Source organism: Patella vulgata, chromosome 3, assembly GCF_932274485.2.
Source record: "Patella vulgata chromosome 3, xgPatVulg1.2, whole genome shotgun sequence".
In the NCBI taxonomy this organism is placed as follows: domain Eukaryota; kingdom Metazoa; phylum Mollusca; class Gastropoda; family Patellidae; genus Patella; species Patella vulgata.
In genome coordinates, this window is record NC_065881.2 from 2,930,993 (window position 1) to 3,003,081 (window position 72,089).

At 37.0% G+C, this 72,089-nt stretch overlaps 1 protein-coding gene and 3 long non-coding RNA genes across 7 annotated transcripts; 2 read left to right on the top strand and 2 right to left on the bottom strand.

Moving 5' to 3' along the window:
* Positions 1 to 15,446: 15,446 nt before the first annotated feature.
* LOC130012225 (uncharacterized) lies at positions 15,447 to 21,744 on the bottom strand. The gene is made up of 4 exons (XR_008787605.1): positions 21,622 to 21,744; positions 20,887 to 20,963; positions 20,549 to 20,602; positions 15,447 to 19,897 (listed from the first exon to the last, which is right to left on the bottom strand). It is a non-coding gene; the product is annotated as an uncharacterized LOC130012225 (long non-coding RNA).
* A 3,267-nt stretch (positions 21,745 to 25,011) lies between these two features.
* On the top strand, positions 25,012 to 40,854 carry LOC130012226 (uncharacterized). Of its 3 annotated transcripts, none has more exons than XR_008787607.1 (8): positions 25,012 to 25,226; positions 26,142 to 26,244; positions 29,457 to 29,768; positions 33,393 to 34,064; positions 35,819 to 35,968; positions 37,265 to 37,320; positions 37,973 to 38,189; positions 39,677 to 40,854. It is a non-coding gene; the product is annotated as an uncharacterized LOC130012226 (long non-coding RNA). The 3 variants fall into 3 exon arrangements; XR_008787608.1 differs by having other exon boundaries at positions 25,012 to 25,223; XR_008787606.1 differs by having other exon boundaries at positions 25,012 to 26,244.
* A 14,737-nt stretch (positions 40,855 to 55,591) lies between these two features.
* LOC130012229 (uncharacterized) lies at positions 55,592 to 59,228 on the bottom strand. 2 transcript variants are annotated; one of them, XR_008787615.1, is made up of 4 exons: positions 59,053 to 59,228; positions 58,728 to 58,798; positions 58,435 to 58,488; positions 55,592 to 58,140 (listed from the first exon to the last, which is right to left on the bottom strand). It is a non-coding gene; the product is annotated as an uncharacterized LOC130012229 (long non-coding RNA). The 2 variants fall into 2 exon arrangements; XR_008787614.1 differs by lacking the exon at positions 59,053 to 59,228 and having other exon boundaries at positions 58,728 to 59,035.
* A 4,924-nt stretch (positions 59,229 to 64,152) lies between these two features.
* On the top strand, positions 64,153 to 66,887 carry LOC130012227 (probable E3 ubiquitin-protein ligase MID2). Its single transcript, XM_056099632.1, has 2 exons — positions 64,153 to 64,466; positions 64,646 to 66,887. Exon 2 carries the CDS (start codon positions 65,112 to 65,114, stop codon positions 66,588 to 66,590), a length of 1,479 nt encoding a protein of 492 aa, XP_055955607.1. The 5' UTR covers positions 64,153 to 64,466; positions 64,646 to 65,111; the 3' UTR covers positions 66,591 to 66,887.
* The last annotated feature ends 5,202 nt before the right edge of the window (positions 66,888 to 72,089 follow it).

A 72,089-nucleotide genomic window follows, 5' to 3' on the forward strand; every position in this document is an offset into this window, starting at 1 on the left:
TCTAAGGTCATTTTGGTCCAGATTGTCCCATTCCTGTTGCAACGCAGCAGCAAGTTCTTGGACATTGGCAGGACTTTGTTGACGTTGACGTAACCTCTGTCCAAGCATGTCCCAGACATGCTCGATGGGGGAGAGGTCGGGACTCAGTGCTGGCCAAGGTAATGTGGTGATGTTCTGTTGTTGGAGGTAACCTGTAACGATCCTGGCCCTGTGACATCTTGCGTTGTCATCCTGGAAGATGAAACGGCGGCCATGACGTCGTGCGAACGGCACAACATGGACTGCCAAGATGTTGTCCCGGTAGTACTGGCCTGTAACACGCCCTGCAACAACATGTAAAGCCGTTCTTCCAGCAACAGTGATGCCTCCCCACACCATAACAGAACCACCCCCAAATCGATCATGTCTGATGACGTTAACGTCTTGGAAGCGCTCGTTTCGACGACGCCACACCCTCCTACGTCTGTCCAAAAAATCAACAGTGAACCTTGACTCATCTGAAAACATCACATTGCTCCAGCGTCGATTATCCCAGTGTTGACGATCCCTACACCAACGACGTCTTGCCTGAATGTGATGATCTCTCAAACAAGGGATGACGCGAGGACGTCGGGCGCGAAGGTGACCCCTATGCAGTCGATTCCGAATCGTCTGGCCACTCACTCTCACACCAGTGTCTGTTTGAAGACGAGCGCTGATCTGATTTGCTGTGATGACACGATTTCTCAAGGCCAAGGTACGGATAAATCGATCCTGGGCTTGAGTTGTCGCCCTTGGTCGACCTGAGCGTGGTCTGTCCTGTACAGATTGTGTATCACGGTATCTGGACCATAGCCTGCTTATGACAGACTGAGAAACATTCATCGTCCGCGCCACAACCGCCTGTGTTGTGCCGATCTGTAGCATGCCAAGGGCACGTAACCTTTCATTTTGGGTAAGCCGACGCATATAAAAATTTGTTTTCTGGTCACTAAAACAATTAAACTGATGTTTCCACCCTGGAATTCAATGCCACAATGACTGTAACATTCAAAGTCAGAGTCGTGCAAATCTTGGGTTGGGCCCCCATGATGATCCCAAGCATCACCTGCATTCCATGCGGTAGCTATTGGTGCGTTTGGGCGTCACATGTAACTGGAAATGTTTCTTCTGTTAGGTTCTATAGTGACTTTTTTCGTAGTCATTTGCATATTTTAGTATTATGCCCCCAAAATCAAATATCCCCTACTTTTTTTGAATAGTATATATCTAGAGGTTTATAATTAACTAGTTGATATATTACTACATTGTTAAAGATACCAAGTTGATATATTACTACATTGTTGAATTGACCAAGTTGGAGACATACAGAGGAACACGTGGAATTATAGCTGTGTAAACGTATAAACATTATACATTATATTATATCTCACTATAAGTTGACCTACTTTCATACTACATACATTCATAATATTATAATTATAGACGTACACCGCTAGATATAGTGTCAATATGATATAGCGTGATAGTGGTAGACTCTGTTACCCACGCTAACAATATCAGTTGTACTTGACATGCATACATAACATACATTCATAATATTATATCAGTGGTGGTTGACGTACACCGTTATCGTCTGGGTGACAAAGGCAAATGCCGAAGGTCATTATATCAAAACGAAAATAAAAATAGAATTTCCGAGAAACTGCAGCAAGTTTACGCATGTTCAGTCTACGGCATAAGGAAGACAAACTGTGCAAGACGATGAAAGACGTGGATTTTTATGTGATTTAGACGTTTTCGATAGAATTTCCGAGAAACTGTAGCAAATTTTCACTTGTACAGTCTACAGTCCGAGGAAGATAAATTGTGTAAGACGATGGTATTATAGACGTACACCGCTAAATATAGTGTCAACATGACATGGCGTGCTAGTGGTAGACTCTGTTACCCACACTAACAATATCCGTGGTAGTTGATACACACAGTGATAGTCTGGGTGACAAAGGCTAATGTCGAAGGTCATTATATCAAAACGAAAATAAAAATAGAATTTCCGAGAAACTGTAGCAAGTTTACGCATGTTCAGTCTACAGTATAAGAAAGACAAACTTTGCAAGACGATGAAAGACGTGGATTTCTATGGGATTTAGACGTTTTGGTTGAATTAAATACTTTTGATTTTTAGTTCATCTGTCTCGATATCAAGTACCATATTGGGCTAATTGTTTGATTTTGTATTTTCATCCAGTTTGAACTCGTATTGTCTACAGATATGTGACTTAGACGTTTTGGTGAGCATTTATAAGAAACTATAGCAAGTTTATGCAGGTTCAGTGTACAGTCCAAGGAAGATAAACTGTGCGAGAAGATGGCAGGCGTGGTTTGCTATGGGATTTAGACGATTTGGCTAAATTTAATACTTTTGATTTCTAGGATATCGTATATTATATTAGCCTAATTGTTTGTTGTTGTTTTGTCCAGTTTCAACTCGTATTTTATACAACCAGTGCAACATACATCTATTCAAAATGGCGGAGAAGGAAGTGTGTAGTATTTGTTTGAACGATTTTCAACAACGCGTGGTACTCGATTGTAAACACCCCTTTTGTTTTATCTGTTTAGAAGATTATGTGAACAAAACCTCCACTAAAGATCAGTTCCAATGTCCATTATGCCGTAGCTTTATAAATCTTAGTGACGGAGGTCTGGATCGATTTAAACCTAAACCAATTAATATTCCTCAATGTGATGTATGTACGGAAGATACATGTCAATATTTCTGTCGAGACTGTGATCAATATTTATGTAAATCATGTAAAACCACGCATGATAAGATGAAAATTTGTAAAGACCACGTTGTGTCTCGATATGATGAAACACAGGTCTATCAAGCGCCTACTTCACACGAAACAATAAAGGAAAAAGCTTCGGCTTCGTCTATCCCAAATCCTAAAGATTTCTGTCTGCGCCATGAAAAGGAGCCCGTAAAAGTATACTGTAAAGATTGTACTGTAGCCGTTTGTTTGAAATGTTTCTTGGTCGATCATAATGGACACAATTATTTAGATTTACAGGAGGATGAAGTCAGACAAAGTATCAGACACGACTTACAATCACTGAATGATGAATTAAAAAAACAAATCACTAATTTTCAGAAACATTATGATAATTTAAATAGCAAATTAACTGAAGTCAAAAACTGCACAAAAACTGAATGTGACAAAGTAGATGCACAAGTTGAGAAAATCTGCTCAGAATTTCATAAAATCGGAGAAAATATTAAAAAGGAAATGCAAGAAACTAGTGAAGAGGAAGAATACAAATTCAGGAAATTAATGGAGGACATTAAAAGACTAACGGAAGATTTAAAAGCTAGTGTTAAATATTCAGTGAATGTTTTAGAAGATTCATCCGTTGTTCAAGTTTTACAAAGAATACCTAAAGTTAGACAGGAAAAAGATGAAAGTTGTTGTAGAAAATTGGATATACCTGATGTAAGATATTCAACATTTCAAGTAGCAGAGATAGATAAAACTTTGTTAACTAATCAACTTGGTAAAATTGTAAGTTGTCATCAGAATATGATTGGTAAAGTTGTAAGTTGTCATCAGAATATGTTTGAAGATGTTTTTAATGTGGATACTGTGCAAGGTTATCTGGTTGGTTGGTATTGTGGTAAACAACATGTAGTTTCAGGTTTTACATGGCGTATTGATGTGTATAAACTAGGATCATCATCATTACATGTTGGATTATACCTGAATGACGTAGAAGATAAAAGTATTACGTCATGTAAAGTTGACGTCACATATAAAGTTATAAATAAAACAGATGATAGACAATCTGTAGTTAAACAATGTAATGGGACTGGTAGACATGGTTGTTGTGTGTCAGGCTGTTGTACTGATCTTACTGACTTGGAGAGAAGACTCAGTAATCCTGGCAGTGGATTTATTGATGATCATAGAAACTTTACAATTCAAGCAACAATTAATAATATAACTGACATTAAAAGACGTTAATAATTAGACTACTGTTATGGCTGAATGATTGTTAAATAATGTTTTGTTTACGGTGTAAGGGAGATAACATTATTTCTATCCGATATGGAATAAATTATGGTCAATCGCTGGAAGAAGTAGTTGATAGTTTTTTTCAGATGGAACTTTAATACATGTATAATATCATTCCATATTATAATAAAAAATGATTCCAGATGGAGCTAAAATACATGTATATAATATCTTTCCATATTAGAATAATAATTGTAAACTCTTTGTATTGTTGTTTTATTATGAAGCACTGGTAGTAACCAACAGGTCAAGGGAAACAAAACAAGTTACTGAACACAGGCATTCCAACCCATTCTTGTTCGACACCGGCTTTGACTGAGAAAGTTGAACAATTTCCAGCCTGTTTTCCACTTTGTTAGGAAAAACGTGTAGTTACCATTTTTAAAACAGTTCTTGATCTTGAAGTCTGTTAACTTACATTAATGCAATAAGAAAAAAACCTGTGCGCCGTTAATATAGAGGTAGCAGTTTACTGTTAAAGGTACACCAGTGGGAGGAAACCGGTGGACCCAGGGAAAACCCAAGAGGTTGGACAGGCGATCCTACTCATTGTCATGAACAAGCGGGGAATCGAAACCACGCCACTTCACTCAATGAGAGACCTTATGATGCCACGCGCACGCATTAACCATTAGGCAACCCAACCACCTCTCACTAGAAGATAGGATAGAGGGTTACAAATCTGATCACAAATTTGTATTAATACCTACTTTAAATTAATAGCTGACTTAATTGGGTAGAAAAGCCATTGTAGGGACTAAATTCTCCCCTGTGCATTGCATTGTGAATCGTTATGTAAAAAAGTGAAGCAAAGTCTCTATATATTGGTGAGATTACAAGATTGTACCAAGGGTTAAGTAATTATCAGGAATTGTTCTTCTTATATAAAATATTCTTCGAAATGTCGCCTAAATATGGTACCTATTAACCATAAGCATGGTTAATACTGGTTTAGTCTATCCAATTAGTAAAACAAGCCAAAATATGGTAGCTGTTTACCTTAAGCATGGGTAATAGCATGTTAGTCTATCCAATTAGTAGATATCACTAACAGATTATTGCTCTGTCTTACTAGCTATCCTTGTATAACCCACCATACAAGTTGTACTGATGTCGTCATGTCACGTTATATAACACAGCTAGCAATATATATCTGATATGAACTGTAAGAAACTATACAGCTGCTATATAAGACTCTGACACATAAAAAAAACATGTTAAAAAGCCAAAATTAGTATAGAGCCCCCCCCCCCCCCTCAAATACACCCGCTTATAATTCTAAACTAGTTTATGATAACACATCCACTCGAGTTGGTGAAGTTGAAGGTAGACAAGTGAAATGATATGAAATAAGGTTTAACGTCCTACTGTTCTGCACCAACTGGGCTAATGAAGACGGGAATATACGACAAACAGTGTGTTATAAGTGAAATTTTGCCCGGATAGCGGAGCTGACTCTTATTTCGAATTCCAATTGTTAAGGTTTTTTTAAGGTCCCCGCCAATGTGTCTACGGGTCCCCGTATAGTCGTCCTATCCGAACGCCTACACATGTTGCCCCGTGGCCGTACCACTGACAAGGAGGAAATATGCCGGAAAAAAAACGATGAACTTTCTCGGCCAACGATATGAGACCTCCAGGTTAGCGAGCCGACGTCCTACCCACTGAGCAACCGTGGCTTCCTTTTGAAACTTGACAAAGTGAAATGAAATGAAATTTAACGTCCTATCAACACCGACTGGGCTAATGAATGCGGACATACGCCATACAGTGTGCTATGAGGGTCTACTCTTATTTCGAATTCCAACTGTCATGGATTCTTTTACGTGTCCGACAACATTTAACGTCTTACTAATCACCACCGACTGCAATGAGGGGCCTTCTTTTATTTCGAATTCCAGTTGCCATGGATTCTTTTACGTGCCCGACAACGTGAAGACTGCAAAATGTCCCTCATAGTACACTGTATGGCGCATGCCCGTCTTTATCAGCCCAGTCGGAGAAGAAAAGTAGGACGTTAAACCCCATTTCATTTCTTTTCTTTTCTAAATATTGAGTTGGAGATTTTGATCGCGACTTTTTTGGAGTTTTTCCACCGGTAATTCGAGACTATACTATACGCTCAGTCAACCAGTCCCCTCTTACTTTATGACTCATTGGAAAATTAAACGAAACGCGACATTTTGCGTAGGTTTATGAGCCGGATGAGTGGGAGGGGCAGAAATGATGCGCCCGAAAAAAAAATCCTTTGGTTTTGCAACCGAAATCCCATGCTATGTCCACCCGAATTCCAATCAACCAATCAATCAGACGTCGGCATTGACCCGATGCCTGAAATTTCACACCCCGGGAAACAAGGCTCATGCCATGTAAAATGTGGCGCATAAAGCAGAGTGACAACTCTACTATTGCGCTTAACACTGTTTATTACACTGATTTAAAATGTGTAAATGTTAAGAGTGGTACTTGAGCTTTATCTCCGATAGGAATGTTTCTTAAGAGCTGAAAATGTCATATAGATTAAATTGTCGTACATCTCTGGACACTGTATCGGCACATGGTGTACAGGAGCATGAGAATATACACTCTGTCTCTGTCTCCCCCTCTCTCTCTCTCTCGCTAACAAACAGACAGTGCTAGATTGACCTGTGGGCTTGACAGGATGAAACCTAGGAGGGTCTCAAGATATGAGGGTCATCGGGCCAAGATATGGGTGAGTGGAGGGTGGTGTGGGGGCTCATCGGGCCATGATTGGGGGGGGGGGTCATCGGGCCAAGATGAGGTATGGGAGGAGGGGGTGGGGCATCAACTAAACATTCGTCAATATCTTCAATAGTGTTTAATAGTCACTTTGATCTTCCTGTTGTCGTGAGGATGGGGAGGGGCTTCAACTAAATCTGGCAATGCCAACAGAAAGACAGACAGAGCTAACATGTAATGTGTCTGATTTAATTAAAAAATTTAGTTGCCAGTTTGTTTTTGGTATAATCGTTCGGATGGGTCCCATGTACAAATTGGCATGCTCTTTAAAGATCCCTAGTTAGTTAGAATTCGATATTAGAATAGGCAGTAGCGCCGCTCTTCGGGCTAAATTTCCCTTATAGCACAGTGCATGACCTATGATCGTTTTCATTTTCACAGTCGAAGCAGTAGGGCGTTAAACTCCATGTCATTTATCATATCGTAAAATACGTTCTAAAAGAAACCCACAAACAGTTGTAATAATACATATCATTCATTTTAAACATATAAATTGAAATAAAATGACGTTTAACGTTCTACTGTTTTAAACATATAAATTGAATTAAAATGGGGTTTAACGTTCTACTGTTTGTCACCAACCGGAATAATACAGATGAAGATGAGGGACTTACTGGTTTGTGAGCCAGCGTCTTACTCTCGAGACACTGTGGCTAAGGCCGAGATTAGTCAAAAGGGGGACGATTATGTAAACGTCCACTTTAATTGAATCAAATGGCGTGGGTTCGATCCATGACTGAATTGTTGCACGGACTCTTCATTAAGTCCAAATTTCGAGTATTTGTGAACGACTGGACGTTTTTACGAGAACTTGGACCAGTAAATGGGGTGGCGCTCTTCGAGTTTTATACTACTGGGGGATTCTTGGCACCCATCATTCTAGTCACGGCTATCTGCATATTGGAATCCCGAATATAAAGTTGAATAATGAATAACGAGGTAGCTTCATGGATATGGTGAATTAGATTTTTGAATTTCATCCAACAGTATAGTCAGTTCCTTGTCCATAGTAATATCGTGTTTGTTTTTTATCAGACTCTCGGTAAACACGAGGCTTTCCATTGATAAATATTAGATAGAGCTCTTAACAAATCACGGACATCAACGACGAAAAAACGAGTCCCATGTACAAATTGGCATGCTCTTTAAAGATCCCTTGGCAGTTGGAATTCGATATTAGAATAGGCAGTAGCGCTGCTGTCCAGGTTACATTTCCCTCATAGCACTCTGCTTGGCGTATGTCCGTTTTTATTTGCCCAGTCAAAGAAGTAGGGCGTTTAACTCCATTTCATTTATCATATCGTAAAATACGTTCTAAAAGAAACCCACAAACAGTTGCAATAATACATATCATTCATTTTAAACATATAAATTGAAATAAAATGACGTTTAACGTTCTACTGTTTTAAACATATAAATTTGTCACCAACCCGGGATAATACGGATGAGGATGAGGGACTTACTGGTTTGTGAGCCCACGGGGGACGATTATTTAAACTACCCAGGGTCACATCCGACATCACCCACTTTGAAGTTCGATAGCCATGAATTCAATTATTTTTCAATCATATATCAATTATATGGTATGTTGCGTCGTTTAGTTATAAATAAATATGATTATATCACGACTGATTTATTTATTTTGACTTCGTTTATTCAAGATGTCATAACATATATTTTACCTGTACCTTTAAATGATATTGTATTAAATTCCTTTATTTTATTTTATTATTATATGTGTAACAATCCACCTGTTTATTTAATCAGTGCAAGACAATGATAGATACGGTACATTATAATATTGATATTATTAAATATTTTCATAGAATGCTTCAATAAAACCTATATTACATTAGCAAGTATTATAAAAATAACCAAACAACATTTAGAGAAATATTCATCCCTATTTGTTAAATATAATTATAATGGAGAAATTGAACTCGACTTCTCCTAACCAGCACAGAATTCTATTTGACTTGTACCATTAAAATAAAAGTGAGAAAAGTGATTGGATGAATGATATGTCTCTTTGTTTAAGAAATAACCTTTGGGTATGAAAGTTGATTTTATCACACTAAAATACATTTGTCGTATTTAGGTATGAAAGTTGCCATACTTAAATATATTTGTCATATTTAGAATACACATTGAACAAGCTCAATCCTAAAAATATATTTAAAAATAAATAATTCCCATACCCTATACCCTATAATAATTTATGTGTATATTATTCTTAAATCAGTCTGAATTTAATCAATCAAGTGGAAGTTCAGTTTACTTTTATTACAAATATTATTCGGGACACTTTATTACCTCGAAACTTTTAGATCTTTCGAACTTCGAGGTCGGGTATTCCCGAACTTAGTTTAAAATTACTTTTTAAAAGTATGTTGATATACTGTCTGAAGAGCTTGGAATCCATTTCTCAACTCTGAATGTAATATAGACAAAACATTCAAAAGCTTTTGCGTAATCTTAATAATTTTTTCAAAACAATTCATTTCACTCTGAATCTCTTCATATTTTACACTTTTGCCGAAGAGCATCTAATTCTTCTATCGTTGAACCTATTAAAGTCAAAATCTCCATACCTGAGAAATCTTTTTGGTTTCTAATTTATTTAGAATCTCATATTATTTCTCACTTGTTAGCACGCGCGCGCTGTATCACACGGTCTGTCATTGAGTCAACTGGTGGGGTTTCGATTCCCCGTTTGTACGTGACAAGGGGTAGGGTCGCCTGTCCAACCTCGTGGGTTTTCTCCGGGTCCTCCGGTTTCCTCTCACAGCTAAAGACCCCGTTATGGAAATTATGGAAATAAAATTCAACCATATGTTAGTCCCGAAATGACCTAGTTTGTGTCGAGTGGACGTTAAATCCTATCTCTCTCTCTCTCTCTCTCTCTCACTTTGATAACTATTCAATGATTATGCCCTCGAACACATCTTCCGAAGAACTTGTAATTAAATATTATATTGTTAAATATAATATAATAAGATCAAAACCTTCAAACATCCCTATTAGATTTCTTTAAGGTAGAAAAATTTATTGATGAGAATGCTTGAATATTCCAGAACATCCCTAAATATTCCTTCTAACACCTTCTCCGAAGAGCTTCGAAATGAAATGAAATGCTCCGAACTCGACTAATGAAGACGGGCATACGCCATACAGTGTGCTATGGGGGAAATTTATCCCGGATAGCGGCACAACGGCCTACTTTCATATAGAATTCCAATGTGTACACGGGACCTAGTTTTTTCGTCCCATCCGAATGACTAGACAGCTGTGCTTGTCAGGCCCTCTGTCCTGCATTACTGACAAGGGGAAACCACGCCGGAAAATCTGGATGAACATTCTCGGCCAATGCAGGGATCGAAAACCGACTTCCAGGATAGCGAGCCAGCGTCTTTCATCTATTTCAATCTAATATAGAACAAATCTACTTTGTTTAAGAAATAACTTTAGATATGAAATAAGCCTAAAGGGTAATTGTCATACTTAGAAATCACAATAAAAAAACTCAATCCTAAATATAACATCTAAAGTTACTAAATTAAATACCCTTAAAGTTGATATAACTGACAACTTAAATCCTTTATGAAAATATCTCTCTAGAATAGCAGACGAATTGCCGTCTGCAAGCATTCGACCCATCTTTTAACCCCTAACATAAACACCCAATGTTTGTCAGTGATACAAGCCCCTACTATCCAGCTCTTTCTAAACTATACAAATCATATTAGTCTTGCTCATCCAGTCATCTCAAAAAATTAACATGGAAATTGGTTATTGTAAACCTTTTCACAAGATATTCTCAGCCAACTCTGAATTATAAACAATTTTCTTGCTTACATTATCTTTATTTGCTATTGAAGTCACCAAATATAGTAAGTTTTGAAACATTAAGAGCCATATTTTAAAATTTGAAGCATATTTTCAGATAGACACTATGTACTCAACAGCCAAAAAACTCTACACTCCAAAATCCCACTGCCAACCTGTTTAATTAGAAAATATCTGCAAATTATTTATTTAATGTAATTCTTTTTCTCTATATAATCTTCATTTAGACGTAAAGTCATCAAATATTGCAATAATTGAAACATTGAAATTTATAATTAGTATTTAAAACCAGGTTTTCTCATTGACACTAAATGTACTTAAAATCTGTATCGCTCTATTGTATATAGGTGTGCAAGATACAGGCAATGATTTTATTTGTATATATTATATTTTACTTTTTAATCTTTTATACATACTCAACTCTTATCCTATACATATTATAAATAATCAAAAATACCTGTTTTTATTATTGTATATTACTGTATTTTACTTTGCCTGTGTGTCTTATATAGTAACAGTGAAAAAGTAAAAAATAAATTAAAGGTGTGGAAATTATAAAATACTATAAATATTATAATGTATAATTATATTCTGTGAATAAATATATTACAAGCTAAAATAAATATTAATAAATCATGTATTATATACCTGACTGATATCATTATAATATCATTAGACCTCTACTACTAATCAATCAAATTATATGTTATGATACCTCGTTTAGTCATAAAATACTAAATTACTCGTCTTATGATAGCAGGTGTTTTAATGTTGATTCATTTCACTTGAATAGAAGTTCATTATACCCATTATAAATAATTACATCACTAGTACATTATAGCTTAGATTAACATTTGTTACAATTGTGATTCATTCCACATGGGAGCCACATTGGATCAGTGAGTAAGACATTAACTCGCTAACCTGGAGGCCCCATGTTTGACCAATGCGTTGATCGAGAAAGTCCGTCCATGTCAGTGGTGTAAGACGGAGGGCCTAGCAATGGACACCGTAAAGTCTTATGGATGGGACGAAAAACCGAGGTGAGGTTCCGCGAACACAGTGGCGTGTACGTAAAAGAACCCTTGACATTTGGAATTGGAAATAAGAGTAGGCTGTAGAGTCACTGTCCGTGCAAAATTTCCCTCATAGCACACTGTATGGCGTATGTCAGGTATATAATACATGATTTATTAATATTTATTTTAGCTTGTAATATATTTAGTATACTAATGAGAACAATTTTGCCCGGACAGCGGCGTTCATCGAATGTATTTTACGTGCACGCCGATGTATGAATTGAAAAGTAGTGTGGTAGTAAGCACCGTGATATTAAGGGTATATCTTTTTTTTCTACCTAAACTTCATCTCCGCAAACACGTTCAATCTAGAAAAGTCTACAAACTGTTACTTTAGTGACGTGTGTTGAGAGATCCGGCTCCTACTTGACAAATAGGTAAGACGATATGAACATCAATATATAAGATATATAACGTGATTTAACTGGAAGGTGATATATATGCAACATAGATAATAATCTTCATTCAAGTTAAACCAACTGTATCTATTTATTGTTAAGTCTTACGCCAAGCTGAATAAACTATATGATTTATTGTCATTAACAAATCATTGTGTGGTTAACAGTGTCTAATTAAAAACTATAATTATATTAATTTATTTAAGGTGACAAACGGTTGCACATACCCTCCAAGTAGCACAATAAACCCTAAAATCAATAACGTAAGGATATCGACCTATGAAATCAAAGACAATCAAACATTCTGGAATTACAATAATCAGTAGGGGAGATTATAATCTATTGTTTAATACTGTGATTATATTCAAGACAATAAATCATATTCTAAACCACAAACAAGCCATAGCACGAAATACCTTCTAGTGCCAACATTTTAATGTATCTAGAATTTTCTACATCTAGTCTACTGCATCCAGATTTTTAAAGCGCGTTAACAATATGTCATTTTGGGATTAACATATCGTGCAATTCATATTCATTTGACAATCAGACTAAAAATGTTGATTAACTTAAAATCGACCATTTTATAATGCTGCCATTTTGGATTTCGAAATTTACATATAGCTTTAAATTAAAGGTCTGACTATTTATTTGATTCGTTCAAACCAGTGATGTGTTAAGATAGATATAGAATATGTTAATACAGCCGTCGTAATGCTAGGCTCTACTCGATAAGTCTCGAACCTTCGTCTCGTATGATCTTAATACGAATTCTAGATATCATGTTAGGTATCACTGAAACGCACGTTCATTTCTATTTTCAAATATTTAAATAATTTTCTGGCACATTTATATTTACATACTTTGAAAAAAATGAAATGAAATGGTGTTTAAGGTCCTACTGTTCCAGTCCGACCGGGATAATGAAGACGGGCATACAGTGTGCTAAAAGGGAATGTTTGCCCGGGCTGCGGCACTATGGCCTACTCTAATATCGAATTCCAACTGCAAAAGGATCTTTTACGTACACGACAATGTGTACATCCGAATGATTAGACAGTTTTCCTTGTCAGGCCCTGGTCCTGCAACCACTGACAAGGCGAAAGCACGAAGGAAAATCCCGACATACTTTCTCGGCCAGTGCAGGGATCGAACACGCGACATACAGGATAGCGAGCCAGCGTCTCGCCCACTTAGCCACCCTGGCTCCTTACTTTGAAAAAAAGATAAAAAAAAATCTAATCTGTATCTTTTAACAACGGACATGACAATGAATAGGGTCCGTCGGATACACCACTGGCAAATAAGAATGTACGTTTCCAACGTCTTCCAAAGTCCTACTCAATGAGCCAACGTGGCTCCAGAACAGTGTATAGTCGATCGGATAGGTCTAAAAAACGAGGACATTGTGCATGTAAAAGAATCCACCACTATTGGAATTGGTTAAGAGCAGATGGTATCGCCGCCTGTCTGACAAAGCTGCCCCCCCCCCCATAGCACACATGGTCTTGGGTGGCCGAATTGTTAGCGCGTGTGCGTTGTATCATAAGGTCAACTAGTGTAGTTTCGATTCCCCGGCTGTTCGTGACAAGGAATAGGATCGCCTGTCCAACCTCGTTGATTTTCTACGGGTCCTCGGGTTTCCTCCCACTGCTAAAGAACCCTACGCGCAAGCGAATTATTGAAATAAGATTGAACCATGTTAGTCCCGAATAACTTGGTTTGTGTCGAGTGGTCGTTAAACCACATGTAAACACGTCAAGTAAAGACAGTCATGTAAAATGAATGCCGTACCAATTATTATATAAAACACGAACAAAGTGAGTAAAATAGTAAAGACTTCCCTATTACAACCACTATATCAATACTATACAGTTATATGGGACAACAATCACTGGTTTATTATACACAAGCACGACGTTTCGATAAGTATTCTCTTATCGTTATCAAGCACAATGACATTTAGTAAACTTGAGGGTCTATATATATATATATATATATATACTAATCATTCTCATAAGAAAGGTTAAGTTGTTACACACTTGAATATATTTCCCTTCTAGTTTACTAAGCTGGCGTACACACTTAACTGCCTCATCCCCATACTGATGATGAATATAATCCTTTAGTGGCATTTAGCAATTGGAAACATAACAAAACTATACAGTTATATGGGACAACAATCACTGGTTTATTATACACAAGCACGACGTTATGTGCTTGATAACGATAAGAGAATACTTATCGAAACGTCGTGCTTGTGTATAATAAACCAGTGATTGTTGTCCCATATAACTGTATAGTTTTGTTATGTTTCCAATTGCTAAATGCCACTAAAGGATTACACTATATCAATCATTACAGTCACGAATATTCAGTTGAACTACAAAAAATAATTTGAGTTCAGCGGACTCTCTCTAACTCAACAGTCAATTCCCGGTTCTGCTATGAATTGCGAGATCGCTTCATCAATCTGATATGACATATTCCGAGAAAGTATGTTATATTTGGGAAGGTATATTTATGTTTAGCATGTTCTGTTATATTTATTACAGGGACTCCCTTCTCTTCCAAGTTAATGCACTAGTGACGACATGATTAACGGTTAGAGTGTAGCCGCATTCACACTTCACAGGTTATTAAATCTTTAGTTCTCTGTCTTGTGATTACACGCCCAGTGATTGAGTCCTTTAAAAACAACAGGTGACGTTTTGTTTTGACAGAACAGATTCATTGTAACAGCATATCAATGGTTTTGTTGGCGTGTATATGTATACATGTACACCTGCGTGTAATAAAATTGTTTCATGTTCAATGGTAGACCGCTGATTGAGTTGGATTCCAATCTATTAGAAACAAAAACGGGTTTGGTATTAAATATTGTCAACCAAAACATATCATCTATAAAATCAGATATAACAGAGATCAGATGCGAGAAGTTGTCTACGATATCACCTTAGGTGGAAGTGGACGTAAAACCCCAGAAACGAACGAACGAGAAGTTGATCTTGTATACGAAGCGTGTGGTAGCCGAGCTGACAAGACGTGTCTTGATAGCTCTCCCTCTACTGGCGTTTATAAAGAGCTATTTATTTAGTGTCCGACAATGGCCATCTTATCTTTTGTATAGATACGACCCAGATACCCTGTAATGGATTAATATCTCAGAGTTGATAATTGTATAAACTATTCGAGTTCTACTGTGACAAGACATTTGAATTCTCAGTGTTGGTGTCAGCCATATTGTCATGGCCGGTCTATGGCCACCGTGATTCACCACCTTTAAACTCTAATTAAGACCACATACAAGCTGTTGAAGTGTTTTATTGACAATGAGTTACATAAAATCGACAAAGATGACAATTAACCCTAATGGGGAGATGAGTGTAACAAACCGTATAATTCGTGACAATACTGTTGAACTGATTCCCGACGATGATAACCCCTCCACTGGTATTGCCTCAGTAGACATATTATATTTCCTACAAGCTAAGGATTTTGACATCAGCAATATAAAATGTCTCCAAAATGTAGGTAAGGGCAAGTTTTGCCTAACTCTTAAGGATATACTTGCCAAGGAGTTATTTCTTGAGAATCTCAAGACCTTCTCAGTGAAGAATTGCAATTATACAGTAGAGTCGGCTGGAAACATCACATGGGACTACCCTGTTGATTCAATTCCTGTTGCGGTCTTCGGCCTACCATTCGAAATGGACAATAATTATCTGGTTAACAAATTGACGAACTATTGTGAATTGGTTAAATATGACAGATCCTGCTTCAAACCATTTCCAACGGGAAAGCGGTGTTAGAATTGTTTATGTAAAAAAAATGTTTAAACCTATTCCATCGCACATTTATATAAAAGGGATACATGTATCCATTAAATATGAGGGCCAAACTAGGGGCAAAATTTGTTACAACTGCGGCCTGCATGGGCATCTTGGCCGTGAATGTACAAAACCAGACAAAAGATATAGTCTGCCAACCAACCCCAATGCACCAAATCCTGATGATCAAATGGAATTTCCTGCCCTTCAACCCCAAACTAGTCCAAACAGTGCTATAGTATCTGCTGATATAGCCACTGAACCCACCCATAATATTGATGATATTTATGAACCTAATCATGAGCACCTAAATATCAATAACCATGTCTTAGGTTATGACCCTAGTGAAGACAATAACCCTGGTGTCAATAATATTATCCCCTCAAAAATAATACGACAAAAACAAATGTCAAACCCAGGAAGTCTAAACCAGGACTTAGCTACTCTAGACTCCATAAAAACAACAGTAGTCAACAATGACATTCCTATCACTACCGATACAACAAATGTTATCCTCAGCCCTGATAGCCATTTTATCAATGATGTTAATAAGTCTATTATTGATACATCTAGTGGTCATGTTTCTTCCACCCCCATTAACACAGGATCCTCAGTGGGTCAAAGTTATTTAGAGGATAACAGTATCATTGACAACTCATCCCATGATATCCCTGAAACATCGCAGTCAAATCTTAACTATGACGCTGATGTCTCATTGTTAAATAACTCTACAGTCACTAAGTGTGACACAGTAAGTAAAAGGGAAAGAAGCCTTGATAGTTTATCCGAAACAGAAATAGATGATAAAAGGGCGCGAGCGGAATCCCCGCTTACCGAAACAGAAGTTTAGAGATCAAACAAATTAAGACGTTATAAGTTCTTGAAACCATATTAGTTAACAATGAAGCCTTCTATCCCTATTATTTACCTAATTATTATGTTAATTTACTCCATAAACGCTCTACAAGGAAATCTTCAAAAGATTAAACAAATTAGCAATATATTTAACAAACTAGATATTGTTTGTATACAAGAAATTCTAAAATCCAATGTCCATCAAATAAAAAATGTTGAAAACGAAACTGGCTATAACTTATACACTGCATATAATGAAACAAAGATTGGCATTGCCCTATTATTAAGCCCAAACATTATACATAAACTCTACAAAACACCTGATGAATTAGCAGGTAGGCTCCAACATCTGGAGGTAAATGCAAATAATGAAACTATTCAAATATTCAATATATATGGTCCCTGCAAGAGAGAATTGAAAACTTATTACTACAAGAGACTTCTTGAATATGTCAAAACTATTCATAATCCACAACATTCTTATATTATTACTGGTGATTTTAACCTTATTGAAAACAGTAAAGATAACAAACATGGCAACATGAATAGCCATCCAAAAGATGCTATAAGATATCTACTTCAGGGCTTGCCACGAGACGCGAGCAGTTGCTCGCGCTCGCGCTGTGCTCGCGCAAATCTACATTTACGCGAGCGGTTCGTTGCTCGCGCAAAATTTTAAGAAAACCCTGTAAAAATAATCAAAATATTGACAAGTTTATTGCCGAAACTAAACCAACAATGTCAATAACTTCATAAATTCGTCTGTCAAACTGAGATTCACCCAGCTGCACGCGGCTTTTCCTCCTTAAATTTGATTGGCTAAAAAGTTACTCAGCACTCTTGTTACTAAAAATACACTTTAGACCTGAACGTTATGACTGGTTTTCCTACGAACACCAGTAACGAACGCGTGATAATCGAGTCTAAAGTAAAGAATGTTTACATCCGGCATTAGGCATTCACGCTAAATGAACACGTTTCAAACTAATATTTATCGGTATTTCCTATTTTATCAGAACTTCGGTTTTTATTCCATTGTGCAGTCGTATAATTTTCAATCTAAGCGTAATAATGGCCAAAGGCAACCTGATTGCCCTATCCACATTTATTTCGTGGGGTGAAGAAATCCATACGGAAATTGGTTTTAATAAAGAAGAGTACGTATGACTGTCAAAAACAGAAAGCGATGGTCACACATGTTTACTGCAAACTTTGTGCCAGGAATAGTAATTCTCTTATGATTTTAAATTGAAACAATGTTACAAAATGTGTGCTCACATAGTTTGCGTGAGCAATTTTTATATATAGTTGTAACCATCAATTTATTCGTGGCCAGCCCTGTACTTGATATACAAAATCTACTTAATATAAGTGATGGTTACAGAATTATCTCCCCTGACACTCCCCTTTTTACCTATCACAACTCACAAGGACATGCTAGCAGATTAGACCGCATTTACATAAGTAATAAATATGCAACTTACATCAAATCAATTAAACATATACCACTTCATTTCACTGACCATAAAGCAGTGGAACTAAATATCAACCTTAACAATCTTAAATGGGGTAAATGATATTGGAAACTTAACAATTCTATTCTAGATGATAAAAACTACCAAATTCAAATTAAAACCTTCTGGTCAAGTTGGCAAAACAAAAAATACCAAATCATTGACAACATACAATGGTGGGAAAAAGGTAAAGCCGCTATTAGAAATATTACACAAAATTACTGTCAAGCCTTAGCAGTTGAGAACAAACATATCCTCAGTAACCTTTATCAACAACTGGAATCCCTAGAAAATGAAATACCTAGTAAGAATAACTCTATAAACGAGATTAAATCAAAAATTGAGCTTATAGAATATAATACCAAACAAGGCTACGTTATACGTTCAAAATTAGAAATACCCCAAATTGATGTATCTACTAATTCTAAAATATATAAATTAGCAGAAGTTAAAAAGGGTGCAAAAAAACAAATTAAACAACTGATCAATCAAAATAATACAATCTGTGACAATAAACAAGATATATTAGACACAATTCACCAATTCTACCAACAACTATATATACTTCTCAAAATATTAATGATAACTTAATGAAGTCCTATATCGAAAACAGTGACATAAACACACTAACAAACACGGAAAGAGATTCAATATCACATTTTATATCTAGAGATGAAGTCCTTAAGGCGTTTCAAAAATTTAGAACAAACCGTAGCCCGGGTATAGATGGTATTCCAGGAGATTTCTACATAAAATTCTTTGACATTATAGGAAACGATTTAACAGAAGTATTAAACAACATCTATCTACAGGGGGAATTATCTAACACAATGAGAACTGGTATCATAACAATTAACTACAAGAATAAAGGCGACCATCGATTACTCAAGAACTATAGACCGATAAGCCTGTTATGTGTGGACTATAAAATCATAACAAAAATTCTAAGCACAAGAATAAATTCTGTTATTAACAAATTAATCTCTAATACACAAACAGGAGCTGGACCAAATAAAAGCATTTTTGATAACCTATATTCAATAGATACAATACTAAATTATATAAACACAAATGAGTCCAGTGCCTATATATTATCATTTGACCAAGAAAAAGCCTTCGATCGCATTGAACACAACTATATCATAAATCTACTTAAACATATTAATTTCCCAAATTACATCCTTAACTGGGTTACAATAATGTTTAAAAACTTGATTAGTAAAGTCCAAGTAAATGGATCCTTTTCCCAAAATATTAAAATTAACCGATCGATTCGTCAAGGATGTCCACTATCCATGATTCTATACTCATTGTGTATCAACCCCCTTGCTTCATACATAAACAAAAACATCCTCATAAAAGGCATCAGGATCCCTAACCACCCTTCAGAGATTAAGTTATTTCAGCATGCAGATGACTGTTCTGCTATAATATCTAGACTTTCTTCATACAGCACCCTCCTCGAACAATTCAAAACATTTGGCTCTATATCTGGCTCCAAACTAAACCATGATAAAACTGAAATCCTTTCTGTTGGAAAACCATCACACTACTCCTATCCTGTAAATATAAATATTAATATTAAAACAGACGCTATAAAATTACAAGGCATTTGGTTTGGCTCAAATAAAATGGAAAAGAACTGGCTACCCCTTGTTCAAATAATCAATTCAACCATCCAGACATGGGAAAATCACTCTCTTTCATATAAAGAAAAAGTATGCATCTTAAACACCTATATACTCAGCAAACTATGGTTTGTTGCTAGGATAGTTCCTCCCTCAAACTCAATTATTAAAAACATAAATAAAATAATCTATAATTTCATCTGGGAAAATAAAAGTGAAACAATTAATCGAAACACCTTGAACCTAGAGCATAAAAATGGTGGCCTTAAAGTGCCAAACATTCGACTAAAAATCCAGGCAATGCAACAACAACTTATAGTAAAAGCAATCAAAGACAACAACAGTCCCTGGTTAGGCCTATACATATACTGGCTAGGATTTACTACAAGGGATACTCTGCCAAGATATGCATCCAATAATTATACCCACTCGGAAAAACTCCCCCAATCATATATAGATATAAAAGAAACTTACAATAGCCTCAAATCATCCATCAAATATACATACAATACAAAACTTAAAGACATATACTGGTCCCTAATTGACTTATTACAGACACAACCAAAAATAAATAAACAATTACCTCATGTTGACTTTTCAAAAGTCTGGACAAACCTCTATAAATGCTCCTCCTTATCTGAAAAAGAAAAGGATTTCATGTATACAATCATCAATAATGCAGTACTAACAAAAGATATTATGCTATACAGAAATATATATACTATCAACTATAAATGCCACTATTGTAACCGAGCAACTGAATCTTACCATCATTTATTTCTGAATTGCCCCAAATTAAAATTCTATAAATGTTTCATTACTACACATATAAACAACATTCATCTCACCAAAGAATTCAAAATCAACAACAATACAATCCATCTACACAATATAAAATCTAAATACATTCATGATATATACCTATACCTGTCGATCATATGGTCTAACCGAACACACCCTCTATCCACCAATATTTCACAAGAGCTTATATAACAATTCTATACAAAAAGAAAACAAAAATAAGATTACTCTCTTAAGCTCGAGTCTTCACTACCTTATGACCCTCCTTAAGCCTAGGTTTGTGTCGTCATGTCTGAATTTATACTCTGCAACTTCTCCCATGAAATATTGACTTTGCTACTATAATAAGTAGCTACAACCATAGACATCTTCTTATATTTCTTTCGTATATGAGCACTCATTGCAATTTTTAGTAAGAATGTAGGCCTACAAGCGAAAATAACCAAACACCTGTAGGCCTACCCCATATAAATTCTGGAAAATTTTGGCTTAATTGATAAACCAATATTATACAAAAGGAAATAAAATCGAAATCACCAAGCTTCAGCCTACTCTGCCTTACCGAATTCTCCTGTATAAGGCAAGTTATCGTCCTGTATGAAGCTTCCATATTAATTACTCTACTATATGACTAAACAGACCGTGCTATTTACTTTAAGTTGTCACAACTTGACATCTTAGTCATCTTTCGTTTTCGTTAAATGGCACTATCTCACTGTCATATAAATAAAATACCTATACACCCACTGAAATATGTCCAACAGTAAAATAGAAATCCATTAAAAACATTTAAACACTAACTCAAGTTTTACCCGTTTGTTTTATCGCTATTCATTCACTGTAATCAACACTCACCTCTAACATTAACATGGCCATCATAACATCCCACAATTCCCTATGCACGTTCTTTTTGTGCTGGGAAACATCACACTCTCTTTCAACCAGACGCTTTTCCACTACAGACTTCAAATATATTTTTAGCTGTATATAGGAAAGTAGCTATAATATAGGAACTTTAATTGTATTTTGTATTATATTACCGTTTGTATATATCATCTCATATTGACTTTGTATATAACAATTGTAAATAAATAAATAATTCTACTGTATTAAATTATAAATTATCTATTGCATTGTTAATATAATTATGCATAACTGAATGTAATTATATGAATTTTATAAATAAACTATATTTAAAAAAAAAAAAAAAAAAATGCTACAAGTTGATCTTGTATGAGATATCAGATCAGATGATAGAAGTTGATCTTGATGGTCTTAATCATCTAAATTTAACATAAATTTCACATTTAATTTTAAATCATTGAAGTAACTTTCTACAGAAAATACAATTTATGATCTAATGTTCCTCTGATTTTTAAGCATTCCGGCTGATAATGAAGTGTGCACCTTTCCGCGATGAGATTTCAGTTGAATCGGACGAATCGGTAGAGGAATCTAAACGAGAGGAGTCTGCTTGTAGTAAGTATTTAAAAATGGAAATCATCGAAATTATATTTTGTACAGACCATTTATAAACCGGGGCCACGGGGGCTCGGTGATTAAGTCGCTGACTCATTAACCAGCAGATCCGGGTTCGATCCCGGTGTTGGGTGAGAAATTTCCATGTAGGATTTATAAGTGGTGTAGCATGGATAGTGTGACAAAGAAGACTCGCTCCCGGTGTTGGTCGAGAACGTTCGTCGAGATTTTCCGGTGGGGTTTCCCCTTGTCATTGCAGGACGTAAAAGATCCCATGGCAGTTTGAATTCGATATAAAAATAGACCGTAGCGCCGCTGTCCGGGCAAAATTGCTTATAGCATATTGCATGACGTATGCCCGTTTTCATTAGCCCAGTCAGAGCAGAACATTTTATTTGGTTAATCGCGGTGGCGAACAAATTGGTTATTAGTATTGAAAAGTTCATGAATAAATGTATACGTCAATGTTTGATGGGTCGTCCAAACCCAAATAATATGACACATGGTGGGGCTTATAAACATTAAGATGGGATTGTTTCCATGGACGACTTTGATGTAAAAGGACCAAGACACGTACTTTTAAATCTGATAAAACACAGATCCTATTCGTTCCGTTTTTTTATAGTTCAAAATTTCGTTTTACTTGTCTTCACAGCACTAGAATCTGGAAGAGTTGTTATATAACAGGCGTTCTGTCTGATGTGAGGAATTAGTCAATGAACCGGCCTGTTACGGTGACTTCTTGGCGCGCCGTGCATGGAACTGTTGTTAAACCACTAGAAACGTCAACGCTGGTTGATTAATCAATGCCTGACGTCATAGGGTGAAAAGACGTTCGTATGACTCCTGAAACGAACTCGCACTACAGTCAGATCTTCGTGTGGTAGAGGCCGTCAAAAGTACAAAAAACGAAACGAAATATAGATCTGTATTTTAATCGGATCGGGGTGAGATGTTTGTAATCTATAAACGTAATGTCTAACACATTCGAACCATGTATGTTTTTTGATTAAATATTGGACCGCTTTGAGAGGATCACGGTGGCTAAGTGGGTAAGGCGCTGGCTCGCTAGCCTGGAGGTCGGGTGTTCGATCACTGCATTGGCCGAGAAAGTTCATCCAGATTTTCCGGCGTGGTTCTCCCTTGTCAGTGATGCAGGACGGAGGGGCTGACAAGGACAGCTGTCTAGTCGTTCGGATGGGACGGAAAACCGAGGTCCCGTGTACACATTGGCGTGCACGTAAAAGATCCCTTGACAGTTGGAATTCGATATAAGAGTAGGCCGTAGTGCCGCTGTCCGGGCAAAATTTCCCTCATAGCACACTGTATGGCGTATGCCCGTCTTCATTAGCCCAGTTCGGAGCAAAACAGAAGGACGTTAAACCCCATTTCATTTCATTTCATTTTTGAACAGCTTTGAGATAGCAATAATGTAGAATAAATGTTCGCATTGTTTTAAAAACAGTACATTTGTTAAACTAAACATACATTATGACGTCACATTAATAATGATGTCATAGGCCTGAAATGTTATATATTATATATAAACTATTGATTAGACATTATTAACAAATCAAGAGCATATAATCGACTCTCGATGGCATCGGATACTCGAGATTTTAACTTGATTAAAACGGTTCGCCATTTAACAATTTAATTTAAAAATGGGAAAGCGAGGCTTAGCCCCGATTATATCAGTGCCCTGGTTATCACTGTGCATACATCTTGTCAAAACCATTTGACTGGGGGGGGGGGGGGGCGGTGGTGGTTGGTGCCCCCAAAATGTAGTTAGGTTCTTAGTATGTTACATAATAATAATAATATCTCTTTTGCGATGAATAAGTTCTTAATTTCTAAATCATCAATAAAAGAGAACTAAATTTTATTAACTTGTAATATACACAACTAAAAACAGTTGTTTATGTAACTGTAACTCGTGGCTTACTGTACTCCAAACAATAGAGGGTATGAGTCTTCAGATTTCTATTTAATTGCCTAACTATAGACACTCTGAATTTAAATTCGATGTTAAATTGGACACATTCAAGAACACACTATTTTTTATACAACTTTTACAAAGTACAATTGTGTGCCCAAATTTTCCCAGCATTTGGTGCCCAAAATGGGGGGGGGGGGGCGCCCCCCCCCCCCCAGGTCGTACGCCTATGGACAAACAATGATAATTTGGCTGAGAATGAAGTAAATCAAGGGGTTTCCACATTTTGCTCCATCTGTCTAAGATACAAGAATTAACATTGTGAATGGGGAAATCTTTAGTGGTCTGTGACCAAATAAATAAAACTGTGCTAACAAAATGAAACTAGATTTGCCATGGCTAGATCTTATTCTTAAGGTCAACTCAATTCTCGTCGATGTCGCTGAGATGTAATAAGTAGAGCGTGTGATTGTTGGTTAGGGTTAGATTAAGTATTAGGGCTAGGTCCAGGGTAAGGGTTAGGGTTGAGATTAGCGTTAACCCTGTTTACATCTCGTGACCTTTGGCCAAACTTGAAGTTGTCCTTATTAATTAGATTTAACCCTTTGTGCCTATCTTCCTATAAATTTTACTCGAAACGAAATATAGTTTTATATACTTAATGTTGCAGTGTTTTCGGCAATATGTCCTTCCGGCACATTTAACCAAATGTGAATATTTTTGGGCATGGTAGGCCAACATTAGATAACTACAATGACTTAATATTGAAAATAACTGAAAAATAGATAAATTTCGTTTCGTGTGAAATTCTGTGTTTCAAATTTGAATTTGCTAGAGTTCGCCAAGGGAATAATACTAGATCATTGTGTCATCTGGAGAATATCTTCTCGAGGGTTAGGGTTAGGTTTATAAATTACATGTCAAACGTACAAATTGAAGCTGTAACAACGGTGGATTGTGGCTAAAACTATTCTGAAGGGTTAGGGTTAGATTTGTGGGTATAAATGTAACCGGGGGGTGTAAATTCTCAATAAAAACTAAGGTGGTTAGTTTTTAAACCTTTATTAAAAACCCTGAAATATATATACGTTAAAATTAATATACATATCACAGTAACAGTTGAGTACAATAAAATAATAGTAAGGCATGCATATTGGTACTCAATGAAATATATCAATAATTTATACACTAAAATACATCACTAATTAAATTAAACATATTAAAAAGGCCTTAAGTTTATACTAAATATAATATAAGTAATTGATAACATACCCAAAGAAGGGGTTTTTAAATAAGACTATCAAGATGGTGAACAAAATCTTCAGATAACTATATTCTGGAAAATAACATTATTCTGATTATACATACAATATACTTTCAAAACGGTACCTTATAATCTACTATATATATGTATATATGAAAAACTAATGATCTTTACATGTTATTTTCTATCTATTTAAATAAAATGGTTGCTTAATATTACAATTTCTATCATTCCTACATCCGCTCCATCTAAACCCCAATTACCCAAAATAAGAGAATTAGCACACATACCTGTAATACTGAAGTAGTATAACTGGAACAATTCTCTGAAAATATCCTAACTAGATTTGGAAAATAAAGTTAAACAATTTGATTGAAGATATCAAATTGTCCTTACACTTCGAAATCTATCTAATGTCTGATGTCTAAAGTGAGGTTCAGATAAAAAGAAAACTTGCTTGTAACCAAGGGAGTAGAATTGTACTCACCCCAAGATTTGGGCTCTAAGAAAACAGTACAGGTTAACAAGCCAAGTAAAAGGAGAGATGTTATTATAGACCAGTTGCAATTAAAATTAGTGTCAGTTTGTTAGTTTAAAGGTGCACTCACTCAATACACTATATTACTTGACATAATAAAACCTATAAACATATTAAAATTCCGCTTCGCTACATAAACACTGACAGATATTCTACAGATCGGTCAAGATCCAGTTATCGGTTTGCAGTAGAGGTTTTGGAAATCTCGTTAAAAAATCAACAGTAAAAAAATATTTTGAGAAAAAAAAATGGATATGATATGTAAGTTTAACGTGTTAGCAGTGCAGGTAACTGAAAATTGTGAATTTTGCTGTCAGCTGAAAGAAGCAAACAAGTTGTCAACATTTAGCTGCGTCGAGTTGTTTTGTTTAGATTTTGAGCGGATACTAAATCACCGGAATTCACCGGAATTCACTTTGCAAATATCAAAATTTGACTCCAAGGCCTACCTCTTTACATATATTTTGCATTAATATTAATAATAAATAATTGAAAAACACCGATGATCACCGGAATTCACTTTTAAAAACATATAAACACCGGAATTCACTTTAAAAAAATGGGGGGTTGGATGGCCGAATGGTTAGCACGTGCGCGCTGCGCTGTATCATACAGTCTGTCATTGAGTCAACTGGTGGGATTTCGATTCCCCGGTTGTACGTGACAAGGAGTAGGGTCGCCTGGCCTACCTCGTGGGGTTTCTCCGGGTCCTCCGGTTTCCTCCCACTGCTAAAGACCCCTACGCGCAAGTGAATTATTGAAATAAAATTGAACCATGTGTTAGTCCCGAAATGACCTAGTTTGAGTCGAGTTGAGGTTAAACCCCATTTCTCTCTCTCTCTCTCTCTCTTTCAGGGGGGTTGGATGGCACGTGCGTGCTGTATCATTAAGTCTGTCATTGAGTCATCTGGCGTGGTTTCGAATCCCCGGTTGTACGTGACAAGGAGTAGGGTCGCCTGTCCAACCTCATGGGTTTTGTCCGGGTCCTCCGGTTTCCTCCCACTGCTAAAGACCCCTACGCGCAAGCGAATTATGGAAATAAAATTGAATCATGTGTTAGGCCCGAAATGACCTAGTTTGTGTCAGTGGACGTTTAAACCCCATTCTCTATCTCTCTCTCTCTCTCTCTCTCTCTCTCTCACTTTCAAAATATGAGAATTCGCCCACAAGCCCTTCCTGCTTACATATATTTTGCATTAATATTAATAATGAATTTCCTTAAATACACCAAAAATGACTACTACATACGCCTTTTAGATTTAACTTGTCTCTTTGTAAATTTCACATAAATGGTCATTTCGAGACTTACACATGGTTCAATTATATTTCAATAATTCACATGCGCGTATGGGTTTTTTGGGGAGGGGGCAGAGGAATCGGCTTACACTACATGAAGATCTGACCAGTTGTACTGGGAGGTCATGTCAGGTGTCATACGGGCGGCTTTTGACCCTATGAAAGATATTGATTAATCAATCAGCTTTAACGTTTCTAGGGGTTTACCCACAGTTCCGTGAAGATCACGCCAAGAACTCGCCGTAACAGACCGTTTCATTAGCTAATTTCTCACATCAACTAGAACGCCTGTTACATAACAACTCTTCCAGTGTAGTTAAGAAAAGAAAACAAAATTTTGTACTATTAAAAAACATGAAACGAAATAGGATTTATAAAGAGCCGTTACCTTCAATGTGCCTACATATTTCTTGTAGCATATAGTCGATCATGACTCGTACTGGCTTTATATAACTTTTGGGAAATATTCCCCCTTATTTTTAGTTTGTTTTTTATACGCCTACATTGAAATGTAGTCATATATTCAATTGTGTCACCCCCATTCGTCAATTCGTTGGTCCGGCGTCCACAATTGTTTGTGGACACTCTAGAGGCCAAAGTGAATATCCGATTGACATTAAATTTATACACAGTGTTTAAGGTCATGAGACGAAGAAGCCTATTGATTTTCAGCAATTTCTGATAATTACTGCCAGAGTTATGGCCTTTGAACACTTCAAAATATCTTGTGGATGCTCTAGAAGCTAAAGATGATATCCGATTGACTTCAAATTTACACTCAGTGTTCGAGGTCATGCGACGAAGAATCATATTGATTTTCAACATTTCTGATAATTACTGCCAAAGTTATGACCCTTGATCACTTTGAAAAATCTTGTGACGTCTAGAGGCTAAAGTTATCATCGGATTGGCTTCAGTTTAAGGTCTTGAGATGAACAAGTATATTGATTTTCAATGAATTTTGATAACTTGAACAGCTAAATCCATGATATTAAATGTTTCGTATACTAAACGTTAGCATGGGGCAGAACTTTATACAAACAAATCAAATTCTAATGATTTTCTGATAATTACATGAATTGATGAGTTGTTGTTACTCTTAATTGGTTATTAGTGTATTATAATTGTTTCATTACTAAAAAATGTAAAAATATGCGACAACACTTGTTGACTGCCCGGATGATTTAGCTGCTGTGGGTTGCCTAGGGGGTTGGATTGCTGAATGGTTAGCGTGCGCGTTCTGTATCATAAGGTCTGTCATTGAGTCAACTGGCGTGGTTTCGAGTCCCCAGTTGTACGTGACAAGGAGTAGGGTCGCCCGCCAACCTCGTGGGTTTTCTCCGTGTTCTCCTATTTCCTCCCACTGCTAAATACCCCTACGCGCAAGCCAATTATTGACATAAAATTAAACCATATGTTAGACACACCTAGTTTGTGTCGAGTAGAAGTTAAACCCCAATTCTCTCTCTCTCTGTCTCTCTCTCCTCTCTGGACTTTCGGGGATCACATGGGTAAGACGCTGTCTCGTTAGCCTGGAGGTCGGGTGTTCAATCCCTGCATTGGCCGAGAAAGTTCCCCCTTGTCAGTGATGCAGGACGGAGGGCCTGACAAGGACGACTGTCTAGTCATGCGGATGGGACGAAAAACCGAGGTCCTGTGTATACATTGGAATGCACGTAAAAGATCCCTTGGCAGTTGGAATTCGATATAAAAGTAGGCGATAGTGCCGCTGCCCGGGCAAAATTTCCCTCATAGCACACTGTATGGTGTATGCCCGTCTTCATTAGCTCAGCATAGGAGCAAAACAGTAGGACGTTAAACCCCATTTCATTTCATTTCTCTGGACTTTTACGGTCGACCTCCTGGATCCATTCACTCGATCTGATATGTACAGTTGTTGTGTGGTGCAGTAGCAGATATTGGACAGGTCAGTCGATTTGCACAGGCCAAGACAGTTAACATGGATTTTCCACAGGGTTCCCCCTAGTCACTGGTGCAGAATGGGACACTTGTCAGTCTGATTCCAAATCAGAGTAGGCCGCTGTCCGGACATAATTTCCTACATAGCACACCGTATGACATATGCCCATTTTAATTAGCCCAGTCGGAACAGAACAGTAGGACATTAATCTTGATTTCATTTCAAACATTTAGAAATATTTTTTTCTCTATTTTAGATAAAACAAACTGAACAAGTTGGATCAGGAAAGACTATCACAATGCCTAGAAGAAAAAGGAGCAAATGGATTAAAAATTTACAACAACATTGGTGTAAATGGCGTGATAGCATTGCAAATGAACCCCTTCCTGATTCAACAAATGAACCCCTTCCTGATTCAACAAATGAACCCCTTCCTGGATCACAAGATCAACCTGGATCACGAGTTGAACCCCTTCCGGGATCAATAGATGAACCCTTTCCTGGATCACGAGATGAACCCCTTCCGGGATCACCGGATCAACCCCGTCCTGCTTCAAGAGATCAACTGGTATGTTTGATATCTACATGTAAGCTTATCTACAAAAAAAGAAAAGCAGTTCATGTTTTTTTTTTGTTGTATATTTTTTTTTTTGGCTGAGAAATTTCATGAGCTGTTTCCGACGTGGTTTCGCCTTGTGAGTGGTGCAGGATGGGGATAAAAGACTGAGGTCCTGTGTACACATTGGTGCACACATAAAAGATCCCTTGGCAGTTGGAATTCGATATAAGAGTAGGCTTTTGCGCTGCTGTCCGGGCAAAATTGCCCTCATGGCACACTGTATGACATATGCCCATCATCGTTAGCCCAGTCGAAGCAGAAAAGTAGGACGTTAAACCCCATTTTATTTCATCAGTATTTTTTCAGACAATCCTTCCCTTATAGAAGATTGTATGGCTTATGCCCGTCTTCATAAGCCCAGTTGAAGCAGGCTTGTAACAATCTATACCCCGACGCCCGGGCCTACCAAAATTAACTTACAGGCTAGTGATCTATTTAACCGTACTAGTCCTGGGCTAGTGCCCTTTTACTGGTTTGTAAATTAATCTAGAGATATAGATAAATAAACTGTAAAAACATCCTACATTTATTTCTCCAATTCCACACAAAACTCTATTATAACAATAGATTTTCTGTATAAAACTTAGGGCAGTATGGACATTTTTAGTACCTCGTCGATTCATTCATTCTTGACATTTTTCTCCACCTTGCACTCTTTGACAAGTCACGTATTCAGCAGTTAAAATCAGGTTGATTTTTTTTAAAAAAAGCCTACATAATATTTTATAAGATTGGTTTTGACATAAATATTTGAAAGCATGCCATTGGATTTTCAAATACAAAATAATTTTGATTATTTAATATGTCCGGTATTTCCAAAGAATTTACTACACGTGTTCGTTGCACATGGCATGCTCAATGGTACCCTATCGACACACAGCATCGTGCTCGAGTGATAATGTAAACAATTTTACTATCCTGTCTATTTTAATATTATATCATTAATTATATTAATTTTATTGAAATAAAATTAAACCATATGTTTTTGTCGAGTGGGCATTAAACCCAGTTTCCCTCTCTCTCTAAAGTCTTGTTTCCATTATTGTACAGGAATAGTGCATCCTACTGACAAAGGTTGTAGAAGAATCGAAGAGAGAGAAATGAAATGAAATGGGGTTTAACGTCCTACTGTTCTGCTCCTAAACTGGGCTAATGAAGATGGGCATACGCCATACAGTGTACTATGAGGGGAAATTTTGCCCTACAGCCTACTCTTATATCGAATTCCAACTGCCAAGGGATCTTTTATGTGCATGCCAATGTGTACACGGGACCTCGGTTTTTAGTCCCATCCGAACGACTAGACAGCTGTCCTTGTCAGGCCCTCTGTCCTGCATCATTGACAAGGGGAAACCACGCTGGAAAATATGGATGAACTTTCTCGGCCAATGCAGGGATCGAACACCCGACCTCCAGGCTAGCAAGCCAGCGTCTTACCCACTTAGCCACGTGATCCCTGAAGAGAGAGAAATAGGGTTTAGCACTTGACATGGAATGACCCACAGGGGACTTTACTCCTTTTCACGTACAAGCAGGGATTCAAAACCACATCATGACTCAATGAACCATTCAGCCAGTTCGCTCCAATTGCTCAAGGAATGACCTAGTTTGTTTTGAGTGGATGTTAAAACCACTTTCTCTCAATACATAACATTGTTATAACTTTTTTATATTACAGGAAACTAATAATATAACTTATCACAGGAAACTAATGATGTTATAACTTTTATATATTACAGGATACTAATAATATAACTTATCACAGGAAACTAATGATGTTATAACTTTTATATATTACAGGATACTAATAATATAACTTATCACAGGAAACTAATGATGTTATAACTTTTATACATTACAGGAAGCTAATAATATAACTTTTATATATTACAGTAAACTAATGATGTTATAGCTTTGATGTTATAACTTTTATATATTACAGGAAACTAATGATGTTATAGCTTTTATATATACTATTCAAAAAAAGTAGGGGATATTTGATTTTGGGGGCATAATACTAAAATATGCAAATGACTACGAAAAAAGTCACTATAGAACCTAACAGAAGAAACATTTCCAGTTACATGTGACGCCCAAACGCACCAATAGCTACCGCATGGAATGCAGGTGATGCTTGGGATCATCATGGGGGTCCAACCCAAGATTTGCACGACTCTGACTTTGAATGTTACAGTCATTGTGGCATTGAATTCCAGGGTGGAAACATCAGTTTAATTGTTTTAGTGACCAGAAAACAAATTTTGATATGCGTCGGCTTACCCAAAATGAAAGGTTACGTGCCCTTGGCATGCTACAGATCGGCACAACACAGGCGGTTGTGGCGCGGACGATGAATGTTTCTCAGTCTGTCATAAGCAGGCTATGGTCCAGATACCGTGATACACAATCTGTACAGAACAGACCACGCTCAGGTCGACCAAGGGCGACAACTCAAGCCCAGGATCGATTTATCCGTACCTTGGCCTTGAGAAATCGTGTCATCACAGCAAATCAGATCAGCGCTCGTCTTCAAACAGACACTGGTGTGAGAGTGAGTGGCCAGACGATTCGGAATCGACTGCATAGGGGTCACCTTCGCGCCGACGTCCAGTGATGCCTTGTTTGAGAGATCAACACATTCAGGCAAGACGTCGTTGGTGTAGGGATCGTCAACACTGGGATAATCGACGCTGGAGCAATGTGATGTTTTCAGATGAGTCAAGGTTCACTGTTGATTTTTTGGACAGACGTAGGAGGGTGTGGCGTCGTCGAAACGAGCGCTTCCAAGACGTTAACGTCATCAGACATGATCGATTTGGGGGTGGTTCTGTTATGGTGTGGGGAGGCATCACTGTTGCTGGAAGAACGGCTTTACATGTTGTTGCAGGGCGTGTTACAGGCCAGTACTACCGGGACAACATCTTGGCAGTCCATGTTGTGCCGTTCGCACGACGTCATGGCCGCCGTTTCATCTTCCAGGATGACAACGCAAGATGTCACAGGGCCAGGATCGTTACAGGTTACCTCCAACAACAGAACATCACCACATTACCTTGGCCAGCACTGAGTCCCGACCTCTCCCCCATCGAGCATGTCTGGGACATGCTTGGACAGAGGTTACGTCAACGTCAACAACGTCCTGCCAATGTCCAAGAACTTGCTGCTGCGTTGCAACAGGAATGGGACAATCTGGACCAAAATGACCTTAGACGTCTCATTAGGAGTATGCCACGTCGGATCAATGCTTGTTTGGCAAACAGAGGAGGATTTACCCGTTACTGACTTGGTTGTGATGCTGTGGTAACTTTGCTGTTTGACCCCGGGTATCATTTTACCCTTATAATGGTCAGTCTATGCCTTACTTAGTCTACGATCATTTGGAATAAATCGATGAATGTGAACTTCATTTCATTTTGTCATTTGTTTCTTCGTCAGTTTCATTAGGTGACTTTAATAACACTTAAAAATCAAATATCCCCTACTTTTTTTCAATAGTATATTACAGGAAACTAATGATGTTATAACTTACATATTTCAGGAAACTAATGATATTATAACCTTCGTATATTTCAGGAAACTAATAATGTTAAAACATTCCATCATTGTGTTTTTTGTGATGAGATTTTTAAAGAGTACAGTGATCTAGATCTTCACTATGAACTACACGTGAACAAGAAGATCCATGTTGAAGGAGAAAAAATTGACAGTATCGTAAAACACTGCAAAAGACATGTTAAAACGGGGCAAATTGCTAATGTTGTAAAACACCGCAAAAGACATGTTAAAACGGGGCAAATTGCTAATGTTGTAAAACTCCGCAAAAGACATGTTAAAAAAGACGATATTGATAATGCGGTAAAACTCTGCAAAAGACATGTTCAAGAAGAAAAAATTGATGTGGAAAAACTTCACAAGAAACATGTTAAAGGAAAAAAAAATTGATGTGGAAAAACTTCACAAGAAACATGTTAAAGAAGAGGAAATTGATAACTTGAATTATTTTCAGTGTAACTTGTGTGAAAGAAAATTTGATTTATACCCTGATTTAGAAGAACATTGTAAAATACATATGGAATATGAAGAATCTCCTATCATAGGACAAAATGTTAAAGAAAGCGAATCTATTGCAAGTACTTTATATCAATGTACATTATGTCAAATTTGCTTTGAGCAATATTTTCACCTGGAAGAACATTGTAAACTTCATGGATATCAATGTACAGGCAGAGTTAGGTCTTCCATTAGGTACATGTATATTTAATGTATATTCTATGTTATAGGAAACTAACGATGTTAAACCTTTCCATCAGTGTATTGTTTCTACCTTTAGACAAACCTTTTAGGAGCTGCGGTGGCTAAGTGGGTAAGCTGCTGGAGGTTGCGTGTGGTTTCCCTTTGTCAGTGGTGCAGGACGGAGTGTCTGACAAGGACAGCCGTCTAGTCATTCGGATGGTACGGAAAACTGAGGTCCCGTGTACACATTGGCGTGCACGTACAAGATCCCATGACAGTTGGTATTCGATATAAGAGTAGGCCGTAACCCCGCTGTCCGGGCAATATTTCCCTCATAGGACACTGTATGGCGAATGCCCGTCTTCATTAGCCCAGTTCGGAGCGGGACAGTAGGACGTTAAACCCCATTTCATTTCTTTTGTATTTTGTACAGGTCATTTATAAATCGGGGGCTCGGTGATTTAAGTCGCTGAAGCATTAACAAGCAGGTCCGGGTTCGATCCAGACGTTGGCCGAGAAATGTTCTCTTGTCATTGGAGGACGTAAAAGATTCCATGGCAGTTGGAATTCGATATAAGAGTAGACCGTAGCGCCGCTGTCCGGGTAAAATTGCCTTCATAGCACATTGCATGACGTAAACTCGTTTTCATTAGCCCTGTCAGAGCAGAACATTTTATTTGGTTAACCGCGGTGGCGAACTAACTCATTTCATTTCCTTGACAAGTTTAGAAAATGGTTCTTAGTATTGAAAAGTTCACAAATAAATGTATTTGCTTGATGGGTCGTCGCAAAAATACAAGTCTAAACCCAAATAATATGACACATTAAGGGCAGGGCTTATAAAAATTAGGATGGGATTGCTTCCTTGTACGACTTTGATGTAAAAGGACCCAGACACATACTTTTAAATCTGATTAAAACACGGTCCTATTCGTTTCGTTTTTTATAGTTCAAAATTTCGTTCTACTTGTCTTCACAACACTACGATCTGGAAGAGTTGTTATATAACAGGTGGTCTGCTTGATGTGAGGAATTAGCCAATGAACCGGCCTGTTACAGCGACTTCTTGGCATGTTGTGAATGGAACACTATAGAAACGTCAACGCTGATTGATTAATCAATGTCTGACGTAAAGGGTGAAAAGACACTCATATAACCCCTAAAGCGACCTCCCACTACCGTCAGATCTTCGAATAGTAGAGGCCGTCGAAAGTATCAAAAACGAAACGAAATATAGATCTGTATTTTAATCGGATTGGAGTGAAATGTTTGTATTCTATAAACGTAATGTCTAACACATTATTTGAACCATGTATGTTTTTTGATTAAATATTGGACAGCTTTGAGATAGCAATAATGTAGAATAAATGCTGGAGTTGTTTAAACTACATTTGTTAAACTAAACATACATTATGACGTCACATTAATAATGATGTCATTGTAATAATCATATTAAACATAGATTATGCAAGAGCTAAATCTGTCTATTGCAGGTTTTTCTTTAGGCCTAAAATGTTATCTAAATTATTAATTACACATTTATTAACAAAACAAGACCATAATCGACTCTCGATGGCATCGGATACTCGAGATTTTAACTAGATTAGAACGGTTCGCCATTTAAAAATTTAATGTAAAATTGGGAAAGCGAGGCTAAGTCCCGATTTCAATATTTCTTTTTTCATCATCTAATTTTGAATTATTATAGCAAGAATGGCCAACTCTTTATTAAACTCTTAACTAATGTATCTTTAACTATTCCCCAGATTCAAAAGAAAATACATCCAAAACAGTTTTCTGTGAACACTGTGGGATTCTTCAGAAGCAGATAACAGAATTAGAAGCGAAGCTGGATAAAGCCAACAATAAATTGGAAGATAGTCGATATGTTGATATACCTGTCAATACCTACACAGGTATGTACATTTATATATACCTACAGTGTTTTATCAAAATTCAGATTTTTCACTCAAATTTTAAAAAAACACCCTTGAACATGTGTAACACTTTGGTCCTTAAGACAATTTTGGTTCTTTGAAAAATTGTTACTTTACTCTGTCTATAGAGTCAAATCACACGTACTTAATGAACGTGAATAGATAGTTATACATAAAAAAAAACAGTGATATTTTGGTAAAATCATAACCATTGTCAAGATATCCATCAAGTTCTGTCTGTTAATTGACCTATGGTTGGTAGGCTAAATAATGTAATGTCTCCTCCTTTAATCCTGTGAAATAAAGAGATTTATTCCATATTTGGGATGGAAATTAACGTCAAGGCTATCTAAGACGTACAGAAATTAGAGGGTATAAATTAGGGTGTAGAGCGAAATGGATCAAAGCTCATTCAGATATTCCTAGCAGCTATTATTATTGAGGACGAGGAACATTTAAAGCCATTACAGCTTAGCAATAAAGTTGTAAAATCATTGATTCTGTAGTGTTATTACGATCATGAAGAAACAAGTCCGATAGCTTGTTAAGCCATGGTCTGGCTAAAGCTAGATTTGTCTCGAATGAAAGCAATACTGATGGTTTGCTCCACTGATGTAAATCTTGTTGACCATTTAGGGAGCAATGGTGCCTTAGTAAGACGTTGGCTCGCTAATCTGGGGTCCCATGTTCGATCCCTGTGTTGGCCGAGAAAGTTCATCGCGTCTTTCCGGCGTGGTTCCTCCTCGTCAGTAGTGCAGGACAACGGAACAACGTATGGCCGGTCGGATTTTGACGAAACGCCGCGGTCCCGTGTACACATTGGTGTGTACATAAAAGATCCCTTGACAGTTGGAATTCGATACAAGAGTAGGCTGTAGAGCCACTGTCATGGCAAAAATCCCCTCATACTACACTGTATGGCGTATGCCAGTCTTCATAAGACCAATCGTAGCAGAACAGTAGGACGTTAAACCACGTTTCATTTGGAGACAATCCTTACAATCCTATAATCCTCTAAGTCAGTTTTCAAAACTAAAATGTTTAAATTTTGAATGTTTGCTGGGACAGGTAGAGGCACCTCAAAACAAGGAAAGTAATATGCCTCGACCAAGTAGACCTCCACACTTCCATTATGTAGCTTTTATTTTCAAGTGAAATATAATACAATTTCTAAGTATTATTGTGTAGAAAATATAAACCATTATTCAGAAAATATGAAACTATCGTTAAAACATGTAAATTCTGATGAACGAGTCGTTATTATATTTTTTACAGACACCGTATTGCCCTGAGCCTGTAGAGTTAATAAAAGAGCAGCAGAGAAATATAAAGTAAGCAGGCCTATTTATAAATCGGGGGGTTGGATGGCCGAATGGTTAGCACGTGCGCGCTGTATCATAAGGCCTGTCATTGAGTCAACTGGCGTGGGTTCGAATACAAGGAGTATGGTCGCCTGTCCAAACTCGTGGGTTTTTGCCGAGTCCTCTGGTTTCCTCCCACTGCTAAAGACCCCTACGAGCAACACCCCCCAGTCTATTTATAATTCATTCATTGTTAATTTGTTGTTTCAGTTTGAGTAAAGTCCCCCACCCCCACCCCAATAAGCAGGCCTATTTATAATTCATTTGTAGTAACGCCCCCTAGTTCCCCCCCCCCCACTTTTGTTTCATTTTGAGTGATGCCTGTATCATTACAATCCCAGGACTATACAACACAGTTGGAGGTTACGGTTGGGTTAGAACCCCGAACCCATTCACTTATAAAGATGTGACGTCATACTTTGATTTGGTTGTCGAGTGGTTTTGAATCCCCGCCTGTACGTGACAAGGGGTAGGATCGCGAGCGAATTATTGAAGTAGTACTGAATCATATGTTAGTCACGAAATGACCTAGGTTTGACACCCCCCCCCTCTCTCTCTCTCTCTCTCCCCGCCCACCGCCCCCACATCTATTTGTATACATAGCTATATTATTTTGTTTCAGATGATTGAACTCTGTCATGGGTATGGTGTGTTCATATATCCATCAGATCTCGTCCACGTCAAGAAATTATTCGAGAAAACAAAGAGTGGACAATCCGTGACTCGTCACCTTCTGAGCGTCATGTTTACAAAAGAAAAGCTATGTTTCGGTTCAGTATCAAAAGATCCTAAACCTGGTCTGATGTCATTGGATGCAACCGTAGTTCAAGCCATTAGAGGTAAAGTCTTGTTTTCACAGTGTGGCATGGTTACTATGGTGCCGGCATATTAACACCACGTTCGATCGCGGTGTAGGTCGAGAATATTTCTCGGAATTTTCCATTCCGGTTTCTTCTTGTCAATGGTGCTGGGCGGTGTGTCTGACAAGGACAAGATCTAGCTCTTGTCAATGGTGCTATGGGCGGGGTGTCTGACAAGGTCATAATCTAGCTCTTGTTAATGGTGCTAGCCGGGATGTCTGACAAGGTCATAATCTAGCTCTTGTTAATGGTGCTAGCAGGGATGTTTGACAAGGACACGCCTCTAGCTCAAATGGTTAACAGAAAATCGGGATTTATCCGTGCTAAAAAAGGCGCTTGACAGTTGGTTTAGACCCTGCACTGTAACAAACATATCCATGTAAAAACGTAAAAAAATTACGGAAACAAAAATTACCATGAAAATTTTATCCGTATTTATTTATCCTTTAATTTACAGAAATTCCTTCAATTAACATAAATTCCATTTGGTAAATTTTGTTTCCTGAGCATGAAGGTGATAAAAATTTCATTGAACGAACCATTGACTTTATACGTGTGCATTAATGACTTTATTTACTGTCCGCTTCCACCGAAGTGATATCGAAGGAAATCTTTAAACGTAACCTCTGTTCGCTAATATAAGAATCGAGAGCAAGGTATCACAAACCGCTACTCGACGGTGGTTGGAGGCTTTCAGATGTGAGTTTGCGGTATTATCAATTTGCAGGTATGTAGACGCTGTCATAGAGACAAACCGACTTACACTGGCCAACCGGTTATACTATCCAGATTCAAGCGTGCTTGATTACCAGATACTACCTTTTCACACACGCAGCGTTAAAACATATTTTTACACATTTATGAAAATACTTACAATCTGATTACCGTATGATGAATAACAATAAACTTTATAGATCTTATAAATAATGGAAATTAGATATACATGTCAATTAATATACCAAACGGTACAAAATATGATTCTTCATATTATGGTTAATATATTGAAATGAGTACTTTAACATGATAATTATTAGGAATGATTATATATGTATACGATTACTTATCGGTACCGATAACAGAATTACAGAAGGGAATAAAACATTATATCCCTAATATTCACGAAACCTCCTGGTCATTCCACCATTTATTCCGTAAAATAACAGAATTAAGTCCATTATAGAAGGGAATAAAACATTGTTCCCTAAATGTCACGGAAATTTCCTGTTTAATATTGAATATTCCACTGAAATAGATAAAACACTTAATTTGAAGAAATAATTTATACTATTAACACAATTTCTCCAAAAAAGTCATCAATTGACAAAAAAAGGTGCTAAACTACTGAATTCGCTCACATTAAAAATGGATATTTTTTACAGTGTGGGGTTACCCAGCCCATACCTAATACATATTAGCCAACTAGACTGAAACAATGGCCATTTTATAATGTATGTTAATCATTTCAGATTACTGTGTAGCAATGTCAAAGGACAAGAACGTGGCCATTAATCAAGCTCTTCACAACAAATTAACCACGTACAGATATAAGGCGAGGTGTAGGGCAACAAGTCCTGAATACTGATCATTGACAGTGCTTATCTAGATGAAATTATGGATGACGAAACCCCCGTGCTTATTGAAGGAGTCAAGTCGCTAACTAACTCAATATCATCCAGTCTTCGACAATGCAAACAGAAACGATTGATGTTTCAGTCAAAATGAAAATATTAACATTGGCACTTGAATCGCGTGTAGAATGCTTCGGGTACCATTTGCATTAAGGGACTCGATGAAGGAGACTAAATATATCCCACGTAGAAGATTATCACCTTTTAAATTCAGACCCTTCGCGTATTTTGCCAAACATAACTGATTATAAATTACAGTATGATAGAAACGATTGAATGTAAATCAGGTTATATATATTCATAATACATTATTATGTGTTGCGACCTATTTGTGTCCATTACTGGGTGCCACAGAATAGAGATTTAGCTCTTTCTGGGTTGATTGCTTATTATATTCAAATACTAGATTGGTGGGGAAAACCCGTTCTTATTTAATCAAGATGCTGAGTTGGTGGAGAGATTTAAGGCCAAGAGTAGCGGAAAGATATCAGTAGAATATACCACAAGTTCCAAATACCGATTATTGATAGTACTTTTATTGCTGGGTTTGTGGGGGAAACACCGGATTGTTTAGTTAAAGTGCTGGATGGTGGGGGATACCCCGTGATTATTTAATAAATATACTGGGTTGGCGGGGAACCCCGGGCTTGTTTAGTTAAAATATTGGGTTGGTGGGGAAATCCCGGGCCTGTTTAGTTAAAATACTGGGTTGTTGAGGAAAATAAATTTATCTTTAAATTGAATCCGACCTCTGTTTTATTGTCTCTGAAACATTCCCACCGCGGCGCCCTAACCTAACCAGGCGGTGTGGCGTGTTTCATTGACTTGAAGACCATGATAAAAGTGACCGTAAATATAAAAGTAAATATAAAAGTAAACATAATCAATCGCTGTTTTAATGAAATGCAAATATGCTTGTTTTTGTTCAGTTAATATCGATGTGATTCATGATGTCATAAATCAACCTCTTCTATGTACCAGTTTGCATACATGAAATAAAAGGGAGTAAAATGAGATTTAACCTGTTACGAGTTTGCTCCAACTGGGCTAATGAAGACGGACATACGCCGCTACGCCCTCCTCTTATATCGAATTCCAACTGTCAAATGTACGTCAAAGTGTTCACCGGAAAATCACAGAGAACTTTCGAAATCAACAACGGGATTGGACCACTTGCCCCTAGTCAACGAATAACTTAGCCACGGCCACGGCGGCTCCCATTTTTTAAAGTATCAAATATATCAAGTATCATCAAGTCTATAATACCCGCCCTTGTCTTCTGCCCCGATTGGGTTAACAAAGACGGACATACGCCACACACAAGGCGCTATGAGGGGAAATTTAACCAGTCAACGACGCTACGGCCTACTTTTATGTCAAGGGTTCTGCACGGGACCTCAGTTTTCTGTACCATCCGAATGACTACACCTTTTTTCTTGCCAGGTCTGAAGGCCTACACCAGTGCCAACCCAGGATGAGTCAATAGGGGGACGATTAGGTTAACGTCCGCTTTAATTGAATCAAGTGGTGTGGGTTCGATCCCGGCTGATTACTGGCCACCGTCGTGCTAAAGACCTGTACACGTGCAGGCTAATTAATTGATGGATTAGAGAAATATCATATGTCGACGGTGTTAAAAAAAACTCAACTAGAACGCCCAGGGTCACATCCCACTTGTCCGGGATCCCTGTCGGCGAGAGGCGTGGGGGGTCGATGAATGTTAGAAGGGCAGAATCTGAAATGCCCGAAAACATTTCGGTTTACAGAAAGTAGTTCCGGTCGTCTGCGAGCGGCGAAGGAGGCCATTCCCGCAAATGCGTTTTCTTGCTGTTCCAGCCCATGAATGCAGCAACTTCAAAGTGATCTAATGTACCCTTACTTAGGCAGATGACTCGAATACCAACCAATCATTCAGAGTCCACGGAGACGGGAAAGTCGGGAGAAAATTTTGAAACTTTAACTGCCGCAAACCCGTTTTCCTGGCTGGTACACCTATGAGAGAGAGAGAGAGAGAGGGAGATTTCGGGACTAACATGGTTTAATTTTATGTAAAGGATTCGCTTAAGGATCTTTAGAAGTGGGAGGAAACCGCAAAACCCGGGGAAAACTTATGAGGTTGGACACTACGTCTTGTCACGTACAAGCGGGGAATCAAAACCATGCCATTTGACTCAATGACAGACCTTATGATCTAACGCGCTCGCGTTAACCATTCGGTCACGCAACCCCAAGCAATATTTGGAGAATTAATCTCTCAACTAAATATCCGCTTCAACCACAAGGATATTAAAGATACATTGTCACAAATGTATTTATCAGGTGGTTATTTCCAGTAACAGTATGACATGATATATGAAAAGTTTAGACGCCCAATCTTACTAGGAAACTACTCGATTACCGTATCATCTCAATGGAAGCGGACGTAAATTAACCTTGATATTATATCAAGTATTATAATATCAAGGGAGTCGTGGTGGCTCAGTGAGTAACGTCTATCATAGAGTCAATTGGCGTGGATTCGGTTCACGCATGTACGTGACTAATACCCCGTTCAGACGCTTATTTTTAAACCAGTTCAAAATCGCCGGGGTTTTTAAGACAGCGTCGTGTTGCGTTCACACGTACTATAAGTCAAACCTGTTTAACTATTCTGACCTCTTCGGTCGGAGGTTAGAGTTAACTATGCATGCGTACATACCATTTCCTGGTAGAATATGTAAACATCCTGTGAAAAAAAAATCCGCGAAATTTGTTTCTCTTACTCTCGGATAGTTTATACACATTTCCTAGAAATGAATACTAATGCTTTGAGACATAGAATTAAACAGTTTAGACAACGACAGAGTCAACAAAGGTACTTCTTTCTGATGCTAATGAGTGTCACTTCTGTGATATTCATGCCAACCAACAGGAGAATATGGTCACAGTGACAATTGGTGGAATCACGCATACAGGTTTGGTTTGATATATTCATATATATTGTTTTAAAATTTATAATCATTATAATGTAGTCAAATATGTACACAGACAAGGTGTATAAAACAAATATTAACCAAGGGGTCATCAATTAAATATTTATAGAAAATATAACGTCCCCCCCCCCCAAAAAAAAAAAAACAACCTAAAAAAACAAAACAATCTTCACACAAATAGGCCTGTGCTATTATATGTGCCATATAGACAATTTTTAATTTCGAATAATAATAGTTGCATGCTTAAAAGAGCTAAATTGTTAATATTTGGGATCTAGAAATTGACACAAATGGGTCGCAACACATAATTTCTAATTAGTTATATTCGTCGAAATACTCTAGATGTCTAAATCGAATGGCAATGTCTAGCAACTGGTTATTCCAGTCTACACTGATAGTATTTATTGTGCATGCTCTCCAGATAAGAATATGACTTGTGGGAATATATGTCTAGCCTCGTTCTTCTAGTCCCTTGTTACAAATGACACTGAAATGCATTACACAATTCGTGTACCAATGGTTAAATGTTTGTTTTGTCTCAAATATTGGATATCAGAAACCCATCTTTTCCCCGTTAAGATCACAAGATCAATGTTGATTGAAATTGACAAATACTTTGTGTTTTCAATGTCGCAGATTTTGGATGATATTGACTACTTTAAGTTTAATTATTTACCTAATCTAATTCCTTTACATTTTATTTTCAGCTTTTATGATGATATACAGTATTTGGAAAACTTCAGAATGTCAAAATGTACATTTGAATATCTGTGTAGAATTTTGAGACCATTTCTTGAGAAACAAGTAACAAGTATGAGGGAACCAATATCTGTTGAGCGACAGGTAGGCTATTTTGCATTTTATGATCGCTGTATTGGTTGAGATATTCACTTCTGCTTGGAGAATATAAGAACATGCAACACATACTATTATTTTCTATGTTGGCCGCCTATTGATTTGGATTGGAAGTAGATATTTGTTTGTACATGTAGATGGCCTTAGTAAAAAACAAATCTAGTTTTGTCAATTTAATACTAGACTGAATAATAGATTTTATCACTGAACTAAAATGATTGGAAATATTGAGAACAATCTTCTACCCCTCCCATTTAAAGTATGGTAACCCTTTTTTTTTAGGTTGGCATAAGTTTATGGGTTTTAGGGACCAATGCTGAGTACAGAACTGTTGCTGCATTATTTGGGGTTGGCCGGTCAACCGTGTCTTCAATTATACACATATTTTGTGAGTCCCTGATTTCGATCAAGGACAAATTCATTAAATTTCCATCAGGTGAAGAACTGAATAGAGTTGTAAATGGGTATCGGTCGAAATGGGGATTTCCTAATGCAGGTGGAGCAATAGATGGCAGTCATATTCCTATATTAGGACCGAGCATGAACCATGCTGACTTCCATAACAGAAAAGGGTGGTATTCCATCATTGTTCAAGCAGTTGTGAATGATCGTTATGAATTCACAGACCTAAATATCGGGTGGCCAGGAAGTGTTCATGATGCACGAGTCTATGCAAACTCCAAAATATATGCAAAAGGGCTGTCTGGGACATTATTTGCCGGCAAGATGATTGATGTCAATAATGTGCGCCTGCCTATCGTCTTGTTAGGTGATCCGGCTTATCCATTATCCAACTTTCTAATGGAACCATACACAGACAATGGTCACCTGACCCAAAAACAAAAGACATTTAATTATAAGCTAAGTAGTTCACGCATGACGGTAGAAAATTCCTTTGGTCGCCTAAAAGGTCGCTGGCGCTGCTTATTAAAGCGATTGGATATGAATGTTGACAAGGTCCCCAATATTATTATGACCTGTTGCATACTTCATAACATATGCGAACAAGCAAAAGACCCATTTAGGGTTGAATGGCTAGAGGATGTAGCAAAGGGAGAAAACTAAATGCCTCAGCCAAATCAAAGTAACGAAGAGGCAATCAATGCAGACTGCACTAACATTAGAAATATCCTGGCTGAATACTTCCAGGAATAATTTAACCTTACAAAACAAATAATTAAGAAAGTAATAATTGGCCATACTGTTACATACACTCACTACAAAGAATTTCTATGTGTATATGCCATCTTTTGTTTACTTTTATTGTTTCATTTTGTGTGTTTGCAGAAAACTAAAAAATGGTCAAACTAAATTGGTTTATTTTCATAATAAAAATCATACAACAGAAAAATAACTGATAATCTTATAACACAGTGGGTCTATTATAACTATATATGTGATCAGCTCTGGCCAAATGGTTGCTATGGAGTTCAATTTGTTTCCAAAATTTTCAATATCTTCTTTCTTAAAAGTAATATTATGGTACATTCAAATTTAAATATTCCAAGCATATTTCTAAGTCACATACTAATTTAAAGGTATTTGGATACAGAATTTAAATTGACACCTTTTGGCATCTTGATTTTTGATCCATGCATCTCATTAAGCCAGAGTTGGATTATATAATAAGAGGTCCAATTGTCATCTTTGTTGTCCATCATTGAAGAAGTGTATGTAATTAAAAATATACAGTGGACTCTTTCACTTTCAACATTGTACAGGACCGATACAATGCTGGATTATACACCATGACGGAATACTTAATTGTCTCAAAACCGCAAGTATTATTGTACCTCGAATACCAAAGTATTATTTTAATGCACCTTTGAATACCCAGAACTTAAAAATATGATAAACCTTTCTGTACATTTGAAACTTTATTATATAAAATTATTATGTTTTTACTTTGGGTGCGTACAAAACACTTGTGCGTCGTTATGAACAAAATATTATAATGATAGTGATTCTTCATCTCAGCAATTTATATTTAATGTTGCTGTATTTGACGTGAAAAAATCAAATGAAATACCAAGCACTCTCTTACAAGAAATTATAAAATTATCAAGGTTTTATTAACAAAGACTGACACATACTTTAAGCTCACCGATAATTGATTGCTTGTCGGTTAACACCCACTGATTGAAGGCAGGATTATCCAATGTTAATTCAACAGAAATCGTTTAACGGGGGTCCCCAGATTGGTCTAATAATTCGGAATATTCCGAGTCCACTGTACAAGCCTACACTATAAAGTTATTGATCAATTTTTAATTTATGTCTTTCAATTAATGTATTAAATAAAAGAGAATTTACCATTTTTGAAAACATAACAGACTGTTTTGTTCTTTTTAGGGGCTTATCAATTGACTTACAAAGAAGAAAACACCCACCTCATACCGTTTCGCATTATTTGATAACGATAAGAAGCCAAGTCAAAACTTTGCTTTAGATATAAACAAGGATTGTCCTGTGTATTCCCAGTTCAATTGCTAAATGCCATTGAAACAATTAATCTCATACTGGTAATTTAAATTCATAAAAACTGAAATCACATAAAACGTGTTACAACTACAGTTAACTTTCACAACCAAGTACATATATCAGCTTCATGACACATTTGATAATGATATGGATATTAATAATTAAAACATGGAAATAAATTTATTAAAACTTGAGCCATGGTAAAATGGAATGACAAATAAAATTCATGTATTTGTAGAAACAAAAATAAACTGTTATCAATGACAATAATTGCGCTACATGTCAGATATTTTGGCACAAAATGGTATATCTTGAAAATAATATGATTCAGCTTCATGATACATTAAGTTAAATGATATGGATATTAATAATTAAAACATGGAAATTAATTTATTAAAACTCTAGCCTTGGCACAATGGAATGATAAATAAAACTATGTATTTCTACAAACAAAAATTAACTGTTATCAATGAAAATAAATGCTCTACATAGCAGAACTTTTGGCACAAAATGATAGGTCTTGAAAATAATATGGTTTTATAAATTTGTATATGTGTGTCCATTAGCTCCTTGTAAAAATTGTGGCTGCGGAACATGTCCATTTTGTTGTTGAGAAAATTGATGCTGCTGAAATCCCTGATTGGCAAACAAACTCCATAATCTTAATTCATGTTGCCTATCTCTTTCCCTATCCTCGCGTCGTTGTTCCTCAGCTCTAAGTCGATCCTCCCGTCTCTGATCTTCTCTAAGTCTCTATGAATCTGCCTCCATTCTCATTCTTTTTTCTTCGAATTCAAAATATGATCTTTCTTGTTCTCTTTGATAATTTATAAAGCTGGTTGTTGTCTCATTCAGAACACGTTGAATTATATCCTCTCTGTTTCTTTTTTTCTTTTCTGGTCCTGTAAGTAAATAAAATAACTCTTTAATGTTTAAATAAATGAACAATGATTGACAATTCGGGCCTCGAAATATCCCTTCAGTAACTAACCTGTCACTCTTAATTATCCAAAAACAACCACAATATTTACCATGGTGCCGTTACACATGTACTTCTGTGTAGATACTTCAAAATGCTATAGATGAAAACTTGTGTGGATGGTGTGTTAAAGTTCTTATACAATAATTGGGCGTGGTTCTGTCCCTGGAGGTCAGGCATGTACCAAAAATAACCATATTGTAAAGGAATAATTAAATAAATGTGACATCATAATGAGTAGGCCTATTGTGGTCTGGAGTCAATTTCCTGAACATTAGTAAATTTAGTCCACCTACTTACTACCTGTCAGACCTTTCAGAGAACATTTCAAGTCCTGCATTTCATTTCCATATAGGTATACACCTTATTAAGTCACTCTTCTGTTTTGTTTTACCTATTCATGGCTACACTATTTTGAATCCGATCTTATTATGTATTAAAATCATAAACTAGTAAAGAAAAGAAAACAAAATTTTGTACTATTAAAAAACATGAAACGAAATATGATTTATAAAGAGCCATTAATACCTTCAATGTGCCTAAATATTTCATGTAGCATATAGTCGATCATGACTCGTACTGGCTTTATATAACTTTTGGGAAATATTCCCCCTTATTCTTAGTTTGTTTTTTAAACTCCTACATTAAAATGTGGTCATATATTCAATTGTGTCACCCCGTCCGTCCGCCCATTCGTCGGTCCGGCGTCCACAATTGCTTATGGACGCTCTAGAGGCCAAAGTAAATATCCGATTGACATTAAATTTATACACATTGTTTAAGGTCATGAGACAAAGAAGCCTATTGATTTTCAGCAATTTCTGATAATTATTGCCAGAGTTATGGCCCTTTATCACTTCAAAATATCTTGTAGATGCTCTAGAAGCTAAAGATGATATCGGATTGACTTCAAATTTACGCGCATTATTTGAGGTCATGAGACGAAGAATCCTATTGATTTTCAACATTTCTGATAATTACTGCCAAAGTTATGACCCTTGATCACTTTGAAAAATCTTGTGACTGTCTAGAGGCTAAAGTTATCATCGGATTGGCTTCAGTTTAAGGTCTTGAGATGAACAAGTATATTGATTTTCAATGAATTTTGATAACTTGAACAGCTAAATCCATGATATTAAATGTTTCGTATACTAAACGTTAGCATGGGGCAGAACTTCATTCAAACCAAACAAAGTTTAATGATTTTCTAATAATTAATTGATGAGTTGTTACTCTTAATCGGATATTAGTGTATTATAATTGTTTCATTACTAAAAAAAGTAAAAATATGTGACTGCCCGGATGATTTAGCTGCTGTGGGCGTATCTTTCGTTGCCTGGTAACCTATCTTTTTCATTTTGAGTAAATCTGTTGTCTGCATCACTACAGTCCAGGAACTGTACAGGGGAGCTGGATGGCCGAACAGTTAACGTGTGCGTGTTGTATCATAAGGTCTGTCATTGAGTCAACTGGCGTGGTTTCGAGTCCCCAGTTGTACGTGACAAGGAGTAGGGTCGCTCGCCAACCTCGTGGGTTTTCTCCGGGTCCTCAGATTTCCTCCCACTACTAAAGACCCCTACGCGCAAGCGAATTATTGACATAAAATTAAACCATATATGTTTGTCCCGAAATTACCTAGTTTGTTTCGAGTGGATGTTAAACCTCATTTCTCTCTCTCTCTGTCTCTCTCTCATTTATATTATGAGATAAAAAAGTTCATTGTTGGTGGCACAGAGATAAACCGTTCTAATGATTACCATGGGAACTGCCAGATCCAAGTTATAAACCATAAAACTACACTGTTTTTTAATTTTAAATGTAAATATGTTTAGATGATTTATATAGAGGGGGTGGGTGGAGCTGCAATTTTAAGGCCCTTCTGACTTGGGGAAAGCCCCACATTAATGGTTAGATTTTCGAAAAATACATTTTCCATGCATGGAACAATATTTCTGGTAAGTTGCAGCCATTTAACTGATGACCATATAAAAAGTCCCATTTTTAGGGCGTGGCCAGGTGGGCTTTAGGACCATCTGACTTGAGGAAAGCCCCAACATTTTTGGTTAGATTTTTGAAAAATATGTTTTCCAAGTATGGATCTTTGTTTCCGGTAAGTTTCAGCCATGTAACTTATGACCATATAAAAAGCCCCATTTTTAGGGTGTGGTCGGACATACTTTAGAGCGATCTGACTTGGGGAAAGCCCCCAAATTTTTGGTTAGATTTTTGAAAATTGTATTTACCAAGTGTGGATCTTTGTTTCTGGTAAGTTTCAGCCATGTAACTGATGACCATATTATTAGCCCCACGAGGCGATATTGGGTGTGGTCTGACTTGGGGAAAGCCCTGGAAATTTTGGTTAGATTTGTGAAATATTTACTCCGACTATGGATACCATTGTCCCTACAAAGTTTCAGCCATGTAACTTATGACTTAATTTTAGGCCCCCTGGGGCCTACTTTAAGGTGCTGCTGCGGCTATACGCCCCAGCAGTGCCCGATCTGACCAACTGATTTTTACTTGTACGGACACCTGCTACGAATTTGGGTGTTCAAACCTTTTGTAACTGATGACCATATTATTTTGTCATTAGCTCCTGGACTATAAGGCACCTGTCACTGATAATATCAGGCACCGATTCAGGCTTTGTCAGACACTAAACCTCTGATGCCTGTCATTTTGTCTGGCACTGATTTGTCTTTTTTATTGATATTATTAATACATGTCCGGCGCTAAGTTGAAAATGTCAGGTACATGTACTCTTTCATTAGTGCCTGACATTTTGTCAGGTACATGTAAAACCGTTATTTCCAGGCAGGCCTGTGTACATTTGTTGTAAATTGTGATTTCTGTGTCTTGTGTGTGGTGCAGTAGCAGATATTGGACAAGACCAGTCGATTTACACTGGCCGAGAAAGTTCACATGGATTTTCCACAGGGTTCCCCCTAGTCACTGGTGCAGAATGGGGACGGGGAGCCTATAAAAGAACACTTGTCAGTTTGATTCTAAATCAGAGTAGGCCGCTGTCCGGACATAATTTCCTGCATAGCACACCGTATGACATATGCCCATTTTAATTAGCCCAGTCGGAACAGAACAGTAGGACATTAATCTTGATTTCGTTTCAAACATTTAGAAATATTTTTTTCTCTATTTCAGATAAAACAAATTGAACAAGTTTGATCAGGAAAAACAATGAAATGAAATTGGGTTTAATGTGCTATTGTTTTGCTCCTTAACTGAGCTAATGAAGACGGGCATACGTCATACAGTGTGCTATGTGGGAAATTGTGCCCGGACAGCGGCGCTACGGCCTACTCTTAAATCGAATTCCAACTGCCAGGGGATCTTTTACGTGCACGCCAATTTGTACACGGGACCTCGGTTTTTCGTCCCCTCCGATCCATACAGTGTGCTATGAGGGGCCTACTCTTTCGAATTCCAATTGTCATGGAATCTTTTACATGCCCGACAACGTGAACACGGGGCCTAGGTGTTTTCCTCCCATCCGAAAGACTAGACACTGTTCCTTGTCAGGTCACCTGTCCTGGACCACTGACAACGGATGGGGGGCACATCAGACACTTTATGAAAATGCACTAAAATTCCACCCGAGAAGGCATGTGTTGATCTAAGGGCTATAACAGTCCGTTCAGGAGGACTATACTACACACAATTACAACCAATAAGACAAACCTGTTGACAAGGACTATAACAGTCCGTTCAGGAGGACTATACTACACACAATTACAACCAATAAGACAAACCTGTTGACAAGGACTATAACAGTCCATCCAGGAATACAACACTACACACAATTACAACCGATAAGACAAACCTGTTGACAAGGACTATAACAGTACGTTCAGGAGGACTATACTACACACAATTACAACCAATAAGACAAACCTGTTGACAAGGGCTATAACAGTCCATCCAGGAGGACCACACTACACACAATTACAACCAATAAGACAAACCTGTTGACAAGGACTATAACAGTCCGTCCAGGAGGACTATACTACACACAATTACAACCAATAAGACAAACCTGTTGACAAGGACTATAACAGTCTGTCCAGGAGGACTACACTACACACAATTACAACCCATAAGACAAACCTGTTGACAAGGGCTATAACAGTCCGTTAAGGAGGACTGTACTACACACAATTACAACCAATAAGACAAACCTGTTGACAAGGACTATAACAGTCCGTTCAGGAGGTAAATACTACACACAATTACAACCGATAAGACAAACCTGTTGACAAGACAAAAACACACAGACATTGGAAGAAATAAACAACAAAATGAATACAAGAAAGACGTAATAGAAATAATGCCACCCAATGAGGATATGATAATATTGTTGTCCATCCCGCTGGTATTAAATTGAATACAAGAAAGACGGTATAGAAATAATACCACCCAAACCCCCCCATGACATTTGGGAGAATAATCTCTCAACTAAACGTCCACTTCCACGGTGAGGATATGATAATATTGTTGTCCATCCCGCTGGTATTAACTTTGATCTGTCTTGATAGAACCACAAAAATGATTGGAATGTAATTTAGCGCTTTGTCAACACAACACAATAATTTTTCTGTTGGCAACGTTGTTATACTAATGAGAAGAATTTTGCCCGGACCCATTGACTACCACGACCATCAATATTTTATTATCAGAATACTTAGGCAATGTTTATGGTATCATCGCAATGGAGGCGGACGTAAATGAACCTAGTTATTGTGTCAAGTATTATATTATCAAGAAAGCTGTAGTAACTAGGAGATCGAGGCTTTGATCAGTGACTATGACACTCGTTCACCAGGAGATCGAGGCTTTGATCAGTGACTATGACACTCGTTCACCAGGAGATCGAGGCTTTGATCAGTGACTATGACGTCACACTCGTTCGCTAACCAGGAGGTCTTGGGTTTCCTCCCGGTGTTGTTTGAGAAATTTACTCGGGAACCAATCCGGAACATCCCGATGAACTTTGGCCGCTGGGATATACCGCCATGTGGACTCAGTCATGTGTATTTATATCTGTGGGTATGGTTTATTACCTAATTGATAATTACTACATTGTTGACGATACCACCGTCGAGTCACCAGACAATGATAGATACGGTACATTATAATATTGATATTATTAAATATTTTCATAGAATGCTTCAATAAAACCTATATTACATTAACAAGTATTATAAAAATAACCAAACAACATTTAGAGAAAGATTCATCCCTATTTTTTAAATATAATTATAATGGGGAAACTGAACACGACTTTTCCTAACCAGCCCAAAACTCGACTTGAATTTATCCATTAAAATAAAAGTGAGAAAAGTGATTTGATGAATGATAGGTCTCTTTGTTTAAGAAATAACCTTTAGGTATGAAAGTTGATTTTATATTTGTTTATTAGAATACACATTGAACAAGCTCAATCCTATAAATATATCTAAAAATAAGTAATTCACATACCCTATTCCTCTCTCTCTCTCTCTCTCTCTCTCTCTCTCTCTCTCTCTCTCTTTCTCACTTTGATAACTATTCAATGATTATTCCCTCGAACACCTCTTCCGAAGAACTTCTAATTAAATATTATATTGTTAAATATTATATAACAAGGTCTAAAGCTTCAAACATCCCTATTTGATTTCTTTAAGGTTGAAAAATTTATTGTTGAGAATGCTCGAATATTCTAGAACACCCCTAAATATTCCTTCTAACACCTTCTCCGAAGAGCTTCGAAATGAAATGAAATGAAAAGAAATGGTCCTACGGTTCTGCTCCGAACTCGACTAATGAAGACGGGCATGCGCCATACAGTGTGATATGAGGAAAATATTGCCCAGACAGCGGCACTACGGTCTTTTTTCATATAGAATTCCAACTGTCAAGGGATCTTTTACATGCACGCCAATGACTAGACAGCTGTGCTTGTCAGGCCCTCCGTCCTGCATCACTCTCAAGGGAGAACCACCCTGGACAATCTGGATGAACTTTCTCTACCAATGCAGGGATCGAAAACCGACCTCCAGGCTAGCGAGCCAGGGTCTTACCCACCTAGCCACCGTGATCCCCTTCGAAGAGCATCGAAGTCATTCATCTATTTCAATCAAATATAGAACAAATCTACTTTGTTTAAGAAATAACTTTAGATTTGAAATAAGCCTAAAGGGTAATTGTCATACTTAGAAATCACAATAAAAAAACTCAATCCTAAATATAACATCTAAAGTTACTAAATTAGATACCCTTAAAGATGATATAACTGACAACTTAAATCCTTTATGAAAATATCTCTCTAGAATAGCAGACGAATTGCCGTCTGCCAGCATTCGACCCATCTTTTAACCCCCAACATAAACACCAGTGATACAAGTCCCTATTATCCAGCTCTATCTAAACTATACAAATCATATTAGTCTTGCTCATCAAGTCATCTCAAAAAATTAACATTGAAATTGGTTATTGTAAATCTTTTCACAAGATATTCTCAGCCAACTCTGAATTATAACCAATTTTCTTGCTTACATTATCTTTATTTGCTATTGAAGTCACCAAATATAGTAACTTTTGAAACATTAAGAGCCATATTTTAAAATTTGAAGCATATTTTCAGATAGACACTATGTACTCGACAGCCAAAAACTTCTACACTCTAAAATCCCACTGCCAACCTGTTTATTAGAAAATATCTGCAAATTATTTATTTAATGCAATTCTTTTTCTCTGTATAATCTTCATTTAGACGTAAAGTCATCAAATATTGCAATAATTGAAACACTGAAATTTATAATTAGTATTTAAAACCAGGTTTTCTTATTGACACTAAAGGTTTTATTTGTAAATATTATATTTTACTTTTTAATCTTTTATATCTACTCAACTCTTATCCTATACATATTATAAATAATCACAAATACCTGTTTTTATTATTGTATATTATTGTATTATACTTTGCCTGTGTGTCTTATATAGTAACAGTGAATACTTTGCCTGTATATTATATATAGTAACAGCAATAAGTAAAAACTAAATTAAAGGTGTGGAAATTATAAAATACTGTAAATATTATAATGTATAATTGTATTCTGTGAATAAATACGAGAGAGAGAGAAAAGGGGTTTAATGTCCACTCGACATAAACTAGGTCATTTCGGGACTAACATATGGTTTTAATTTTATTTCAATAATTCGCTTGCGCGTAGGGGTCTTTAGCAGTGGGAGGAAACCGGAGGACCCAGAGAAAACCCACGAGGTTGGACAGGCAACCCTACTCCTTGTCACGTACAACAGGGGATTCGAAACCACGCCAGTTTACTCAATGACAGACTTTATGATACAGCACGGGCAGCTATCCATTCAGCCATCCACCCCCCCCCCCCCCAGTGAATAAATATATTACAATCTAAAATAAATATCATTAGTATATCATGTATTATATTGGAATACGTTGTCAACACAACTGATATCATTACAATATAATTAGACCTCTACTATTGATTAATCAATTGTTATGATACTTCTTTAGTCATAAATGACTATATTACTTGTCTTATGATAGTAATTGTTTTAATGTTGATTCATTTCACTTGAATAGAAGTTCGTTATACCCATTATAAATAAATACATCACTTGTACATTATAGCTCAGGTTAATATTTGTTACAATTCTGATTCATTCCAGGTGAGAGCCACGTTGGCTCAGTGAGTAAGACGTTAACTCGCTAACCTGTCAGTGATGTAGGACAACGTATAGTCCTTTGGATGGGATGAAAAACCAATTTGAGGTCCATTGTACATATTGGCGTGCAGGTAAAAGAACCCTTGAGAGTTGAAATTCGAAATAAGAGTAGGCCGTAGAGCCTCTGTCCGAACAAAATTTATCTCATAGCACACTGCATTAGCCCAGTCGGAGCTGGACAGTAGGACGTTAAAATCCATTTCATTTCATTTCACTTGAAATATACTGATTATAGACATTAATAATTCCCATCATATCTTGTAATACAGTAAACTTTGATGTTAATTATTCTCCACTATAAACCAATGATATGCTTGGTTTAGTATTAATTGGCCATCTATTATAGTTCATATAATATTAATAGTACATCATACTATGATATGCTTGGTTTAGTATTAATTGGTTATCTATTATAGTTCATATAATATTAATAGTACATCATACTATGATATGCTGTGTTTAGTATTAATTGGCCATCTATTATAGTTCATATAATATTAATAGTACATCATACTATGATATGCTTGGTTTAGTAGTAATTGGCCATCTATTATAGTTCATATAATATTAATAGTACATTATACTATGATATGCTTGGTTTAGTAGTAATTGGCCATCTATAATAGTTCATATAATATTAATAATATAGGATGTAGGTAATAGTTAACATGTACAGAAATTATTCACCTTAATAAGAGAGAGAGAAAGAGAGAGAGAGTTTCGTTTTTAAAATATTTTTCAATTTTATGTAAATGATTCGCTTATGCGTATGGGTCTTTAGAAGTGGGAGCAAAATTAAGAGGATGGGCCCTACTTCTTGTCCCGTACAAGCGGGGAATCGAAACCACACCACTTGACTCATTGCAGACCTTATGATCCAACGCGCATGCGTTAACCTTTCGGTCACGCAACCTCCCGCAATATTTGGAAGATTAATCTCTCAAATAAATATCGGCTTCAACCATAAGGATATTAAAGATACATTGTCACAAATATATTTATCAGGTGGTTATTCCCAGTAACAGTATGACATGATATATATGTATTTATCAGGTGGTTATTTCCAGTAAAAGTATGACATGATATATATGAAAAGTTTAGACGCCCAATCTTACTAGAAAAATACCGGATTACGCGAAAAACAGGAACTGAGCAAAAATGTCAGGGTATCACTAACAGCCAACCCGACGGCTTATTGTATGCTAGTTTAACTGAGGGAGAGGTTGTTATTTCTTGATCGAACGGTTTGTTTTCGGTGAAGTATCTTTAAAATATTCTGGCTTATCTTGATATAACTGACGTTTTAGTCATATAACCACAAAATAAAATAGGAATGTAATTTAACATTTCGTTAACACAACACAATACTACCGGCTTTTTATTCTGTTATTAAGGGATGTTATGCTAATGAGAAGAATTTTGCCCTGACAGCGGCGTTTCATCGAATGTATTTTATGTGCACGCCAATGTATACACGTAGGAACCATCCGAAGGACTAGTCAGGCCAATAGACGTTATACCCCTGACAGGTGAAACTCAGGCTTGACAAACCTCAAGGTTCTTCTCGAGAATCGAACTTAATTCCCTGACATCAATATGTTATTATCAGAATACTTAGACATTGATTTATTGTCTACGGTATCAACTCAATGGAAGCCGACGTAAATTAACCTTGGTATTATGTCAAGTATTATATTATCAAGGGAGTCGCGATGGCTCAGTGAGTAACGTCTATCATAGAGTCAATTGGCGTGGACTCGGTTCCCCGCATGTATACGTGACACAGAATAGGGTGGCCTGTCCACCCTCGTGGGTTTTTTCCTGGTCTATCATATACATAGAGTCAATCTGCATGGAGTAGGTTCCCCGCATATACGTGTCAACGAATCTCGTGGGTTTTTCCGGGTCCTGAACTGCGGTTTCCCTCCACTTAACCCCATATCTATCTATCTTTCTCTCTAAATATAATCTAAACGTGACATGTTAATACTATTATAAAGATAGATCTAGGAGTAGCCCGTGTCACCAACACTAACAATATCCGTCGTCCTTTAATATAACATACATTCATAATACACCGCTAGATATGCATAGTGCTAGATATGCATTCATATATATAACATAAATATAGTCTCAATATATATCACACTATAAGTTGATCTACTTCCATACTACCTATGAATACTAACTCAATGCATGAAATTCAAACAAAAATCGAAATAATAGAACAAAATACAATACAAGGTTACGATATTCTAAAATATATAAATTAGCTGAGGTCAAAAACAGTGCTAAAAAGCAAATTAAACAATTAATCAATCAAAATAATACAGTATTTGATAATGAACAAGATATTCTAGACACAATTCACCAATATTACCAACAACTATATACTACCCAAAACATTGTCGAAAACCTAATAAACTCCTATATTGAAAACAGTAACATAAATACCCTAACTAACACGGAAAGAGATTCCCTGTCTCATTTCATATCTAAAGATGAAGATCTGAAGGCGTTACAAAGTTTCAGATCAAACCGTAGCCCAGGCATCGACGGTATTCCAGGAGATTTCTATATCAAATTCTTTGACACAATAGGAACCGACCTGACAGAAGTAATAAACAACATCTATCTACAGGGTGAATTATCTAACCCAATGAGAACCGGTATAATAATAATTAATTATAAGAATAAATTGTTTGTCTATAAGAATAGAGGCGACCACCGATTATTTAAGAACTATAGACCAATAAGCCTGTTATGTGTCGACTATAAAATCATCACAAAAATATTAAGTATATGAATGAACACAGTTATTAACAAATTGATCTCTAAAACACAAACGGGAGCCGGACCAAATAAAAGCACCTTCGATAACCTGTATTTAATTGATTCAATCCTAAATTATTTAGACACACATGAAACTAATGCCTATATCTTATCGTTTGATTAGGAAAAAAGCCTTTGACCGTATTGAACACAATTATATAAAAACCCTACTAAAACATATGAATTTTCCAAATGACATTGTAAATTGGGTTACAATACTGTTTAAAAATTTGAAAAGTAAAGTTCAAGTAAATGGATCCTTCTCTCAAAATATCAAAAATAATCGTTCGATCCGTCAAGGTTGTCCACGATTCTTTATTCCTTACGTATAAATGTTGGCTCCGTATATAGCTCTCAACTAAATTAAGATAAAACCGAAATCCACCATGTTGGTGTTCGTAAACCATCCCATGACTCATTTCCTGAAAATATAAACATAAACATTAAAACAGACACAATTAAATTACTGGGCTTTTGTTTTGAGATCAATAAAATGGAAAAAAATCTGGTTACCCTTCATCATGACGATTAAATTATTATTATTATTATTGTTCGATTTATATAGCGCTTCATTACACGTGAAGTGTTTCTAAGCGCATAAATCAACTAATAGTCACTGGTCTACTTACAACCTATCGATTAAAGAAAAAGTCTGTACTTGTACTGGTCACTCATTGATAGTAAGAACGTACAACCAAAAATAAACAAACACCTACCTCATATAAATTTTGAAAAAGTTTGGCATAATTTATATAAATGTCCAACACTATCTGAAATAGAAAAAGAATTTATGCACAAAATAATACACAATGCATTTCCCACAAAAGATATTCTCCACACTCGAAATATTTACGTAGATGACTATAAATGTCAATACTGCAAGAAAACTAATGAAACCTACAGTCACTTATTTCTACACTGCCCTAAATTACAGCACTTTAAATCCTTTGCTACTACACATATAAACAATATACATTCCACAAAATCCTTCCATATCATGTATCTCTACCTCTGGATCATATGGTCCAACAGAATGCATCCCTATATCAACAACATCTCCAACCATCTGATATACCAATTCTATACAAAAAGAAAAGAAAAGAAAATATAAATAAAATCACCAAGCTTCACCCTACTCTGCCTTACTAAATTCTCTGGTGTAAGGCAAATTATCGTTCTGTGTGAAGCTTCTAAATTAATTACTCTATTATGTGACTAAGCAGATCGTGCTATTTACTTTTAAGTTGCCATAACTTGGCATCTTAATCATCTTTCGTTTTCGTTAAATGGCACTTTCATACTGTGTCGTATAAACAAAATACCCAGGCACCCACCGAAATAATTGTATGTTCAAAAGAAAAAAAAGAAGCAGGTGCAGGTTCGAAGGCATGGCAAGAGGAATATCAGTTAAGTCGTCCACGAGCAAAGTCGTCCACACGAAAAATCTGGTGAAGTCGTCCACACTCGTTGGTGCAGTCGTCCACATAGGCGTACGGGGAAATTTTTGACTGGGGGGGGGGGGGGCGGGCGGTGGTGGTTGGTGCCCAAAAAATGTAGTTAGGTTCGTAGTATGTTACATAATAATAATAAATTCGCTGTTAAATTGGACACATTCAAGAACACAATATTTTTTTTATACAATTTTTACAAAGTACAATTGTGTGCCCAAATACGTTGGTTAAGTCGTCCACACGACATAGTTTACTTTCGGGACACATTCGCTTTATCATTTCGGAACATCTCCACGCTAGAGCGGGCCCGTTTATTAATAAACAACAAAGTAAATTGTACACTAAAATATATTAACAATCAAATATTTATTTTTTCAGTTACAACAAAAAAGCATTAACGAAGGATTTTTCAGGCGGGATATCCGTGTGGGGAAGAATCGCCATGGAATTGTTGCCACAGAGAATCATTGAATTTGTTATATTTATGAAATTGTTATGTATTGAAATTTTATTGTACACTATATATTGAATTTTATTGTAAATTTTGTTGTACACGTATCATCTGCGGGCACTGGATCATCTATTAACCTAAAAAATCAAATAATACAAAATACTAATTAACCAGGGACGAAATGGCTCGGATGGGACAAAAAACCGAAGTCTCGTGTATGTGGCGTGCACGTTGAAGATTCCTTGAGAGTAGGCCGCAGCGCCGCTGTCCGCTCTAAGTGTCCCTCATAGCACACTGTATGGCGTATGCCCGTTTTCGTTAGCACAGTGGGAGCAGAACAGTAGTTTGCTGTAGTTTACAAGTGATTCCAATCGCTTAAAGTGGCAGATCGAGACATTAACCTAATTCCGTTCTAAACAGGGAGCCAAAAGGTGCTAGCTTACTAAGTGAGTAAGACGTTGGCTTGTAAGTATGGAGGTCGCGGTTCATCTGGATTTTCCGATGTGGTTTACCTTTGTCAGTGGTGCAGGACGGAGGGCCTGCCAAGGACAGCTATCTAGTCGTTCGGATGGGACGAAAAACCGAGGTCTCGTGTATACATTGGCATGCACGTATGCCTTGGCAGTTGGAATTATTGGGTATTATTAATTGGGTGTTATTGGGTAATTCAATACGCCCGGTCGGGGCATATTAGAAAAAATGTTATAGGCCAAGGCATGTCATAGATTTAACATTAAAATCACCTGGGGAAAGAATTACTAATTACTAATTACTGACATCATAATTATGAACATGCTTAGAGTTATAGCCCTTGATTTCACATAAAACGTATCAAAGCTATATACAGGGCTGAGTTATTGCCCGAATTTCATGAAATTTGCTAAAATCCATATCAGCGTGAATTTGACCATCTTTCTTTTATTTAAATTTGGTTTTGGTGTTCAATAGGAGAATGTCTCAGTCACGAATACGGAAGGACTCCTCACTTTTTTTTCTATTTGCAATTTTTCTATATACACCCACGCGTAATATAGGCGTATAGAGTTGTCGGCTGTCGGTCAGCTGTTTCGTTACACAAATTTACAAACCTTGACAGGATGATCCATATCCATTTATCCTGCATTGTTGCAGTTTTATAGTAAAATAGATAGGGTGACTAATGTCGTCCAAGTTTATAAAACAATCAATTATTGTACCAGGTGAGAATATATAATAAAAATACATCACCTATTGATATATAATTATATATAAATAATCTTGTCTTGGAGAGCGGCGCGACAGTTTACTCTTACACGGAATTCCAATACCTGCACACCTGAGTAGACAAGAACTGTCGGAACAACTAGGTGTTATCTATTGCCAGGCCCAAAGTCCTGCACAATGGAAAACGGGGGAACCACGCCAGTTCATGACAGTACATTTAACCCCGTATTTATCACAGTCACACCCAATATATATAATACTAGAATGGGGTTTTACGTCTCCTCAATTTAAGACTAATTAATGTATTTTTCTTTTCAATCGCCAGGCGTGCAATACGATGGTGAACTTTGCCTGGAATGCCGCTTTTTACCCTATCCGATGGATTAGGCACATTTCCTTTGTCAATTCCGCCGGGGCCACCCTGAAAAGCGAGAACGAGTTCTTCTCGGGCCCATGGCGTGATTCGAACTCTAAAACGCAATTTTAAGTAATATTTAACTGTAAATGATGTTACATCAAAACAGCTGTTATACCTTCTTTTAATTTTCTCGACCTTAATTATGGGGGGTTGGATGGCGGAATGGTTAGCATTTTGAAAAATGGGAGGCCATTTCCCGCAATTTGAGACCATTCCCGACATCCCAATTCTGTAATTTCATCTCTGTAAATAACGAGTTAATAAAAATGTTAAGGAATGTTTAACACCAGTCTCAGGAAATCGTCTCGCACTCATATTCAGCAAGCAGACTAGCTATCATCAAATTTTGCTGAGGCCTTAAAATTGAAATTTTCTTTGGAGTTACAAACGATCGGCAGACGTTTCTGACGTATCCCCAGAAACAGGGTGCAGGGGACTTAATAATTAGTAAATTTGCCGGTGAAAGTGTCTGATGAATCCGGTGAAATTTTCGGATTCCGAATTCCGGCCCACACCCAGCACACCCGGCCCAGAAAGTCTATTATACCAGCCCATTCAAAACTCCAGTGATGGCGTGGTGGCCCGTTAAAGCTACCGGCCACATACAACATGATCATCATCGCTGCATGACCGGTTCAATACACCCCCCCCCCCATATAATGTTCAGAAGAAAAAGGTTTTTTAGACGAATTGCACCAAATTATTTTTTTCATTTTTTGTCTGACCGGCCGATGGCCCAATCCAGCCCTGGGTGTTTCATAAGATCTGTCATGTCATTGAGTCAACTGGCGTGGTTTCGATTCCCCGGTTGTATGTGACAAGGAGTAGGGTCGCCTGTCCAGCCTCTTGGGTTATCTCCTTGTCCCCCGGTGCCAGCCCTACGTGCAAGCGTATTATTGAAAAAATTGAAATACACTGTATATGTTAGTCCCGAAATTACCTAGTTTGTTTCGAGTGAACGTTTAACCCTATCTTCTCCCTCTCCATTGTAAAATACTGATTATTTGTTTGTTCTCAAATACCCCCCCCCCCCCGCACCAACAGTTGTAATAAAATAAGTTTATTTTAAACAATAAACCACAGCACATAATTATGGAAATAATAATTTATTTTGACATTAGGAAGTAATCGCTCTTTCCACCGTAAGAATATAAAAAAAAATGTCCGCCTAGTATCCGGTATCAATTTTGGCCTATCTTGATTTTACTGATAACCACAAAAAACACAACACACTACTCCCGCTTTTTTCTGAAATGAAATGAAATGAAATGGGGTTTAACGTCCTACTGTTCTGCTCCTAACCTGGGCTAATGAAGACGGGCATACGCCATACAGTATGCTATGAGGGAAATTTTGCCCGGACAGCGGCACTACGGCCTACTCTTATATCGAATTCCAACTGCCAAGGGATCTTTTACGTGCACGCCAATGTGTACACGGGACCTCGGTTTTTCGTCCCATCCGAACGACTAGACAGCTTTCCTTGTCAGCCCCTTCGTCCTGCATCACTGACAAGGGAGAACCACGCCCGCTTTTTTCTGTTGTCAAGGGTGTGATACTAAAGAGAAGAATCTTGTCGGGTCATGGGCATTTCATCGAATTTCTTTTAAGAGCACGCCAATGTATACACGGGTGGACCTCTGTTTATCGTCACATCCGAAGGACTAGTCAGCTTAACGGACGCTGTCCCTGGCAGACGAAAATCAGGATCGACAAATCCTTCTCAAGATTCGAAATGAAATAAAATGAAATGAAGTTTAACGTCCTACTGTTCTGCCCCGAAATGGGCTAATGAAGACGGATATCCATACAGTGTACTTTCAGGGAAATTCTGTCCGGGCAGCGACACTACGGCCTACTCTTATATCGAATTCCAACTGTCAAGGGATCTTTTACGTACACGCCAATGTGTACACGGAACCTCGGATTTTCGGACCCTCCGAACGACTAGACAGCGGTCCTTGTCAGGCCCTCCGTCCTCAATCACTGACAAGGGGGAATCACGACGGAAAATCTGGATGAATTTAACTTTCTCGACCAATACAGAGATCGAACACCCAACCTCCAGGGTAGCGAGCCAGCCTCGAGATTCGAACTCAATCCCCTGACTCGTTGACTACCACGACCATCAATATGTTAATATCAGAATACTTAGACATTGATTTATTGTCTACGGTATCATCTCAATGGAAGCGGACGTAAATTAACCTTGATATTACGTCAAGTATTATATTATCAAGCGAGTCGCGGTGGCTCAGTGAGTAAGACACTCGTTCGTTAACCAGGGGGTTATGGGTTTGATGCCAGTGTTGGTTGAGAAAGCTATTCGGGATTTTCCGGCTTGGTGTCCCTCTGTCAGTCCTGCAGGAACACCGTCTAGTCGTTCGGATGGAGCATGGGATTAAAATCGGAGAGTCCCGATGAACTTTCTAAGTAAGGATATAGCGCCATGTGGACCCAGCCGTGTATATTATATCTAGAGGTTTATTAACTAGTTGATATATTACTACATTGTTAAAGATACCAAGTTGATATATTACTACATTGTTGAATATACCAAGTTGGAGACATACAGAGGAACACGTGGAATTATAGCTGTGTAAACGTATAAACATTATACATTATATTATATCTCACTATAAGTTGACCTACTTTCATACTACATACATTCATAATATTATAATTATAGACGTACACCGCTAGATATAGTGTCAATATGATATAGCGTGATAGTGGTAGACTCTGTTACCCACGCTAACAATATCAGTTGTACTTGACATGCATACATAACATACATTCATAATATTATATCAGTGGTGGTTGACGTACACCGTTATCGTCTGGGTGACAAAGGCAAATGCCGAAGGTCATTATATCAAAACGAAAATAAAAATAGAATTTCCGAGAAACTGCAGCAAGTTTACGCATGTTCAGTCTACGGCATAAGGAAGACAAACTGTGCAAGACGATGAAAGACGTGGATTTCTATGTGATTTAGACGTTTTCGATAGAATTTCCGAGAAACTGTAGCAAATTTTCACTTGTACAGTCTACAGTCCGAGGAAGATAAATTGTGTAAGACGATGGTATTATAGACGTACACCGCTAAATATAGTGTCAACATGACATGGCGTGCTAGTGGTAGACTCTGTTACCCACACTAACAATATCCGTGGTAGTTGATACACACAGTGATAGTCTGGGTGACAAAGGCTAATGTCGAAGGTCATTATATCAAAACGAAAATAAAAATAGAATTTCCGAGAAACTGTGGCAAGTTTACGCATGTTCAGTCTACAGCATATAGCGTGACAGTGGTAGCCTCTGTTACCCACACGCTAACAATATCAGTGGTAGTAGATATACAACAGTTATAGCCTGGGTGACAAAGGCTAATGTCGAAGGTCATTATATTAAAAAGAAAATAAAAATAGAATTTCCAAGAAACTGTAGCAAGTTTACGTATGTTCAGTCTACAGCATAAGAAGAACAAACTGCGAAAGACGAAGAAAGACGTGAATTTCTATGTGATTTACATGTTTTGTTTGAATTTAATACTTTTGATTTTTAGTTCATCTATCTCGATATCAAGTATTATATTGTTTGATTTTGTATTTTCATCCAGTTTGAACTCGTATTGTCTACAATTATGTGACTTAGACGTTTCTAAGAAACTATATCAAGTTTATGCATGTTCAGTGTACAGTCCAAGGAAGATAAACTGCTCGAGAAGATGTCAGGCGAGGTTAGACGATTTGGCTAAATTTAGCAGTTTTGATTTCTAGGATATCGTATATATTATATTTAGCCTAATTGTTTGTTGTTGTTTTGTCCAGTTTATACAACCAGTGCAACAAACAGTTATTTAAAATGGCAGAGAAGGAAGTGTGTAGTATTTGTTTGAACGAATTTCAACAACGCGTGGTACTCGATTGTGCACACCCCTTTTGTTTTATCTGTTTAGAAGATTATGTGAACAAAACCTCCACTAAAGATCAGTTCCAATGCCCATTATGCCGTATTTTTATAAATCTCAGTGACGGAGGTCTGGATCGATTTAAACCTAAACCAATTAATATTCATCAATGTGATGTATGTACGGAAGATACATGTCAATATTGCTGTCGAGAGTGTGATCAATATTTATGTAAATCATGTAAAACCACGCATGATAAGATGAAAATTTGTAAAGACCACGTTGTGTCTCGATATGATGAAACACAGATCTATCAAGCGCCTACTTCACACGAAACAATAAAGGAAAAAGCTTCGGCTTCGTCTATCACAAATCCTAAAGATTTCTGTCTGCGCCATGAAAAGGAGACCGTAAACGTATACTGTAAAGATTGTACTGTAGCCGTTTGTTGGAAATGTTTCGTGGCCGATCATAATGGACATAAATGTTTAGATTTACAGGAGGATGAAGTCAGACAAAGTATCAGACACGATTTAAAATCAATGAATGATGAATTAGAAAAACAAATCACTAATTTTCAGAAACATTATGATAATTTAAATAGTAAATTAATTGAAGTCAAAAACTGCACAAAAACTGAATGTGACAAAGTAGATGCGCAGGTTGAGAAAATCTGCTCAGAATTTCACAAAATCGGAGAAAATATTAAAAAGGAAATGCAGAAAACTGGTGAAGAGGAAGAATCCAAATTCAGGAAATTAATGGAGGACATTAAAAGACTAACAGAAGATTTAAAAGCAAGTGTTAAATATTCAGTGAATGTTTTAGAAGATTCATCCGTTGTTCAAGTTTTACAAAGAATACCTAAAGTTAGACAGGAAAAAGATGAAAGTTGTTGTAGAAAATTGGATATACCTGATGTAAGATATTCAACATTTCAAGTAGCAGAGATAGATAAAACTTTGTTAACTAATCAACTTGGTAAAATTGTAAGTTGTCATCAGAATATGATTGGTAAAGTTGTAAGTTGTCATCAGAATATGTTTGAAGATGTTTTTAATGTGGATACTATAGGGTATGGTTGGTGTTATGGTAAACAACATGTAGTTTCAGGTTTTACATGGAGTATCTATGTGTATAAACTAGGACCATCATCATTACTTGTTAGATTAAACCTGGATGACGTAGAAGATAAAAGTATTACGTCATGTAATGTTGACGTCACATATAAAGTTATAAATAAAACAGATGATAGACAATCTGTAGTTAAACAATGTAATTGGACTGTTAGACCTGGTAGGTCATACTGTTTTACTGATCCTATTGACTGGGAGAGCAGACTCAGTAATCCTGGCCGTGGATTTATTGATGATCATAGAAACTTTACAATTCAAGCAACAATTAATGACATAACTGACATTAAAAGACGTTAATAATTAGACTACTGTTATGGCTGAATTATTGTTAAATAATGTTTTGTTTACGGTGTAAGGGAGATAACATTATTTCTATCCGAAATGGAATAAATTATGGTCAATCGCTGGAAGAAGTAGTTGATAGTTTTTTTCAGATGGAACTTTAATACATGTATAATATCATTCCATATTATAATAAAAAATGATTCCAGATGGAGCTAAAATACGTGTATAATATCTTTCCATATTAGAATAATAATTGTAAACTCTTTGTATTGTTGTTTTATTATGAAGCACTGGTAGTAACCAACAGGTCAAGGGAAACAAAACAAGTTACTGAACACAGGCATTCCAACCCATTCTTGTTCGACACCGGCTTTGACTGAGAAAGTTGAACAATTTCCAGCCTGTTTTCCACTTTGTTAGGAAAAACGTGTAGTTACCATTTTTAAAACAGTTCTTGATCTTGAAGTCTGTTAACTTACATTAATGCAATAAGAAAAAAACCTGTGCGCCGTTAATATAGAGGTAGCAGTTTACTGTTAAAGGTACACCAGTGGGAGGAAACCGGTGGACCCAGGGAAAACCCAAGAGGTTGGACAGACGATCCTACTCATTGTCATGAACAAGCGGGGAATCGAAACCACGCCACTTCACTCAATGATAGACCTTATGATGCCACGCGCACGCATTAACCATTAGGCAACCCAACCACCTCTCACTAGAAGATAGGATAGAGGGTTACAAATCTGATCACAAATTTGTATTAATACCTACTTTAAATTAATAGCTGACTTAATTGAGTAGAAACGCCATTGTACGGACTAAATTCTCCCCTGTGCATTGCATTGTGAATCGTTATGTAAAAAAGTGAAGAAAGGCCCTATATATTGGTGAGATTACAAGATTGTACCAAGGGTTAAGTAATTATCAGGAATTGTTCTTCTTATATAAAATATTCTTCGAAATGTCGCCTAAATATGGTACCTATTAACCATAAGCATGGTTAATACTGGTTTAGTCTATCCAATTAGTAAAACAAGCCAAAATATGGTAGCTGTTTACCTTAAGCATGGGTAATAGCATGTTAGTCTATCCAATTAGTAGATATCACTAACAGATTATTGCTCTGTCTTACTAGCTATCCTTGTATAACCCACCATACAAGTTGTACTGATGTCGTCATGTCACGTTATATAACACAGCTAGCAATATATATCTGATATGAACTGTAAGAAACTATACAGCTGCTATATAAGACTCTGACACATAAAAAAAACATGTTAAAAAGCCAAAATTAGTATAGAGCCCCCCCCCCCTCAAATACACCCGCTTATAATTCTAAACTAGTTTATGATAACACATCCACTCGAGTTGGTGAAGTTGAAGGTAGACAAGTGAAATGATATGAAATAAGGTTTAACGTCCTACTGTTCTGCACCGACTGGGCTAATGAAGACGGGAATATACGACAAACAGTGTGTTATAAGTGAAATTTTGCCCGGATAGCGGAGCTGACTCTTATTTCGAATTCCAATTGTTAAGGTTTTTTTAAGGTCCCCGCCAATGTGTCTACGGGTCCCCGTATAGTCGTCCTATCCGAACGCCTACACATGTTGCCCCGTGGCCGTACCACTGACAAGGAGGAAATATGCCGGAAAAAAAACGATGAACTTTCTTGGCCAACGATATGAGACCTCCAGGTTAGCGAGCCGACGTCCTACCCACTGAGCAACCGTGGCTGTCATGGGTTCTTTTACGTGTCCGACAACATTTAACGTCTTACTAATCACCACCGACTGCAATGAGGGGCCTTCTTTTATTTCGAATTCCAGTTGCCATGGATTCTTTTACGTGCCCGACAACGTGAAGACTGCAAAATGTCCCTCATAGTACACTGTATGGCGCATGCCCGTCTTTATCATGTCCACCCGAATTCCAATCAACCAATCAATCAGACGTCGGCATTGACCCGATGCCTGAAATTTCACACCCCGGGAAACAAGGCTCATGCCATGTAAAATGTGGCGCATAAAGCAGAGTGACAACTCTACTATTGCGCTAAACACTGTTTATTACACTGATTTAAAATGTGTAAATGTTAAGAGTGGTACTTGAGCTTTATCTCCGATAGGAATGTTTCTTAAGAGCTGAAAATGTCATATAGATTAAATTGTCGTACATCTCTGGACACTGTATCGGCACATAGTGTACAGGAGCATGGGAATATACACTCTGTCTCTGTCTCCCCCCTCTCTCACCCTCTCTCTCTCTCTCGCTAACAAACAGACAGTGCTAGATTGACCTGTGGGCTTGACAGGATGAAACCTAGGAGGGTCTCAAGATATGAGGGTCATCGGGCCAAGATATGGGTGAGTGGAGGGTGGTGTGGGGGCTTATCGGGCCATGATTGGGGGGGGGGGTCATCGGGCCAAGATGAGGTATGGGAGGAGGGGGGGGGGCATCAACTAAACATTCGTCAATATCAACTAAATCTGGCAATGCCAACAGAAAGACAGACAGAGCTAACATGCAATGTGTCTGATTTAATTAAAAAATTTAGTTGCCAGTTTGTTTTTGGTATAATCGTTCGGATGGGACGAAAAAACGAGTCCCATGTACAAATTGGCATGCTCTTTAAAGATCCCTAGATAGTTAGAATTCGATATTAGAATAGGCAGTAGCGCCGCTCTTCGGACTAAATTTCCCTTATAGCACAGTGCATGACGTATGATCGTTTTCATTTTCACAGTCGAAGCAGTAGGGCGTTAAACTCCATGTCATTTATCATATCGTAAAATACGTTCTAAAAGAAACCCACAAACAGTTGTAATAATACATATCATTCATTTTAAACATATAAATTGAAATAAAATGACGTTTAACGTTCTACTGTTTTAAACATATAAATTGAATTAAAATGGGGTTTAACGTTCTACTGTTTGTCACCAACCGGAATAATACAGATGAAGATGAGGGACTTACTGGTTTGTGAGCCAGCGTCTTACTCTCGAGACACTGTGGCTAAGCCCGAGATTAGTCAAAAGGGGGACGATTATGTAAACGTCCACTTTAATTGAAACAAATGGCGTGGGTTCGATCCCGGCTTATTAGTGGCTACCATCGTGCTAAAAACCAGTACATGTGCAAGCTAAATGATATATTAAAAACATATCATATGTGGACGGTTAAAAACAACTCATCTAGACTGCCCAGGGTCACATCCGACATCACCCACTTTGAATTTCATATCTTTCTTTAACCGTATATCAATTATATGGTATGGTGCGTCGTTTAGTTATATATATAACATCAGATATTTTGATTTCATTTATTCAAGATGTCATAACATATATTTTACCTGTACCTTTAAATGATATTGTATTAAATTCCTTTATTTTATTTTATTATTATATGTGTAACAATCCACCTGTTTATTTAATCAGTGCAAGACAATGATAGATACGGTACATTATAATATTGATATTATTAAATATTTTCATAGAATGCTTCAATAAAACCTATATTACATTAGCAAGTATTATAAAAATAACCAAACAACATTTAGAGGAATATTCACCCCTATTTGTTAAATATAATTATAATGGAGAAATTGAACTCGACTTCTCCTAACCAGCACAGAATTCTATTTGACTTGTACCATTAAAATAAAAGTCAGAAAAGTGATTGGATGAATGATATGTCTATTTGTTTAAGAAATAACCTTTGGGTATGAAAGTTGATTTTATCACACTAAAATACATTTGACGTATTTAGGTATGAAAGTTGCCATACTTAAATATATTTGTCATATTTAGAATACACATTGAACAAGCTCAATCCTAAAAATATATCTAAAAATAAATAATTCCCATACCCTATTCCTCTCTCTCTCTCTCTCTCTCTCTGTTGAATGCAGTCTGAATCTAATCAATTAAGTGGAATCTAATCATTAGTCAATATTGCAAGGGAGTTAAATCTTTGTTAATTTTTAGAATATAATAATTTATGTGTATATTATTCTTAAATCAGTCTGAATTTAATCAATCAAGTGGAAGTTCAGTTTACTTTTATTACAAATATTATTCGGGACACTTTATTACCTCGAAACTTTTAGATCTTTCGAACTTCGAGGTCGGGTATTCCCGAACTTAGTTTAAAATTACTTTTTAAAAGTATGTTGATATACTGTCTGAAGAGCTTGGAATCCATTTCTGAACTCTGAATGTAATATAGACAAAACATTCAAAAGCTTTTGCGTAATCTTAATAATTTTTTCAAAACAATTCATTTCACTCTGAATCTCTTCATATTTTACACTTTTGCCGAAGAGCATCTAATTCTTCTATCGTTGAACCTATTAAAGTCAAAATCTCCATACCTGAGAAATCTTTTTGGTTTCTAATTTATTTAGAATCTCATATTATTTCTCACTTGTTAGCACGCGCGCGCTGTATCACACGGTCTGTCATTGAGTCAACTGGTGGGGTTTCGATTCCCCGGTTGTACGTGACAAGGGGTAGGGTCGCCTGTCCAACCTCGTGGGTTTTCTCCGGGTCCTCCGGTTTCCTCTCACAGCTAAAGACCCCGTTATGGAAATTATGGAAATAAAATTCAACCATATGTTAGTCCCGAAATGACCTAGTTTGTGTCAAGTGGACGTTAAATCCCATCTCTCTCTCTCTCTCTCTCTCACTTTGATAACTATTCAATGATTATTCCCTCGAACACCTCTTCCGAAGAACTTGTAATTAAATATTATATTGTTAAATATAATATAATAAGATCAAAACCTTCAAACATCCCTATTAGATTTCTTTAAGTTAGAAAAATTTATTGATGAGAATGCTTGAATATTCCAGAACATCCCTAAATATTCCTTCTAACACCTTCCCCGAAGAGCTTCGAAATGAAATGAAATGCTCCGAACTCGACTAATGAAGACGGGCATACGCCATACAGTGTGCTATGGGGGAAATTTATCCCGGATAGCGGCACTACGGCCTACTTTCATATAGAATTCCAACTGTCAAGGGATCTTTTACGTGCACGCCAATGTGTACACGGGACCTCGTTTTTTCGTCCCATCCGAATGACTAGACAGCTGTGCTTGTCAGGCCCTCTGTCCTGCATTACTGACAAGGGGAAACCACGCCGGAAAATCTGGATGAACATTCTCGGCCAATGCAGGGATCGAAAACCGACTTCCAGGATAGCGAGCCAGCGTCTTTCATCTATTTCAATCTAATATAGAACAAATCTACTTTGTTTAAGAAATAACTTTAGATATGAAATAAGCCTAAAGGGTAATTGTCATACTTAGAAATCACAATAAAAAAACTCAATCCTAAATATAACATCTAAAGTTACTAAATTAAATACCCTTAAAGTTGATATAATTGACAACTTAAATCGTTTATGAAAATATCTCTCTAGAATAGCAGACGAATTGCCGTCGGCAAGCATTCGGCCCATCTTTTAACCCCTAACATAAACACCCAATGTTTGTCAGTGATA

Bases quoted from the DNA above. Each gene is read 5' to 3' on its own strand.
- LOC130012227 (XM_056099632.1), top strand. From the start codon at position 65,112: ATGGCAGAGAAGGAAGTGTGTAGTATTTGTTTGAACGAATTTCAACAA.